The sequence below is a fragment of the Salmo salar genome, chromosome ssa07, assembly GCF_905237065.1.
Source record: "Salmo salar chromosome ssa07, Ssal_v3.1, whole genome shotgun sequence".
In the NCBI taxonomy this organism is placed as follows: domain Eukaryota; kingdom Metazoa; phylum Chordata; class Actinopteri; order Salmoniformes; family Salmonidae; genus Salmo; species Salmo salar.
The window spans coordinates 31,322,635-31,381,998 of record NC_059448.1 but is presented as its reverse complement, the minus strand read 5'-3'; the positions used below and the strand labels follow the sequence as shown (position 1 = coordinate 31,381,998).

General features: G+C 41.7%; 1 protein-coding gene across 5 annotated transcripts; it reads right to left on the bottom strand.

Moving 5' to 3' along the window:
• Positions 1 to 14,090: 14,090 nt before the first annotated feature.
• Positions 14,091 to 36,239, bottom strand: LOC106609084 (polyadenylate-binding protein-interacting protein 2B). Of its 5 annotated transcripts, none has more exons than XM_014207483.2 (5): positions 35,990 to 36,239; positions 26,142 to 26,314; positions 23,188 to 23,364; positions 21,179 to 21,232; positions 14,091 to 17,000 (listed from the first exon to the last, which is right to left on the bottom strand). In XM_014207483.2, the coding sequence occupies exons 2-5, from the start codon at positions 26,301 to 26,303 to the stop codon at positions 16,944 to 16,946; spliced, it is 450 nt and encodes a 149-aa protein (XP_014062958.1). In that variant the 5' UTR covers positions 26,304 to 26,314; positions 35,990 to 36,239; the 3' UTR covers positions 14,091 to 16,943. The 5 variants fall into 5 exon arrangements, with proteins under 5 accessions (XP_014062958.1, XP_014062959.1, XP_014062960.1 ...); XM_014207484.2 differs by having other exon boundaries at positions 36,004 to 36,231; XM_014207485.2 differs by lacking the exon at positions 35,990 to 36,239 and adding an exon at positions 35,507 to 35,964.
• Between the last annotated feature and the right edge of the window lie 23,125 nt (positions 36,240 to 59,364).

Sequence of the window (59,364 nt, the reverse complement as noted above, 5' to 3'; positions counted from 1 at the left end):
ATTAATGCATATTTTGTATTTTGTGAACATTAGTACTTGACCCTAGTACTTGACCCTGAGTGGAAGAGAACAGAAGGATGCCATAGATAAGCTCAAGACCATAGTCCCAGTCGGCATTAGATAGAATGTTGCGGCCCGCCCGCTTGTGAAGAAAACAACCTGTAGTTAGCTAGGTTACCCCGTTGGCCCCGTTGGGATGACCTGAAATATTCTGCTTTTACAAACTGTTATGCTGTTTTCAAATGAAACAAAATCCTTGCTCTTGTTAAAGCTTTTACAATGTACAGGCCTCGGTGTAATGGAGCAATTTTGTTGTCTGCTTGTTTTAGTCAATTGCAAAACTACACTTAAGAAAAGTACAACATGCCTACTCCTGGGTGTTCTCACTACTTAGAAAAATTGTATATTGTAGGGCTTCCCTCATGCCCTTTTTCATGACTTGCTAGCAGCAGCCACGTGAACACTAGCTAGCTACCGACTGGAAAATTCAGCTTGCCAAGACCAACACCACAAACAAACAGACTATACAGCTAGAAGTAGTGTGTGGAGTTACAAACGGACTATACTAAACAAGTTAGCTAAATGTCTTACCTGTGATTAAATGTTTTCCACATACATAGCTACATGTAGCCTACTTGGACACCGGGTCCCATTTCCCACTCTCCACACCGAATAGCCTGAAGCCACAAGGCTCTTCTCGCAGGCTCCATTTCCCTACTTGGGAGCATTGTGAACCGTAGGTTGTGATTTTTCACCTGGTTACATGTACATTGAACAACACAGCAGCTTTTCGGCATGTTTTGTTATTTCTGTATAACTAAACATCGATAACGAAGTTGGCTCTTTTACAATGGGGGTCAATGGGTAAGAATGATTGTTTTCCACAACTTGTGGGCATGTTCGAGGGGAATTCCTTCTTATGACATGTATATCGACTTGGTGTATTGGTGCTTTCAAGATAGCTGGGAACTCCGAAAAAAAACGAGGTCAAATCATGACGTCAGTGATCCTCAGTTTGGAAAATCGGAGCTCTAGAAATAGTCCCGCATTCCCGATTTTGGAATTCCGAGTTGGATGACGGTTCAAACCTATTTTTCCCAGTTGGAGCTCGTTTTTTTCCCCAGAGTTCCCAGTTGTCTTGAACGCACTGAATTCGGATGTCGTAGATTTCTGAGTTGTTTTGAACTCAGCATATGTTCCCCAAACTCAGCATTGATTATTACATTACTACTGATACACCATGGCAACAGCCAGTGACCAAGGTAACATACGTTTTCACAGAAAGTCATCTTTCATTACAATAACACAATTTCACAAAATCAAGATATTTGAAGTCAAATCTCATCATAGTAACTGTGAAAAGGGGACCCCTGTGCTTGGATTTTAACATTGAGGCGGCAAGACGGAGGCACACAATTGGCCCGGCGTCGTCCGACTTAGGGTTTGGCCGGGGTAGGTCGACATTGTTAATAAGAAGTTGTTCTTAACTGACTTGCTTAGTTAAATAAAGAAATAAAGAAAATAAAGAAAAGACAATGTAGGGACATCGCGCTGACGAAAGACCATGGCCCGGTTTCCTGATAGCGATGGAATTTAGGCTTAAGTGTTTTAAAGGCAGACTCTGTTAGTCTCATTTACGTTATTTGTGATTATGAAATGTCAAACTGTCGGGGTGACAAAACAAACCCAGGCAAGACATAATGTAAACAAACCCAGGCAAAATGTTCTCCCTGCCCCATTGCAGAAAGTGTAGAATAGCAGGAAGTTAGCTTTACAACTGCAACATTTTCTCTTAATCTCATGACAAAATGTGTAGAGTATGTTGTGTCTTTGGCATCATTAAAAGTGAAGACTTATTTTATCAAATCAATTCTCTGTAATTATTATTGCGTGATTAAACTAATCATGTAAATGTAATTAACTAGGAAGTCGGGGCACCACGGATTACAAAGCTTATATTACAAAGCTTTAATTTTCAGAATTTAACTTCAGATATTTTAATATCTGATCAATTAGTCTTCTATTAATGAATTATTCTTTACCTCATGTCAGTCTCATCTGAACGTCGTAAATTGTTGGTTATTGGCAAGTGGAGTGTGCATGTCACGTCCTGACCAGTAAAGGGGTCATTTGTAATTGTAGTATGGTCAGGGCGTGGCAGGGGGTGTTTGTTTTGTGTGTTTTGGGATTTTTTGGTTCTAGGGGATTTTGGTTCTAGTTTTCTATTTCTATGTTTCTTTGTCCATGTTTGGCCGAGTATGGTTTCCAATCAGAGGCAGGTGTTTTTCGTTGTCTCTGATTGGAAGCCATACTTAGGCAGCCTGTTTTTTCCTTTGAGTTTGTGGGTGGTTGTTTTCTGTATAGCCTGTGTGCCTTATGGAACTGTTTCATCGTCTGTTTATTTTGTTTTGAGTGTACTTTCTAAATAAAGAGGAAAGATGAGCACTATACCCTCTGCATTTTGGTCACCGTTCATCGACGCCTATGACAGTGCAAAGCTGTCATCAAGGCAAAGGGTGGCTTCTTTGAACAATCTAAAATCTAAAATATATTTTGATGTGGTGAATTCATCTCCCAGTTCCTGGTGGAAAGTAGAATAAATCTTCTAGGACTTTGCCTTTGCTTAGCTCCATTCCGTTTCTTTTTTTATCCTGAAAAACTCTGTCGTCTTTAACATTCAGGGCAGGTGGGCAGAGCCTGTTTTCATGTTATTTTGGCATTAATACGTGTCACACAAAAAAATAATTGAGTTAATAAAGCTGCATACAAACTTGGTCTCTTTTTTGCTTTCTTGAGTAAGGCAGCTCCAAAATGCAGGTGTTTCAGCCTAGCTCAGTGCTTTCTGTGGTGGAGGGGCAGCCAGCAGAAAATACGGAGTGTGTTTTCTAGTTGCACTGTGATTGGCTCAGTGTTCTGTCACTTATGGGGACACTACGTCACCGCAAAATCTACAGGTAGAGCTCAAAATCAAGCCCATTGGGTGCTGCCAGAGTTACATTAGAAGTGCCCATCCAAAAAGATGGGTGGCTTCAAATCACATATCTAACGCAGCTTTGATTGGACTGATCATTTCAATATCTTAGCTAAATCTTAACTAGCAAGCAACATCATGAATCAAGTCGGTAATATACTGGCAAATCCTTTTCAATCCTTGTCATATGAAGTGAAAAATGAAGAGAAATTATAGATAAAACTTATCGGTGCTCATCGGCCATAAACATTACAGATATTTGAAATCGTAAAGTCAACAATGAGAGGTTTGGACGGAATCAGTGGCTAACTGCAAGTATTGCAAAGCAATCACTATCCTCCTATTCAGTGGAGTGGGTGTGTTGTCCAAGTCTGGGTTTAAGGGTTTCTTTTACAAGCTTAAGAGGATAAACATTCAATTTTGGCCATGCTGTCAATCCAGCATGACTTCTGCCGCGCTCAAAACAACAGGAAAGTGAGAAATCTCCGACATCAGTGAGTTTAAGACAACTGGGAACTCTGGGGGGAAAAAAACTAACTCCGACTGGGAAAATACTTTTTGAACAGACATCCGATTCGTTATTGAAGTCGGGAACTCAGGCCTCTTTCTTGAGCTTTGACCTGAAGATCACCGACGTCATCACGATTCGACGTTGCTTTTTTCCCCAGTTGTCTTGACAGCATTATAAATCCAGAGAATGCCAGACTTTGACAAAATTTCATCACGGAGGACCGCCGCACTACCTTCCTGTTCAACTGAGCACAGCACACCAAGGTGAGTCCAAAAATGTATTGTATAATGCTGCATAAATTATATAATATGCCAGGGAGATATGTATACTGTAGCTAAGAAAGTAATACAAAGTGTATGTTGTGTAGTAAGCTGTTAGTAGCCAATGTGCCTCACCCTAATAATTTGTGACCGACTGCCCTGATTCGGTCTTATGTAGCAAAATTTGAAATGGTGTTTATTACATTGGATAAAAGCAAAGACACCGAGCTACAAAATGGTCTATCATACACTGCATTTGGGGAACAATGGGAAAGTAATTCTGCTTTGAAAGTTGATGAACTTGAAACCTCAACTTTGAGAAAATGGCATTTGAATGTTTTGGTACCCTCTTAAGCTTTAGACCCACCCATCTCTTTAAGGGTTGATCCGAGCATTCTGTCCTAACAACAACAGTCAAGTACTCAAGCTAACTGGCTAGCTTGCTACCTACTTCCAGACACAAATGAGAGAACAGCTCACTGACCATTTCACTCGCTGGTTAGGCCTTATTTATGTTATTCATAGCGTTGGTGACTGCAACTGTACTGCTGGCAAAAATGTACGTTTTTTTGTCAACGTTTACTGACACCGGCCATATTCAATGATTGTAAATCCGTCAATTATTCTATTTCACAGAGGAAAGTGCTCTGAAATCGGAGCAGATAGCCAGAGCAAATTTACCAACAGTTGTCACAGTGCCATTCTATTGAAATGGTTACTTGCATAGTGAAGTCTTTTGTTAAGACATGTTGCTAGTGATCTAGCTAGCTAGCTAAACAATGAACTATAATCCTAACTCATGACGTTACTACCCAGCATGAATCTGCGGGTAGCTAACAAACCAGGTTCAATGTTAGCTAGCTAACATTAGGCTATGACTAGCAAAGCAAATGGCTCTGAGATACAAATAATAAGATCATACATGTAACGTTCGCTAGCGAGTCAGCCAGCTAACATTAGCTAGCTAGCTAACAGTACACTAACTTGAAATGAAAACGACTTTGTCAAAATTAGAAACTTGTAATATCTGAAAATGTAGTTGGCTAGACTATCATACCTGTATACATCATGGATGGATGCCATTAGCTTGTCCGGAGACAGGAGTTTTCTCCATCTCCTTAGCAATCATAATCTAATTCCACTGATTTTAAAACATGGTCCTCCAGAAAGTTGAGAGCAACTTATGCAGTTCTACTACGCGATACATTCTTAAAAAAGACGCGTTAGACAGGATTACCTACACATACTGACCAGCTCAAAGAGACAGAAGCATGCTATTTGGCAGACCAATCCGAACTAATCAAATTAAATTCTATTGGTCACATACACATGGTTAGCAGATGTTAATGCGAGTGTTGCGAAATGCTTGTGCTTCTAGTTCCGACAGTGCAGTAATATATAACAAGTCATCTAACAATTCCCCAACAACAACCTAACACACATAAATCTGAAGGGGTGAATGAGAATATGTATACTGCTCAAAAAAATAAAAGGAACACTTAAACAACACATCCTAGATCTGAATGAAAGAAATAATCTTATTGAATACTTTTTTCTTTACATAGTTGAATGTGCTGACAACAGAATCACACAAAAATAATCAATGGAAATACAATTTATCAACCCATGGAGGTCTGGATTTGGAGTCACACTCAAAATTAAAGTGGAAAACCACACTACAGGCTGATCCAACTTTGATGTAATGTCCTTAAAACAAGTCAAAATGAGGCTCAGTAGTGTGTGTGGCCTCCACGTGCCTGTATGACCTCCCTACAACGCCTGGGCATGCTCCTGATGAGGTGGCGGCTGGTCTCCTGAGGGATCTCCTCCCAGACCTGGACTAAAGCATCCGCCAACTCCTGGACAGTCTGTGGTGCAACGTGGCGTTGGTGGATGGAGCGAGACATGATGTCCCAGATGTGCTCAATTGGATTCAGGTCTGGGGAACGGGCGGGCCAGTCCATAGCATCAATGCCTTCCTCTTGCAGGAACTGCTGACACACTCCAGCCACATGAGGTCAAGCATTGTCTTGCATTAGGAGGAACCCAGGGCCAACCGCACCAGCATATGGTCTCACAAGGGGTCTGAGGATCTCATCTCGGTACCTAATGGCAGTCAGGCTACCTCTGGCGAGCACATGGAGGGCTGTGCGGCCCCCCAAAGAAATGCCACCCTACACCATGACTGACCCACCGCCAAACCGGTCATGCTGGAGGATGTTGCAGGCAGCAGAACGTTCTCCACGGCATCTCCAGACTCTGTCACGTGCTCAGTGTGAACCTGCTTTCATCTGTGAAGAGCACAGGGTGCCAGTGGCGAATTTGCCAATCTTGGTGTTCTCTGGCAAATGCCAAACGTCCTGCACGGTGTTGGGCTGTAAGCACTACCCCCACCTGTGGACGTCGGGCCCTCATACCACCCACATGGAGTCTGTTTCTGACCGTTTGAGCAGACACATGCACATTTGTGGCCTGCTGGAGGTCATTTTGCAGGGCTCTGGCAGTGCTTCTCCTGCTCCTCCTTGCACAAAGGCGGAGGTAGGTTGTTGCCCTCCTACGGCCTCCTCCACATCTCCTGATGTACTGGCCTGTCTCCTGGTAGCGCCTCCATGCTCTGGACACTACGCTGACAGACACAGCAAACCTTCTTGCCACAGCTCGCATTGATGTGCCATCCTGGATGAGCTGCACTACCTGAGCCACTTGTGTGGGTTGTAGACTCCGTCTCATGCTACCACTAGAGTGAAAGCACCGCCAGCATTCAAAAGTGACCTAAACATCAGCCAGGAAGCATAGGAACTGAGAAGTGGTCTGTGGTTACCACCTGCAGAACCACTCCTTTATTGGGGGTGTCTTGCTAATTGCCTATAATTTCCACCTGTTGTCTATTCCATTTGCACATCAGCATGTGAAATGTATTGTCAATCAGTGTTGCTTCCTAAGTGCACAGTTTGATTTCACAGAAGTGTGATTGACTTGGAGTTACATTGTGTTGTTTAAGTGTTCCCTTTATTTTTTTGAGCAGTGTCAATATAATTATATGGATGAGCGATGTCCGAGTGGCATAGGCAAGGTGCAGTAGATGGTATAAAATACAGTATATACATGTGATGAGTAATGTAAGATATGTTTTATTTTTATTTCAACTTTATTTAACCAGGTAGGCCAGTTGAGAACAAGTTCTCATTTCCAACTGCGACCTGGCCAAGATATATCAAAGCAGTGCGACAAAAACAAACAGAGTTACACAAACAAACATAGTCAATAACACAATAGAAAAAAATCTATGTACAGTGTGTGCAAATGTATAAGAGTAGGGAGGTAGGCAATAAATAGGCCTTAGAGGCGAAATAATTACAATTTAGCATTAACACTGGAGTGATGGATGTGCAAGTAGAGATACTGGGGTGCAAAATAGCAAAAGGGTAAGTAATAATATGGGGGTGAGGTAGTTGTGTGTACTATTTACAGATTGGCTGTGTACAGGTACAGTGATCGGTAAGCTGCTCTGACAGCTGATGCTTAAAGTTAGAGAGGGAGATATAAGACTCCAGCTTCAGTGATTTTTGCAATTCATTCCAGTCTTGGCAGCAGAGAACTGGAAGGAAAGGCGGCCAAAGTAAGTGTTGGCTTTGGGGATGGCCAGTGAATTATACCTGCTGGAGTGCGTGCTACGGGTGGGTGTTGCGATGGTGACCAGTGAGCCGAGATAAGGCGGGGCATTACCTAGCATAGACTGTATGTAAACATTATTAATAATATGTAAACATTATTAAAGTGGCATTGTTTAAAGTGACTAGTGATCCATTTATTAAAGTGTCCAGTGTTTGGGTCTCAATGTAGGCAGCAGTTTCTTAGAGTTAGTGATTGCTGTTTAGCAGTCTGATGGCCTTGAGATAGAAGCTGTTTCTCAATCTCTTGGTCCCAGCTGTGATGCACCTGTACTGACCTCACCTTCTGGATGGTACCGGTGTGAACAGGCAGTGGCTCGGGTGGTTGTTGTCCTTGATCTTTTTGGCCTTCCTGTGACATCGGGTGCTGTAGATGTCCTGGAGGGCAGTTAGTTTGCCCCGGTGATACATTGTGCAGACTGCACCGCCCTCTGGAGAGCCTTATGGTTGTGGGCGGAGCAGTTGCCGTACCAGGCAGTGATACAGCCCGACAGGATGCTCTCAATTGTGCATCTGTAAATGTTTGTCAGGGTTTTGGGTGACAAGCCAAATTTCTTCAGCCTCCTGAGGTTGAAGAGGCGCAGTTGCGCCTTCTTCACCACACTGTCTGTGTGGGTGGACCATTTCAATGTCTGTGATGTGTACGCCCAGGAACTTCAAACTTTCCACCTTCTCCACTGCTGTCCCTTCGATGTGGATAGGGGGGTGTTTCCTCTGCTATTTCCTGAAGTCCACAATCTTCTCCTTTGTTATGTTGACGTTGAGTGAGAAGTTGTTTTCCTGACACCACACTCCGAGTGCCCTCACCTCCTCCCTGTAGGCTGTCTCGTCATTGTTGGTGATCAAGCACACTACTGTCGTCTGCAAACTTGATGATTGAGTTGGAGGCGTGCATGGCCACGTAGTCGTGGGTGAACAGGGAGTACAGCAGAGGGCTGAGCACACATCCTTGTGGGGCCCCAGTGTTGAGGGTCTGCGAAGTGGAGATGTTGTTTCCTACCTTCACCACCTGGGGGCGGCCCGTCAAAGTCCAGGACCCAGTTGTACAGGCGGTGTGACCCAGGGCCTCCAGCTTGATGATGAGCTTGGAGGGTACTATGGTGTTGAATGCTGAGCTGTAGTCAATGAACAACATTCTTCCATAGGTATTATTTTTGTCCAGATGGGATAGGGAAGTGTGCAGTGTGATGGCGATTGCTTCATCTGTGGACCTGTTGGGGCGGTATGCAAACTGAAGTGGGTCTAGGGTGGCCGGTATGCAAACTGAAGTGGGTCTAAGGTGGCCGGTAAGGTGGCAGTGATATGATCCTTGACTAGCCTCTCAAAGCACTTCATGATGACAGAAGTGAGTGCTACGGGGTGGTAGTCATTTAGTTCAGTTATCTTTGTCTTCTTGGTTCCAGGAACAATGGTAGCCATCTTGAAGCATGTGGGGACAACAGAATGGGATAGGGAGCGATTAAATACGTCCGTAAACATACCAGCCAGCTGTTCTGCGCATGTTCTGCGCATGTTCTGAGCACGCGGCTAGGGATTCCGTCTGGGCCAGCAGCCTTGTGAGGGTTAACAAGTTTAAATGTTTTACTTATGTCAGCCACTGAGAAGGTGATGGGGGGCTGCAGTCTTTGTTAGCGAGCTGTGACGGTGGCACTGTATTATCCTTAAAGAGAGCAAAGAAGGTGTTTAGTTTGTCTGGAAGCGTGACGTCGGTGTCCGTGACGTGGCTGTTTTTGTTTTTGTAGTCCGTGATTTCCTGTAGACCCTGCCACATACGTCTCGTGTCTGAGGCGTTGAATTGCGATGCCACCTTATCCCTGTACCGGCATTTCTCTTGTTTGTGGAGGGAATAACTACACTGTTTATATTCAGACATATTTCCAGACCTCTTTCCATGGTTAAATGCAAATAAATTCATTAAAAATCCTACAATGTGATTTTCTGGATTTTTTTTTCTAATTTTGTCTGTCATAGTTGACGTGTACCTATGATAAAAATTACAGGCCTCTCATCTTTTTAAGTGGGAGAACTTGCACAATTGGTGGCTGACTAAATACTTTTTTGCCCCACTGTAGGTTTTAATAGTCACAGTGGGTACAACATCTCCGATGCACTTATTTATAAAACGCACTCACCGATTTAGCGTATCGATCGATGTTGTTCTCTGAGGCTGACCGGAACATATTCCAGTCCATGTGATCAAAACAATCTTGAAGCTTGGCTTCCGATTGGTCAGACCAGCGTTGAATGGTTCTCGTCACTGGTACATCCTGTATGATTTTCTGCCTATAAGCCGGGGCAAGCAAGATGGCGTCATGGTCGGATTTGCCGAAGGGAGTGCGGGGAGGGCTTCGTATGCATCGTGGAAGTTAGAGTAGCAGTGGTCGAAAGTATTAACCCTACGTGTCGTGCAATCACTATGCTGATAGATTTTAGGTAGCATTGTTCTCAAATTTGCTTTGTTAATATCCTCAGCTACAATAAATGCAGCCTCCAGACATATAGTTTCCAGTTTACGTAGAGTCCCGTGAAGTTCCTTGAGGGCCATCTTGGTGTTTGCTTGAGGGGGGGGGGTGTACACAGCTGTGACTATAACTGAAGAGAATTCTCTTGGTAGGTAGAATGGTTGTAAGGAATTCTAAGTCGAGTGAGCAGAAGGACTTGAGTTACTGTATGTGGTTATGATTACACCATGAGTTGTTAATCATAAAGCAAACACCCCTGCCGCCCTTCCTCTTCCCAGAGAGGTGTTTATCTCTGTCGGCGCGATGCATGGAGATCCCCGGTGGCTGAACCAATTCCGACAATATATCCCGAGAGAGCCATGTTTCCGTAAAACAGAGAATGTAACAATCACTGATGTCTCTCTGGAAGGCAACCCTTGCTCAAATTTCGTCTACCTTGTTGTCAAGAGACTGGACATTGGTGAGTAGTATACTCGGGAGCAGTGGGCATGTGCCCGTTTACGAAGCCTGACCAGAAGACCACTCCGTCTGCCCCTTCTGCATCGCCATTGTTTTCGGTCAGCTGCTGGGATTAGATCCATTGTCCTGGGTGGTGGTCTGAAGAGAGGACCCACTTCAGGAAAGTCGTATTTCTGGTCATAATGTTGGTAAGTTTAAGTTGCTCTTATATCCAATAGTTCTTCCCAGCTGTATGTAATAAGACTTAAGATTTCCTGGGGTAACAATGTAAGAAATAAAACATTTTAAAAAAAAAAGGCGACCATCTCTGTCGGCGCCATCTTTGAACGTACATTTAAAAAAAAAAAAAGTAATCTCTGCATGTCCAGCCCACTCATTATCTCTGCCAATCATGGCTAGAGGGAAGGTTTGCTTCCTTTTTCTGTGGCTAAACCAACTAGGCTCGTAATTTTATTCATATTTACAGATGGCACACAATTCTGTTAAGGCACATTAAAGTTCACATGTTCTAGAAGGCATTTCTGCCCCCCATAAAAAAAAAAACACATTTTGATCAAACACAAAAAGTTTACGTTCAAATGGCTCTCCTGTGAAGTAGTGACCCCCGACATACGCTTAGTTTCCTGAAAAAAGTCACATTTGGTCCCTTTTCCCCTCATAATTTAGCCTAATGTTCTGACTTGGTGGTGCACATGTAGCCTATAGCCTGTTTTAGATAAATGTCATCATCGAATATTGTAAGAGCTTTCATTGTCTGCTTATACGCCCCCTTTATTTATCCTACGGTTCTGACTTGGTGTACAGGGAGAACACTAACACTAAGAACGGCCCATGTACGTCCGTTCTGGCTCGTCCATGAATGTTTTCATCGAAATTACAGATTGCCTCTTATTCACTCGTCGTCCCCTAATGCCATAGTTTGTACATCTCAGTTGTCAGTAGAAACCACATTTGTTTAAGCAAGTCATTTTATCAACTATGTTTTTTTTAAACGCAGTAAATGAGGCTGAATTAACAGTTTTGCTGCCAGACAAGGCTCACCTGATAGCCAGGTGTAGCAGTGGTAAGGTGTTGGGACTGCTGTCAGGTCTCTGCTGTTGGGACAGCTTTATGTAGGCCCTAACAGTTTGTGGGCACCGTTTGTCACCGTTATAGTGCAAATAATGTAGTGTGTTGTGTAGTGGCATGCATGTAAAAACATTTTTGGGAGTTTCTCCCACAAAGATTTACATGCTAAAATCGCCACTGGCCCCAAACATTACACTTTGTGTTGGGGACACTTTTCCACATGTCCCCAGAGGAACCCCCCTCCCTCTGGTGAGTGAGAAGGTGTTCATGGTAATATCCTGCCCAGTCTTGCCTCCTCCCCCAAATACACACACTGCACTGTGTGTGTGTGTGTATTTGGTGGTGGTGGTGGTGGTGGGGTGTTATGTTGTATGCCTGTATTGCAAGTCATATAGGGGGAACTGGGACCCGAGTTAAGCACACATAAATGGAACGTAATTCTCTTTTCATGCACTTCTCTCTATGTGTATTCTGACCTTGAACTTGAGAATAGCATGCTATTCACCCGCTATTCGTTTGAGGTGGAGATCGAATAAATAAAGTTGTCTACAGATACGCCATATTCTGACCTTGACTTAATTTCATAATACTGTGATTGCACCACCTTTACAACTGAGGAAACCATGACTAAGGTCTAGCAAACCTACCGGTTCCAAGTAGGAAAAGCCTCTACTTTTCTGATAGAAATAACACCATTCCACATGCACTGTAATTTACAACTTGATAAGAGCTAGGTAAATGAGTAATCTGTTTGGATAAGTGAATTGCAAATATAAATTACTATAGTTTACCTTATAAAATCACTGGAGACATGTGAAACCAGTCATATTGCAGCCAATTGAAGCATTCAACTTTCCCACAAGTTTATGAAATTATTTTCCATTATGCAGAATTTTAAACAAACAATACCATAGCTGCCAGATGTATTCATATCATGTTAAATATTAGCCACTATCAATATCGACCATCAGTAGACATAATAAACACATTCAACAATTTGTTAGTTCCCTTCATTTGGTATAGCATACATTATCATTCCATTTAATAACATTGTTTTGTTTACATTCATTTGCTTCCTCTGTAAACACTGTCACGGCCATGTGGTTGTTACTGAGGATCGTTAGTAACAGTTTCTTTTTTTGTAGGCCAATTAAATCATTATGGAGCAGAGCGCAGACCAAGCCTGAAGTTTGAACACAACGTATGGCGCAATACTTGTCATGGTCATAACACAGTTCCATGGTTAGTGGAGGTAATCGATGAGGGTTTAGCTTGCTATTGTACACTATTCTCCCTATTATAATTCTTCTTTCTTTCGTGCATAAAGGCTCTCCTAACCGGTTTATGATTCATAAACCTTGTAGATGTCTTTTTATTTTTTATCTACCAATTGGTGCTGAAACAATGACGAATATACATGTTCTTTCATTGATCCAACAATTTCTGAACCTATTCTCTAAATAAATTCTAACAAAAAAAAAGGTACACTGCATTTAAAGGGATGGCTTAAGATAAATGTAATGAAAACCTTATTGAATGAAAACTCCATGAGAAAATCTGTTGGCCAGCAAGTGGGAGTGTTTTCAGGGGTTGAATTAAATTAATTCAGAGTGCACAAGGTAGCCACACCTGCAGAGCGAGTTACGCGACTGAATAAGGGCGCTGTACAATTGGGTTGGCCGGTGTAGCCGTCATTGTAAATAAGAATTTGTTCTTAAGTGACTTGCCTAGTTACATTGCAATGTCTGAATACCAAATAATGAGAAGTGCATAGGAAAGGCGTGCGTAGGAAATGGGTACATTTCCTTAGTCTGAATCGGCCCCATGTTGAACAGGGCTGTAGTAAATTGCTACATAGGTGGTATTATACACTGTTCCCAGTAACACACCATGGCTGCGTTTGAAATGGCACCCTATTCCCTACATAGTGCAAAAAAAAATCTGTGGTCCAAAGTAGTGCACTATTTAGTGAATAAGGTGCCTTTTCAGATGCAGCCCATCAGTTTCTTATTCATCCTCTTCCTCAGACACTCATGTCACGCCCAAAGTACTACCAGTATAAACAGTCGCTGACTAGCCACCTATATCATAATTAACTTTATCTTCATCTTTGAAGTTAAAAAAATAAATGAGATTTCTTTATTTTCTATTGCAAATTAAAAACATCTAGATGACACACCCTTCATCTGTCGTTTCAAATTCCACAATTTTGCTGAAGTTATACATGCATTATTTCAATAAACATCGCAGTTTCTGAATGACAAAATATATAATTATGCTAATAAGGGCTGTTCTACAACACATTTCTCCATAAACCTTAGGAATAGTAACTTATAAACCTTCTCTCAATTATCTTTGAGTAGGGTGTAGAAGATCCATGTATCCAATGATGTGACAATGGCAGTGCTGATGTAGAACAGAGCAGCCTCATAAACCAATCTCACTGAAAGACGTTCAAGGAAACCTTCCCACTGTGTGCGTCTCTCAGATGAATGGGGAGGTCGAAGCAACTTTAGACTATTTTTGACCTTGGTCCTGGTTGAGATCTGCATACCTTTTTTCCCCCCCAATACCTCTTTTCCCCACTCCCTTCTTTACCTCCATCCTTTCCTTGAGATTGACTTCCTTATTTTATCAAATCACTGATTTTAACAAGTTCAATTTTTTATTAAGACCACCAGACATAACTGCAGTTTCACATTTTTATTCATCTTTTTGTATTGAAATTCGTACTTTGGGTCGTTAGGGACTTTTTCCAACTCAAAATCCATTATTTTCATGTAAATCCAACTGGCAGACCATTCCTATTGGTTTACCCAGGGTGCACATAGCCTGTGGTTGGTCAACCCTAGCTCAAGTCCCACCCATTCATTTTAAACCTCCCCTAGACACTAATCTAGCGTTTTTCCTCCCACCATTCATAAATGGTACCCAATTGGCTATGTAGTGCACCACTTTTAACCAGGACCCTTTGAGAGCTCATAGGGAGTGCTATGGGCCCTAGTTAAAAGTAGGGAACTATGACAGAAGAGCAAGAGGCTTCACTGCAGTACCTGGTTCGAATCCAGGCTGCATCACATCCGGCCGTGATTGGCTTCCCATAGGGCGGCGCACAATTGGCCAAGCATTGTCTGGGTTTGGCCAGGGTAGGACGTCATTGTAAATAAGAATTTGTTCTTAACTGACTTGCCTATTTAAATAAAGGTGAAATAAAATAAAAAAAATAAGGGTATAGGGTGCTATTTGGGGGACACATCCATTCCCGTTTTGACCACAGGCTACGGCAACCCAAGAGACAAACACCTTGCTCCTCTAAAAACAAGAGATTAACAGATAAACCTGATAATGTATTGATCAACATTGAGCCAACAAAGTTCAACATGATGCTTCCATTCCTTCAGTACTGTGAGAGGCAATGGTACCCTATTCCCCATTGAGTGCACTACTTTTGCCCAGAGCACAGGTCAAAAGTAGTGCACTATAAAGGAAATAGGGTGGCATTTGAGATGCATACCAGGGAACGGCCTAGTTACAAACCAAATACCAATACCCTAACCCATGCACTCTGGTTCCCCATCACGTGACACCTCAAATGATGCACTTCTTTAGATCAGGACTCCAGGTTCTGATTAAAAGTAGGACTATATTGCGGCGTTTACATAGGCAGCCCAATTCTGATATTTTTTCACTAAATTGGTCTTCTGACCAATCAGAACTCTGAAAAATATTTGATTGGAAAAGATCTGATGTGATTGGTCAAAAGACCAATTAGTGGGAAAAAAAAACATCCACATTTGGGTGACTGTAAACGCAGCTTATGGGAAATAAAACTTCAACCTTTTCACCCACAAGGAGGTAGTGAAAAATGGTGTAGGGCAGGGGTATTCAACTCTTACCCTACGAGGGTCAGAGCCTGCTGGTTTTCAGTTCTACCTGATAATTAATTGCACTCACCTGGTGTCCCAGTTCTAAAATCAGTCCCTAATTAGAGGGAAAGAAAACAATGCAGCGGAACTGGCTTCGAGGTCAAGAGTTGAGTTTAAATGGTGTAGGGGATAGGAAAGATGAGTAATTGGTTTGGAACCAGGCCCATGAGAAATAAAAACAGCTCTACACAGAGTCTGTATGATGATGATGATGTCATAACGCGAAATGAGACAGAAGAGTAATGTCATATTGTGACCAGAGGTACGTAGTTACAGAAATCTAGAACGGCCAACTGTGTCGTCCATGTTGGCATCAGTCGTCGTTCGTTAACAATAATTACATTCGTAGTTGGATTCCAATTAGAATGGTAATGTTGTGGAACATTCTGACGCCAACAAGGACGCCATGAAACGTATAAATGCAGATCTCAAAATGGCACCCTATTTTTACTAGGTAGTGCACTGTATGATGGAACAGGGTATCATTTGCAATTCACTTGTTGTATTAGCATGGAACTTTTAGGTGCCAACATGGCAACCATGAAAAGTAAAAAATAAAGTTGGAAAATCTCAAGAGTTTGCAATTTCTCTGTACATGTACGCCTTTATGTGCATCCGAAAAAGTACCCGTTTTTTTAGGGAGTGCACTACTTTAGACCAGGGCCCACAATGGTAGGGCCCAGGGCCCACAATGGTAGGGCCCTGGGCCCAGATTCACAAAACCTTAAATATAGATTTAAGAAGAAATGTCTTAAGGAAAAAAATTGTAGTTAAGAAGTTAAAAGTTGCTATTCCTCAAAAAGGTTATTGGAAATGTTATTGCACGTTTTCTCCCTAAGTAAAAAGTTAAGACTTTATTTTCAAGTATCGAATTTCATTGGAAATGTTCTTAATTCCAAGATAGCTAACAAAAAAAAAGCTAACAAAAAAGCAATTGAACATGTTTATTTCAAACTTTATCTAAAAGTTTCAGAACAGTAATAAATATGCTAACATGATTGCCATTGCTTGGTCCCGTGTGGCTCAGTTGGTAGAGCATGGTGTTTGCAACACCAGGGTTGTGGGTTCGATTCCCACGGGGGACCAGTACGGAGAAGAAAAAAAAAAATGTATGAAATGTATGCATTCACTACTGTAAGTCGTTCTGGATAAGAGCGTCTGCTTAATGACTCAAATGTAAAATGTCTAAAACGGTTGCCTAGCAACAAACATCTTAAGATTGAGGTCATAAAAAAATAATTACATTTTAAGATAATGCACTTAAGAAAAAAAACAAGCTAGTTCGTTTGTTTTTGCATTAGAAGTGTTTTGTCAATCTGGGCCCTGGTCAAAAGTAGTGCACTACATAGGGAATAGGGTACCATTTGGGATGCATCCTTGAATGTAAATGAAGTAGCAGTGCCGTCTATAGGGCTCTGTTGATACCCCACCCCTGTCCTTTAGTTTACAAGTTGAAACAAATAAAAATCTTAAAAAGAAAAGAAGCTCCCCACCCCCTTACAGGTTTCTACCTACACACCCTGGACCTGTGTGTGTTTTGCGGTAAAGGCCGCCAGAGTCTCTGCAAGGTTATGTGAGCGTGAGTGTTTGTGCTCCCTGGGGGTGAGGGGGAGTCCTAGTATTTCACTCCCGGAACGAACTCCTTCGCATCAGGGTTCAAGTTGCTTTTCCTCTGCAGATAGATGGAGGGGGGAGCAGATTGAGGGACAGGGGAGTGGAGTGATTAAGGAGAGAGAGAGAAAATGTGAGAACCCACATTTTACAACAAGACCATTGTTGTACATAATATGGTGTGTGTAAGTGAATGGGATTTCCCTAAAGTGTGTGTTCCATGCAGAAGCATCACCACAATGCATAATTTTGTGGAGAATTTGGTAATATGTCCAAAAGGCCTCACAACTGCAGAGCGGTTTTCTGATGTCAACGTGGTGAACAGAGTGCCCCATGGTGGCGATGGGATTATGGTATGGGCAGGCATAAGCTACGGATAAAACACAATTGCATTTTATTGATGGCAATTTGAATGCACAGAGATACCGTGACGAGTTCGAGGCCCATTGTCGTGCCGATCCCCTCATGTTTCAGCATGATAATGCATTGCTCCATGTCGCAAGGATCTGTACACAATTCCTGGAAGCTGAAAACATCCTAGTTTTTCCATGGCCTGCATACTCAGACATGTCACCTATTGAACATTTTTGAGATGATCTGGATCAACATGTATAACAGCATGTTCCTGAGAGGAGTGGGACAACGTTCCATAATCAACAGCCTGATCAACTATGCAAAGATGACACGCTGCATGAGGCAAATGGTGGTCACATCAGATAAGTGTTCTGATCCACACCCCTACCCTTTTTTTTTCCTTTTTTTTTTAATGAAAGGTATCTGTATTCCCAGTTATGTGAAATCTATAGATTAGGGCCTAATGAATATATTTCAATTGACTGATTTCCATACATACATCTCTGAAAATTTTGCTGATATTTTTGCAAAAGTATACATTTTTTAATATGGGCAGGCAGAGATATATATATATATGACACATATACACAGTTGAAGTCGGAAGTTTACATATACATTTAAACTCAGTTTCACAACAGTTAGGATCACCACTTCATTTTAAGAATGTGAAATGTCAGAATAATAGTGATTTATTACATTTTTTTCAGCTTTTATTTCTTTCATCACATTCCCAGTGGGTCAGGACATTTACATACACTCAATTAGTATTTGGTAGCATTGCCTTTAAAATTGTTTAACGTTTTGGGTAGCCTTCCACAAGCTTCCCACAATAAGTTAGGTGAATTTTGGCCCATTCCTCCAGACAGAGCTGGTGTAACTGAGTCAGGTTTGAAGGCCTCCTTGCTCCCACACACTTTTTCAGTTCTGCCCACACATTTTCCATGGGGTTGAGGTCAGGGCTTTGTGATGGCCACTCCAATACCTTGACTTTGGTGTCCTTAAGCCATTTTGCCACAACTTTGGAAGTATGCTTGGGGTCATTGTCCATTTGGAAGACCCATTTGCGACCAAGCTTTAACTTCCTGACTGATGTCTTGAGATGTTGCATCAATATAGCCACAATTTTCCTGCCTCATTATGCCAGCTATTTTGTGAAGTGCACCAGTCCCTCCTGCAGCAAAGCACCCCCACAACATGATGCTGCCACCCCCGTGCTTCACGGTTGGGATGGTGTTCTTCGGCTTGCAAGCCTCTCACTTTTTCCTCCAAACATAACGATGGTCATTATGGCCAAACAGTTCTATTTTTGTTTCAACCCAAAGGACATTTCTCCAAAAAGTACAATCTTTGTCCCCATGTGTAGTTGCACATTTTTAATGGGGGTTTTTGAGCAGTGGCTTCTTCCTTGCTGAGCAGCCTTTCAGGTTACGTCGACATAGGACACGTTTTACTCTGGATATACCCTGCTCAAAAAAATTAAGGGAACACTAAAACAACACATCCTAGATCTGAAAGAAATAATCTTATTAAATACTTTTTTCTTTACATAGTTGAATGTGCTGACAACAAAATCACACAAAAATAAATCACTGGAAATCCAATTTATCAACCCATGGAGGTCTGGATTTGGAGTCACACTCAAAATTAAAGTGGAAAACCACACTACAGGCTGATCCAACTTTGATGTAATGTCCTTAAAACAAGTCAAAATGAGGCTCAGTAGTGTGTGTGGCCTCCACGTGCCTGTATGACCTCCCTACAACGCCTGGGCATGCTCCTGATGAGGTGGCGGATGGTCTCCTGAGGGATCTCCTCCCAGACCTGGACTAAAGCATCCGCCAACTCCTGGACAGTCTGTGGTGCAACGTGGCGTTGGTGGGTGGAGCGAGACATGATGTCCCAGATGTGCTCAATTGGATTCAGGTCTGGGGAACGGGCGGGCCAGTCCATAGCATCAATGCCTTCCTCTTGCAGGAACTGCTGACACACTCCAGCCACATGAGGTCTAGCATTGTCTTGCATTAGGAGGAACCCAGGGCCAACCGCACCAGCATATGGTCTCACAAGGGGTCTGAGGATCTCATCTCGGTACCTAATGGCAGTCAGGCTACCTCTGGCGAGCACATGGAGGGCTGTGCGGCCCCCCAAAGAAATGCCACCCCACACCATGACTGACCCACCGCCAAACCGGTCATGCTGGAGGATGTTGCAGGCAGCAGAACGTTCTCCACGGCGTCTCCAGACTGTCACGTCTGTCACATGTGCTCAGTGTGAACCTGCTTTCATCTGTGAAGAGCACAGGGCGCCAGTGGCGAATTTTCCAATCTTGGTGTTCTCTGGCAAATGCCAAACGTCCTGCACGGTGTTGGGCTGTAAGCACAACCCCCACCTGTGGACGTCGGGCCCTCATACCACCCTCATGGAGTCTGTTTCTGACCGTTTGAGCAGACACATTTGTGGCCTGCTGGAGGTCATTTTGCAGGGCTCTGGCAGTGCTCCTCCTTGCACAAAGGCGGAGGTAGCGGTCCTGCTGCTGGGTTGTTGCCCTCCTACGGCCTCCTCCACGTCTCCTGATGTACTGGCCTGTCTCCTGGTAGCGCCTCCATGCTCTGGACACTACGCTGACAGACACAGCAAACCTTCTTGCCATAGCTCGCATCGATGTGCCATCCTGGATGAGCTGCACTACCTGAGCCACTTGTGTGGGTTGTAGACTCCGTCTACATTCAAGTGACCAAAACATCAGCCAGGAAGCATAGGAACTGAGAAGTGGTCTGGTCACCACCTGCAGAACCACTCCTTTATTGGGGGTGTCTTGCTAATTGCCTATAATGTCCACCTGTTGTCTATTCCATTTGCACAACAGCATGTGAAATGTATTGTCAGTGTTGCTTCCTAAGTGGACAGTTTGATTTCACAGAAGTGTGATTGACTTGGAGTTACATTGTGTTGTTTAAGTGTTCTCTTTTTTTGAGCAGTGTATAACAGTGTGATTACTTGCCTGTTTCTGTACCATTCAGTTGAAAATTGTTGAAAGCTGTCACTTCCTGTTAATGATGGCACATAAGGGTGGACTGACCATTTTTATTGGAGTTTGGTTGGCGTGACGGGGTTGAGTGCAGACTGAGGGACAGAGCTAAAATTGTGTGACTTTAAATCAATAATCATGCATTTATTTGATAAAATAAAATAAAAAATACTTAAAACACAAATGTTTGCATTAATGGCAAAAGTTAAATTATGTGCACATTTTAATATTAACTTCCCAAGTAAAAATTAAGTTAAACACCTGGGGGACATGACAATTCTTAGTGTCAGTTAAAAATATGATTATTAACATTAATTTCAACTTTTATTTATTTATTTCAATTCATTATATTGGACATTTCAATGTATATATAAAGACTTAAGAACACCTGCTCTTTCAATGACAGCTTTCACCTAGTCAGTCTGATCCATTACTAATGTCAATTGTTAAATCCACTTCAAAGCAGTATAGATCAGTGATTCCCAAACTCAGTCCTCAGGACCCCAATGTGATAATTAGTTAATTATTTGAGTCAGCTGTGTAGTGCTAGGGCAAAAAACTAAAACCTGCACCCCTTGGGGTCCCGAGGACCGAGTTTGGGAAACACTTATGTAGGGGAGGAAAATGATTTTTAAAACCACGGATTGTGTGTGCCATTCAGAGAGTGAATGGGCAAGACAAAATATTAAAGTGCCTTTGAAGGTACCATGCGCACCAGTTTGAGTGTTTCAAAAACTGCAACGCTGCTGGGTTTTTCGACAGTTACCTGTGTGTATCAAGAATAGTACACCACCCAAAGTACATCGAGCCAACTTGAGAACTGCGGGAAGCATTGGAGTCAAAATGGGCCAGTATACCTGTGGAACGCTTTCGACACCTTGTAGAGTCCATGCGCCTACGAAATTGAGGCTCTGCTGGGGGCAGAAGGGGGTGCATTAGGTGGTCCGAATGTTTAGCGTAGATAATATTCTGCCCATATGAACACGTTTATTTTAAGCAATATATACAGCTATGCATGATTTAAATAAAAAGCAGCAAACAGAAACACTGTTTAACCTCTTGGGGCTAGGTGGGACGCTAGCGTGCCACCCGTGGTGCACTCCATCAACAGCAGGTGCATTTCAAGAGCGGCAAATTTGAATCCAAATAAATGTCAAAATTCAAATTTTTCAAAAATACAACTATGTTACACCATTTGAAAGATAAACATCTCCTTAATCTAACCACGTTTTACGATTTCAAAAAGGTTTTACGGCGAAAGCATAAATTTAGAGTATGTTAGGACAGTACATTTACAAGAGTTGTGTGTAATGTTTTGTCAAGTCAAAGACAGGGTCACCAAAACCATAAAACCAGCTAAAATGATACACTAACCTTTTACAATCTCCATCAGATGACACTCCTAGGACATTATGTTAGACAATGCATGCATTTTTAGTTCTATCAAGTTGATATTTATATCCAAAAACAGCGTTTTACTATGGCATTGATGTTGAGGAAATCGTTTCCCTCCAATAACCGGCAGTCAAGTCAGCGTCACAAATTAAATAATTAAAATTAGAAAACATTGGTAAAATATTATATTGTCATTTAAAGAATTATAGATTTACATCTTTTGAACGCAATCAACTTGCCAGATTTAAAAATAACCTTACTGGGAAATCACACTTTGCAATAATCTGAGCACTGTGCCCAGAAAAATACGCGTTGCGATACAGACTAGACGTCATGTTGGGGAGATCTAAAATCGAAAATACTATGTAAATAATCCATTACCTTTGATTCTCTTCATCAGATGTCACTTCCAGGTATCACAGGTCCATAACGAATGTAGTTTTGTTCAAAAAAGCTCATCATTTATGTCCAAAAATCTCCGTCTCGTTAGCACATGATGTAAGCCAGCCGGACTTCTCGTCATGAACGAGGGGAAAAAATATATTTCCGTTCGTTCAAACATGTCAAACGTTGTATAGCATAAATCATTAGGGCCTTTTTTAACCAGAACATGAATAATATTCAAGGTGGACGAATGCATAGTCTTTTATAACGTATTGGAACGAGGGTACCCAACATGAAGTAGCGCGCCAGGTGTCTAATGGGACATCACCGTTCCATGGCTCTTGTTCGGTCAGATCTCCCTCCAGAAGACTCAAAACACTTTGTAAAGGCTGGTGACATCTAGTGGAAGCAATAGGAAGTGCCAAAATATTCCTAAACCCCTGTGTTTTTCAATGGGATAGGTTTAAAGTCAATACAACACATCAGGTATCCACTTCCTGTCAGAAAATGTCTCAGGGTTTTGCCTGCCAAATGAGTTCTGTTATACTCACAGACACCATTCAAACAGTTTTGGAAACTTTAGAGTGTTTTCTATCCATATATAATAAGTATATGCATATTCTAGTTACTGGGTAGGATTAGTAACCAGATTAAATCGGGTACATTTTTTTTATCCAGACGTGCAAATGCTGCCCCCTAGACCCAACAGGTTAACATGCTTTAATAAAAGACTCGATATAGAGACACGATATAAACCTGACTTCACATTTTATAACGCTACAAGGAAACTCAACACATCTTGGCGAAGTTGATTGCGTGAGGAGGGTCTGTGCGCTGCGTAGTACCTTCCACAGAAAATCTCTCGACAAAAAAGACAAACGTAACATGCCGTGTGTGTTCGACGCTGTGCGTGTGTTCAGCACTTCCCTTTACCGCCATATTGTCTGCGTTTCCCCCATTACCAACTGACAGGCCTTTAAGCCGTTGCTGAATCTGGCTGACAGACATATATATATATATATACACACACACACACGTGTCTGCATGCTTGTTCCACGCTCTGTGTGTGTGTGTGTTCCATGCTCACCGCCATCTCCTCTGCGTTTCCTCTGTCACTGACTGACAAGCCGTTGAGCTGTTGCTGGATCTGCCCCACCCCTGAGGGGAGGTCTCTGGCCGGGATGAACCAATCCTGGTCCTCCTCATCTAACATCTCCTGGAAACAACGCTCCAAGAACTCCTGCTCCAACAATTCCTCTTCAACCTAACAGCGACAAAGGAGAGAGGGTTTAGTATCTACACTGGAATAAAACAATATGATTTCTGAGTTACAGTTCATAGAAAGGACATCTGTCAATTAAAAAAATAAAATGTATTAAGCCCTAATCATTGGATTTCAAATTACTGAGAATACAGATATGCATCTGTTGGAGACAACCCTGATGAAAACAGCTTGTCTGTCAATGTTGGTTATTAGGTTAAATTATTGCATCTGAGCTCCAGAGTGTGCAGCTCTCCTTTTCCAATTGGTCACAGATCGAGTACCTTCATTAAAAAAAATAAGGTAGGGGCGTAGATCAGAAAACCAGTCAGTATCTTGTGTGACCACCATTTGCCTCATGCAGAGTGATACATCTTCACAGAGTTGATGAGGCTGTTGATTGTGGCCTGTGGAATGTTGTCCCACTCCTCTTCAATGTCTGTGCAAAGTTTCTGGATATTGGCGGGAACTGGAACACGCTGTTGTACACGTCGAACCAGAGCATCAAAACATTCTTCATGTCTGGTGAGTATGCAGGCCATGGAAGGACTAGCACATTTTCAGCTTCCAAGAATTGTGTACAGATCATTATGCTGAAAATTTTTTTTGATTTTACCTTTATTTAATTAGGCAAGTCAGTTAAGAACAAATTCTTATTTTCAATGACGGCCTAGGAACAGTGGGTTAACTGCCTTGTTCAGGGGCAGAACGGCATTTTTACCTTGCCAGCTCGGGGATTCGATCTTGCAACCTTTTTGTTACTAGTCCAACGCTCTAACCACTAGGCTACCTGCCGCCCCAAGGCGATGGCAGCGAATGAATGGCATGTCAATGGCGCTCTGGAACTCGTCACATTATCTCTGCGCATTCAAATGTCCATCGATATGCAAGTGTTCCTTGTCCGTAGCTTATGCCTGCCCATACCATAACCCCACCACCACAAGGAACTCTGATTTGCTGATGTGAACGGTGTGAACACTCGCCCACAACGACGCCATACACGTTTGGGATGAGTTGGACCGCAGAGTGAAGGAAAAGCAGCCAACAAGTGCTCAGCATGTGGGAACTCTTTCAAGACTATTGAAAAATAATTACATGTGAAGCTGGTCGTGCAAAGCTGTCATCATAGTTTGACTTCACTATTATTCTACAATGTAGGAAATAGTCAAAATAAATGAGTAGGTATCCAAACTTTTGACTAGTACTGTACGTAAATAAGGTATCAGTTTATTTAATACATTTGCAAACATTAAAAAAAATTAAAACATTTTTTTTTTTTTTTTATATATATTTGTCATTATGGGGCATTGTGAGGAAAAATATTTATTTCAATCAATTTTAGAAATGAGGCTGTAACTTAAATTGTGGAAAAAGTCAGGGGTTCGAATATTTTCCGAATGCACTGTGCGCATGTATCACACACACAAAAATATATATGTGGGATTGGAAATGATGCAGACAATTACATTGATGGAATCCACAATATTGAAGCTGATCTAGCCCCCCCCCCCCCAAAAGTCAAAACTTGTGTCTCATACTGCTGTCAGAAGCATTGGCGTAGCATTAATATTGTGCGTCACTTCAGTGTGTGTATGTATCAGGTATCAAGTATTCACCTCCCCTTGGATTTCTTCACATTTTAGTGTTACAAAGTGGGATTCAAATGCATTTGGCAATTTTGTTAACAATCTACACAAAATACTCATGTCAAAGTGTTGGGGGAAATCTACAATTTCTTTAAAAGTTATGAAAAATTAAAAAGCTAATACACCTTCATTAGAAAAGTATTCACCCCCTAGTAAGTACATGTTAGAAACACCTTCGGCAGCGATTACAGCTGTGTCTTTCTGGATAAATCTCTAAAAGCTTTGCAGAACTGGAATGTGCAATATTCTTCAAGCTCTGGCAAGGTGTTGCGGGTCATTTAAAGTCTGGCCATAGATTGTCAAGCAATTTATGTCAAAACTAAACTTGGCCACTCAGGAACATTCACGGTCTTCTTGGCAAGCAACTCAAGGCTATTGTCCTGCTGAAAGGTGAACTCCTCTCTTAGTGCCTGGTGTAAAGCAGACTGAAGCAGGTTTTCCTCTAGAATTTTGCCTGTGCTTAGCTACATCCTGTTTATCCTGAAAAACTCATCTTTGCCAATGTCAAGCATACCCATACCATGATGCAGCCATGCATGAAAATAAGGAGTCAGTTATGCGTTGTTTGCCCCAAACAAGGCTTTGCATTTAGGCCAAAAAGTTCATTCTTGCAGTATAACAGTACCTTGTTGCATACATGCATGTTTTGGAATATTTGTATTATTCTTTTCACTCATTATTGTGGAGTAACTACAATGTTGATCCTTCCGCAGCTCTCTCTCCCATCACAGCCTTTTGACTCTGTAGCCTTTTTTAGAATCCCCAATGGCCTCATGGTGACATCCCTGAGCAGTTTCCTTCCTGTCCCGCAGCTCAGTTCAGGAGGACGACTACCATCCACAGTATAATTATTAACTTGAGCATGCTTAAAAGACATTACGTTACCCATCTACCAATCACTGCCCTTCTTTATGAGGCTTTCGAAAAGCTCTCTGGTCTTTGTAGTTTTATCTGTGATTTAAATTCAATACTTGACTGAGGGAGCTACAAATGTCTATGGGGGACAGAGGAAGTCATTAATTTCAAACAGAGCGAGTCCATGTAACCTGTGATTTGTCGCCACATTTTAATTTAGGATTGCCTAAAGGGGTGAATTCTTATGCAACCATTATATTTTACTGTGTGTGTACCAACCTGTCTGTTGTACGCATCCTCGTTCTCCATCCACATGTACTCAGCGAAGGGATCGTCTCCTCCCTGTTCACCCTCTCCTGCATGGCCATTGGCTACAGCCTCCATTCCTTCCTTCCCCGGCGCCCCGCCCCCCGGCGTCTTCGCTACCTCAGGACCACTCATCTCCGACGGCTCTGATTGGGCGGGATAGATAAGAGTTTGTTTTTTTGCTGGCTACTCACTAGCATGTGAGCTTGTGCTTGAGAGATTGCTTATGAGACCTGTGTTAATTTTCTATAATGCCTGCTACAATAACTTATTCATTAGTGAATGTGCATGATTGAGAGAAATGCCACAAAATATTTAACCATTTATTAAGCAATGAATAATGCAAGTCTTGGCACTATAGGCTCTGCTCCTTCAGGGTAGCTCACTGCCCAAGCACAGACCCATTGACTTTCCACACTTTCACATTAAAGCCTTATTCTAAAAATGATTAAGTAAAAATATTTAAGCAATATACACACAATACCCCATGATGACAAAGTGAAAACAGGTTTAAGTCCGGTCTCTAGCTGGGCCACTCAAGGACATTTAGACTTGTCCCGAGGCCACTCCTGCGTTGTCTTGGCTGTGTGCTTAGGGTCGTTGTCCTGTTGGAAGGTGTACCTTGTCCCCATTCTGAGGTCCTGAGTGCTCTGGAGCAGGTTTTCCTCAAGAATCTCTCTGTACTTTGCTCTGTTCATCTTTGCCTCGATCCTGACAAGGCTCCCAGTCCCTGCCGCTGAAAAACATCCCCACACCATGATGCTGCTGCCACCACGCTTCACAGTAGGGATGGTGCCAGGATTCATCCAGATGTGACGCTTGACATTCAGGCCTAAGAGTTCAATCTTGGTTTCATCAGACCAGAGAATCTTTCTCATGGTCTGAGTCTTTAGGTGCCTCCAAGCAGGCTGTCATGTGCCTTTTACTGAGCAGTGGCTTCCATCTGGCCACTACCATAAAGGCCTGATTGCTGGGGTTCTGCAGAGATAGTTGTCCTTCTGGAAGATTCTCCCATCTCCATAGAGGAACTCTGGAGCTCTGTCAGAATGACCACCGGGTTCTTGGTTGCCTCCCTGACCAAGGCCCTTCTCCCCCAATTGCTCAGTCTGGCCGGCCGGGATGAGTCTTCGTGGTTCCAAACTTCTTCCATTTAGGAATGATGGAGGCCACTGTTCTTGGGGACCTTCAATGTTGCACAAATGTTTTGGTACCCTTCCCCAGATTTTCACACAATCCTGGCTCAGAGCTCTATGGACAATTCCGTCGACCTCATAGCTTGGTTTTTGCTCTGACATGCACTGTCAACTGTGGGACCTTATATAGACAGGCGTGTGCCTATCCAAATCATGTCCAATCCATTGAATTTACCACAGGTGGACTCCAATCATCTCAAGAATGATCAATGGAAACAGGATGTTCTGCAGCTCAATTTTAAGTCTCATTGCAAAGGGTCTGAATACTTATGTATTAAATTTATCTTTTATAAATTAGCAAAAACTGTTCACTGTCATTATGGGGTATTGTGTGTGGTTTGAGAAAAATATTTAAATACATTTTAGAATAATGCTGTAACGTAACAAAAACGTGGAAAAAGTCAAGGGGTCAGAATACTTACCGAATGCACTGTATAGGCCTCGGATCTCCCGAGTGGCGCAGCAGTCTAAGGCACTGCGTCACTACAGACCCAGGTTCGATCCCAGGCTGTCACAACCAGCCGTGACCGGGAGTCCCATAGGGCGGGGCAGAATTGGCCCAGCGTCATCTGGGTTAGGGGACGGTTTGGCTGGGGGGGCGCTTTACTTGCGCTCTAGCGACTCCTTGTGGCGGGCGGTACGCCTGCAGGCTGACTTCGGTCGTCAGTTTAAACTGTGTTTCCTCTGACACATTGGTGCAGCTGGCTTCCGGGTTAAGCGGGCAGGTGTTAAGGAGTGCGGTTTGGCGGTTCATGTTTCGGAGGACACATGACCTAACCTTCACCTCTCCTGTTGGAGAGTTGCAGCGATGAGACAAGATCGTAATTTGGAGAAAATAAGAGGTCAAATACATTTAAAACAATGACATGCCTATGGGCTAGGCTAAAAAAATGTGTAAAAGCATGCGCTGTTGCTTGCACCGACTGGGCATCATTCACAAGTGCTAAGTTAATATTGTCACCCATCTGACTACTCTAATTTAATATGGTCTTTATATACTAAATAATGTGTGTGAACTTAGTTTTGATTTAGAATGGACCGTTATCATGCACCTGACTCGGAACAGGGGCGTGGGGGAAAACAATATGTAATCAAAGCACTTAAATAGCAAATGGATGACGCTTTTCCCGTGGTTCGTTTTCATGCCAGCCTGGTAGGCTATACTGCTGTTGCAGAGCACTTAATACTAGGAAAGTTAATAAATAAATAGTAGGCCAAGCCTATAGAAAGCTGATGCTTTTTAATAGGCCATCAAAACACTGTTCTCATGCAAATCCATAGCTTAAAGAAATGTTGCAGAACATGAGCTCATTATAAGTGTTTGATTTGATTTTCAAAATATTGATGCCAGAGTGATTAGAGGGACAATAGTGCTGAGTACAAGGCAGTTAGCAAGTCTGGTAGTCCACTAATGACCATCAGCAGCATCAGAGAAGCCTAGTTACAGTGATTAAATGGTCACATAGAATTTGACTGCGACCATGACTCATTACCGCCACATAGGCGGTCACACGGTCACCGTAACAGCCCTGGGCATGGCCTTTGCTTAGCTGCAGTTGATAACCAGCCCGACTTACTGGCCAAAGGACTGGAGTCTTGTCAGTTTTTTCTTGTAGGCCTAGATATTGGTGTGTGTGATAAAAGAGCCAGGCCATCGGCGAAGTCAAGGTCTCTAGAGCAAAATACAAGGTCCATTGTATTCCTCTTGCCTGATCTTCTGTTGTTCACCGGATGACCTAGTCTATTACCAGGTTGAAGAGTAAGGCAGATAACACACAATCTTGAACTCCAGACTTCACAGCAAAGCTTGTGTTGTTTGTGCCCAGTGTGCATGAAAGGTTGCTGTAGAACTGTTTTATGATGTTAACATGTCTGGACTCCATCTGCAACACAGATTATCAGCCTTTTAAAAAGACTTGATTCAAAGAAAGTTTACTCAACTCTCACACAATATTCTCCGACAGCAGCCGACCTATCATGATAAAAATCTGTGTTGTGGAAGGACTCCAGACATTAAAAGAGAATTCACAATATATACAAAAAAAGTATTCAACTTATTAGAAAAATCATAAGACATGAACAAAATGCATCAGTGATTTGTATTTTCCTGCAAAATTCTGAAATGATACAGGAATGCCCCGGCGTGCATGTGCGCAAATATGTCTACACTTTGTGTAGCCATTACCGATTATGCTAATGATAACCTTCTAGTAGATGGAAAGGCTTTCCCAAAAAGTTTTTTTTTGTTGTTGCGTTATTTGTAACTTATTTTGTACATAATGTTTCTGCCATTGTCGCTTATGTACTGTTATTTTTTTTCTTAAAACTCCATTGTTGGTTAAGGGCTTGTAAGTAAGCATTTCACTGTAAGGTCTACACCTGTTGTAGTTGGTGCAAGTGACAAATAGAATTTGATCTTGTAGTTTATTAATATTCAAACCGTCAACAACCACTCCAAGATGAGGGAAGAAACAATACTAACACCATATATCTGCACTTTAAACACTGTACATATGCATCATGTACTCAAATATGATTTGATAATACTACAAGTGTTGCATGTTCTGTGTGATCTCTCCCTCTGATATGATTGTTGTTTGTGCTTCTTTCAGCCATGAGCTAGAAAAAAAAACCATCAAAATTGTTGAATGAAAATCGTGTGATGAGATTCTCCCATTCACTGATGAAACTAGATAAACATGGGTGCAAGGTGTGTGTTCGTGTGTAGCCTTGTCAATGTTGTTGTAAGAGTTCCATTAACCCCGATAATGACAAATTCAATACAATTCCATAAATGTATTTTGTTTAAGATCATTCCAAATCATAAAGGGCTACACACAGGTCAAAAGTAGTGCACTAGCCTATAAGGGGAATAGGATGTCATTTGAGACAAACACATAGGCCTAATTTTAGCAGCTTGCTAGTTTAGAGGGAGGTAACACCTGTGCAGGGCCGGATTAACCCCCTAGAGCCAATGTCCACGCCCCCGTGGAAATCTAACTTACCATAATAAAACATCTCCATCAAACTGTCAGTTTAAAACACAGATCTGGGGTTTTTCCCACCACATACGCTAATGTCGCACTTCCACATCAAACCAAATTTTATTTGTCACATACACGTGATTACCAGATGTCATTTATTGCAGGTGTAGCGAAATGATTGTGCTTCTAGCTCCAACAGTGCAGTAATATCTAACAAATTGCACATATAGCCAATACACACAAATCTAAGTAGGAATGAATAACGACTATATACATATGGACGAGCGATGTCAGAGCGGAACTGACTAAGATACAGTAGAATAGAATACAGTATATACACATGAGATAAGTACATATTATCTTGCATTAATCAAGTGAATGAGACACCGTTGAATAGTATAGAAAACAGTATATACATACGAGATTAAATGCGGTGAAAGGTGACAGAGCTAGATGAAGATAGAGTGGTGTTTGTCAGACCATGAGTGTTCTGATAGGACAATATAATACTTTGTACCGCTGTTGTCATCTAGTGGCGACATTGGCTTAGTAGCAGTAGCTTTTAGTTGTTTTCTAACTCTGTGTGCAGAGCTATTTCCTGTCAGAACAATCCGAACAACAAAAGAGCTAGTCTATCTTACTAGGCCTTAGTTAAAGATACGTCTAAATACTTTGAGTTAATAGGACATGCGTTTGCTAATTAAAATTGTGTTTCTAGAATTTGTTATTTACATGTTTATTCTTGTTGTCTAAGTTCCAATTATGCTAAGCTAATTGCGCTAACTATCGTCCATTCACTTAACATTATGTGTTAGCATGCTAGCTAACGTTTCGTGACGGAATTTAGCTTCTTTGGGTTTTGGATAAAATATATATCTAAGTGTTCAGATATCTCGTGACAGAGCTAAAGTATAGTTATTAACCTCTCTGGGATAGGGGGCAGTATTTTGACGTCCGGATGAAAAGCGTACCCAAAGTTACGCAGGCCCAGAAGTTAGGATATGCATATAATTAGTAGATTTGGATAGAAATCACTGAAATTTCTAAAACTGTTAGAATAATGTCTGAGTATAACAGAACTGATTTGGCAGGCAAAACCCGTGCATAATCCATCCAGTGAAAAAATTGAGGTCATTGTGTTTTCTAATGTTTTTCTATGGGAGACCTGATTTATTAGGGCCCAGATTGCAGTTCCTATGGCTTCCACTAGATGTCAAGTCTTTAGAAATTGTTTGACGTTTTTCTTTTGAGAAATGAAGAAGTAGGGCTGTTCTTTGTAGGTGTCACTGAAGGGCCTTAGTCTTTTGTTGCGTGTGAACTGGAGCACGCTTCACGTTGTTTTTATCCGGTATTAGAAACAGTTTATTCCGTATTAAATTTGATTATTTACATTTTAGGATACCCGAGGTTGGATTAGGAACGTTGTTTGAAATGTTTGGCCCAAGTTTACAGATGACTACAAAGTTTCAAATAAGGTAAATTGGAACTTGTGCATTTCTGAATCAAACGCCTCAAATAACTTGACATTTTGGGGATATAAAGAAGGAATTTATCGAACAAAAACGACCATTCATTGTGTCACTGCGACATTTGAGATTGCAAAAAGAAGAAGCTCTTCAAAGGTAAGGCATTTATTATATGGCTATTTCTGACTTATGTCGTACCTGCCTGGTTGAAAAATGATTTTCATGTGTTTGTATGCGGGGCGCTGTCCTCAGATAATCGCATGGTCTGCTTTCGCCGTAAAGTCTTTTTGAAATCTGACACAGCGGCTGGATTAACAACAAGTTAAGCTTTATTTTGATGTATTACACTTATATTTTTGTGAATGTTGAAATTTCTGTAGTTTGAATTTGGCGCGCTGCAATTTCACTGGATGTTGTCAAATCAATCCCGCTAACGGGATTCGAGCGGGATTCGCACTTAAGGAATCATAAGAGGTTTTAAGCTATATGGACACTTAGATTGTGTGTATATGTTTTGTGGCACCTTTCCTGTGATGTAAATTGTCATCATTTCTGCACGGTCATGTTGGCTAGCTAGGCTTATTTTCTTGTTGCTAGCTCATGATAGAAACGCTGTTCTTTATTTGTATCCATTTGTGTGAAGGTATATAGTGATTTTTCTAATACATTTTCTCCTTTCTGTATCTGTTACAGTTTTACAAACCAAATATATTTTGCTAAAGATACTTAACGGTACCAGTGCCTCCCTGATTGTTTACTGGAAGAGTGTAAGCTGTCTGCCAAGCTTTGTAGCATACACATTGTGAGGGCAGAATAATGAGACATCTAGGTCTTCTCACAAAATCGTCTGTAGAGTCAGAACGGTTTGGCCTACAAACTATTATGACCCCTCTGTGGAAAGGTGAGACTCATGAACACATCAGTTGTTTTGTTCTAGGAAGGTCCCCGGTACCAGCTGAACATTTTTTATGGAAGTAATAAATAAATAAATATACATACATATAGAGAGAGAGAGTTCAGTGCCAAAAATAAGGGGTTAAATACATTATATCTCAGATATAAGACAGACACTTCAGAACAAGCCCAATTTCAAGTATTCTTTGGGGGGGGGGGGGCTAATGAGATGTGATATATATATATATACACACACACACACACACTAAGGGGTCTTAAGATTGAAAATAGCATAAGGATACTTGGTATTACCTTCTAAAAACAATTCCACATAGCTTAGATGAAGGGGTTTTAAGAATTCATAGGCCAAAGGAAACTATTGATCCTCTGTGGCTATATTATGCTCTCTGGTGTATTTTGAACATTGAGAGCAGGCTCCTGTGGTTGGAATTTTTGGCCTCCTGGGCCCAGGGGATTCAGCCCCTGCATTATTTGGTCCCTGCACCTGTGGCAGAAGTCATTTTTAATTAGCCATCAACCCACAGTGAGAGGGTGTGTCTCTCAAGACTCAGGTGAGAAATCTGGCAGGTGCTTTTTCCCTTGCTACATGCTGCTACTAAATAAAGAATGTGACATAATAGCAAGCAACATACTACTGCAACTGTAGCAGGCTAGCTGCATTTTTCACCCAAGTAGACTTATAGGCAAGTCTAAATCTGTATGCTGTGCAGGTGTGATAAAATACATACGCTGCAATTTAATCCCACTAAATTATGCAAATGAACTCAGACTGATTAGCATTACCTGTCCAATGTATTTATTTCCATCAATGAGTAGGCAAAAAAGCATTTTGCAAATGAAATTTGTTTTTCTCTCGCAGACAACTGGATGGGGAAAATTGTATTAATTGTATTTTTTGGGGGGAAAACAACTATGGCAAAAAGCCACCTATTACCTGCTAAAGGAAACCCTGGCGTTAAGTGACATGGCCCAAGGAAAAAAATCTGGTCTATGATGTCAACACAACGGGCCATGTAATGGTGCTTATGTAATTTTATTTGACCTTTATTTAACTAGGCAAGTCAGTTAAGAACACATTCTTATTTTCAATAACGGCCTAGGAACAGTGGGTTAACTGCCTTGTTCAGGGGCAGAACGACAGATTTTTACCTTGTCAGCTCAGGGGATTCTATCTTGCAACCTTTCAGTTACTAGTCCAATGTAGCTAGCTGGGACACACTTTTCACACCACCTCAGTACAAAGTGATTTTCGTAGCAGGTTAGGAGAGAATTTCTAACCCTAATCTTAGTTTCCTAACCTACTACGTTAATTCTCCTAACCTGCTACGAAAAAGTAACTTCGGTATCGAAGTGGGGTATTGAAGTGGCATGAAAAGTGTGTTCCCCATAGCTAGCCAACTAGAGACCTGCATGGAGTGTAGCAATTGCATAAGATTGCATTCAAATCAAAATCAAATGTATTGGTCACATACAGATGTTATTGCAGGTGTAGCGAAATGCTTGTGTTTCTAGCTCGAACAATGCAGTAATATCTATCAATTTCACAACATATACCGAAATCTAAGTAAATGAAGCTGATATATATATATATAAGCTTCATTTACTTAGTTGTGTGTATTGGGTATATATGAAAAGAGGCAGTTATAGAGGTCTAGCGTGCTACAGTAGCTAGGCTACTCAGCTACAACACGGGCAAGCCTATATGCTAGTCATGACACCCACCCAACGTTTGCTTGGTGCTGTTGAATACATCAACATCAGTCCTAACAGACGGCTACTTTGCCAGTTCTCGTGCCTTAGTAATATCATGCTAATGAAGTGCAGGACAATGAGCTAGAGCTTGCTAACGTCACAAATTAAACCACGTGTTGTATTTATTTTACAATCAACAATGCCAAGATTACACCTGTAGGTTGCTACTGGCTTTCTGATTATCCATCTTTTTTTACTAGTCTGGTGTATTCATTAGGGAAACAGTTTACGATTTAAGAACCAAAACTTCAGGTTTCTATTGGACAAATGTATTTAGACCCCTGCCCAATCGGCGGAATTAACACACCACAGGTTTTTCTCTGCCTTGTGAAATGCTTAATTCTCGACTAAGATTTTGGCTAAATCTTCTAAATTCGTGGTGGTGGATTAAATGCTAGCTAGTTATATTACCCTGCCTCCCATTGCTAGCTTATAATAAACCAGTGTCACAGCTTGTCAAAAAGGCTAGTTAGCCCTCAGACAAATGTAGCTAACATCAAGGTTGGTTACAACACAGGTTCTACATTAAATTATAACATAACAATAGTTACATGAAATTAGCTAACTGTTTGTTAAAAGAGAGGGTTTAACTAGGTAATACTAGCGGGCTACACCATGACCATGCGAACACAACCACGGATGGGCCTACAAGGAAAACATAACGGAACGCTAGCTAAAGGAGTTAACTAGCTAGCTAAATTTCACAAAACATTGACAGTGAACATGTTTTGGAAAATGGAACAGCAATATTAAATGATATAACTTCACAAAGCAATGTAACAATGCGTCGGATTCCATTCACACGACACAGTGGATTGATGCGTCAGAGACGCAACTAGTTAGAAAAACTAGCCAGCTAGCATTGCTAGTTAAGTGAATGGGATTTAGAAAGGAATCCGCTCAAGACGCAAGATTCAGCGTTCAACTGCGTGGCTGTGAAATCCACTTAAAAACTGACAGTGGGTGTTCGAAAGTAGTACCTGGCATCTCGTGCTTTCGCCTTACTTCAAGCAGACAGATTAACGTACCTCCAACAACACACTTTCCAGGCGAGGCTAGCTAACGACATTAGGAACACCGTGGTCGGTATGCTTGAACAAACATCAAACACGCGCCCCCTCCAGTCTCTTTCACCAAAAAGACACACGCGCGTGTAGTGGAGTGGTAAGAAAAGGTAAGTCTAAGGGCTTTATTTGTTGAATATTTGAATAGTAACATAAAAGTATACCAGACTGTTACTAAACAGTTGTTGCTTGTGACACAGTGGATAGCTCTAGTTCAAAGCAATGCTAGTTTAAAAAAAAAAAAAGAGCACTTTGTTGGCTAGCAGAGTAAACAATGTTATGTTAGCTAGTTAACGGACAATGCAAAGTGTTTTCAGAAAAGCACTAACGTTAAATCCGTTAGTTACCTACGTAGCTTTGTTTTGATATTCAGCTGTCAAGCAAAACGAACAAGGCGGGCATTCTGAATAAAAATAAACAGGCACAGCTGTTAACATAGCGACTTACCAATAACTACTCACCAACCAAGTTGAGATGTGATAAACAAAACCCGTCTTAAAAACTAAACAACGGCGGCGTCTCCTGTCTTCCCGGAAATGCGAAAGAACCACACCACAAAACAATTGAATACATCCAATTTAAGCCTCGTAAATATGCGTCTTTGTCAGTTTTCTCCCATTATTGGCCATAGAGAGACTTGAAAAATCACGATTTGTGCCACAAAGGCGAGCCAGGAAAACGGTCACGTGGTACTGATTGTCCAACTGTACACACAGAACCTTCGCTAAGCCCCGCCTCCTTTGTTACTGTTGCAACCGCAGACAACATTTTCCTGGGAAGCTCAATTTCCATAGCCGTGGGAAGTTGGGGTGCTGACAGGGTTTGGTAGGTTACTTTCTAAGTGTAATCCGTTACTGTTACATGTCCAAAAATTGTAATCAGTTACGTAACTTTTGGATTACCCCAAACTCAGTAACGTAATCTGATTACATTCCGTTACTTTTAGATTACTTTCCCCCTTAAGAGGCATTAGAAGAAGACAACAATGTATGTTACCAATTGAACAACATCTATTGCAGGATAATGCAATGTTAAAGTTTACATAGCTGGCCATATATGGATGTTACACTTTACTTTATGGGTTGGTTATGTAGGCTTCTTCTAACCCATCGCTTTCTACTACATATAATAATACGATTAAATTATATCTTTACATTAGAAACCAAAGTCTATCAGAATTACAGTCATTCCAATTCATGTTATACCCCTTGATCTTCAAGAATAGGAATTTGAAATATGGAAGTATAGATTAACCATTTTTTTTTACCTGAGCATGACCCCAAAACTAAGGACTTATTAGCCAGCCCTACTCTACTCAAATTGACTCATTGATTCGAGTTGAAAAATAAATGCTGCCCTCATGGAATGGCATGCTTTGAGCACTACTGAAAAGTGCTATTTACATGTGAAAAATGAATGCCATATGCTGCATTTGCTATAGGCCTATTGTTTACCTTTTTGTTGATGACACTTTGATGTCTTGCTAATATGCAGCTGTTTAAAGGGCAAATCCATGAAACAATAACAAAACGGTTGCCCCACCTCTGTTTTGGTAAAAAGCTGAGGGATGGGCCTGGAGAAATGTAACCACTCTCAGATTAATAGACAGAGCTATGGATGCAAGGACTGACTATCCATGATGTAAAAATTGTGTGTTAACCATGTTATGAGGCTATACAGTGTTTGTTTAAAACAAGCTTATATTTGGGGTTCTCAAGGAGTGTGACAGTTGAACTAAGCTCATGAGGCATTTCTAAGTTATATTCTTCAAGAATCAATCGATATATCTATACGCTACCGTTCAAAAGTTTGCGGTCACATAGAAATGTCCTTGTTTTCCATGAAAACATATATGCAATGAGTTGCAAATTGAATAGGAAATATAGTCAAGACGTTGACAAGGTTATAAATAATGATTTTTAATTGAAATATTAATTGTGTCCTTCAAACTTTGCTTTCATCAAATAATCCTCCATTTGCAGCAATTACAGCCTTGCAGACCTTTGGCATTCTAGTTGTCAATTTGTTGAGGTAACCTGAAGAGATTTCACCCATGCTTCCTGAAGCACCTCCCACAAATTGGATTGGCTTGATGGGCACTTCTTACGTACCATACTGTCAAGCTGCTCCCACAACAGCTCAATAGGCTTGAGATCCGGTGACTGTACTGGCCACTCCATTATAGACAGAATACCAGCTGACTGCTTATTCCCTAAATAGTTATTGCATAGTTTGGTGCTGTGCTTTGGGTCATTGTCCTGTTTTGGCAGGATATTGGCTCCAATTAAGCGCTGTCCACAAGGTATGGTAAGGCGTTGCAAAATGGAGTGATAGCCTTCCTTTTTCAAGATCTCTTTTACTCTGTACAAATGTCCCACTTCACCACCACCAAAGCACCCCCAAACCATCACATTGCCTCCACCATGCTTGACAGATGGCGTCTAGCACTCCTCCAGCATCTTTTCATTTTTTCTGCGTCTCACGAATGTTCTTCTTTGTGAGCCGAACACCTCAAACTTAGATTCATCTGTCCATAACACTTTTTTCTAATCTTCCTCTGTCCCGTGTCGATGTTTTTTTACCCATCTTAATCTTTTCTTTTCATTGGCCAGTCTGAGATATGGCTTTTTCTTTGCAACTCTGCTTAAAGGCCAGCATCCCGGAGTTGCTTCTTCACTGTTGACGTTGAGACTGGTGTTTAGCGGGTACTATTTAATGAGGCTGCCATTTGAGGACTTGTGAGGTGTCTGTTTCTCAAACTAGACACTCTAATGTACTTGTCCTCTTGCTCAGTTGTGCACCGGGGCCTCCCACTCCTCTTTCTATTCTGTTTGCACTGTTCTGTGAAGGGAGTAGTACACAGCGTTGTACGAAATCTTCAGTTTCTTGGCAATTTCTCGCACAGTTTAGCCTTCATTTCTTAGAACAAGAATAGACTGACGAGAGGCCGAGCAGTTGCCATACCAGGCAGTGATGCAACCTGTCAGGATGCTCTCAATGGTGCAGCTGTAAACCCTTTTGAGGATCTGAGGACCCATGCCAAATCTTCTCAGTCTCCGAGGGGGAATATTTTTTGTCGTGCCCTCTTCACGATTGTCTTGGTGTGCTTGGACCATGTTAGTTTGTTGGTGATGTGTACGCCAAGGAACTTGAAGCTCTCAACCAGCTTCACTACAGCCCCGTCGATGAGAATGGGGGCGTGCTCGGTCCTCCTTTTACTGTTCACAATCATCTCCTTTGTCTTGATCACGTTGAGGGAGAGGTTGTTGTCCTTGCACCACACGGTCAGGTCTCTGACCTCCTCCCTATAGGCTGTCTCATTGTTGTTGGTGATCAGGCCTAACACTGTTGTGTCATCGGCAAACTTAATGATGGTGTTGGAGTCGTGCCTGGCCATGCAGTCATGAGTGAACAAGGAGTACAGGAGGGGACTGAGCACACACCCCTGAGGGGCCATAGTGTTGAGGATCAGCGTTGTGGATTGTTACCTTCCCTTACCACCTGGGGGCAACCCGTCAGGAAGTCCAGGATCCAGTTGCAGAGGGAGGTGTTTAGTCCCAGGGTCCTTAGGTTAGTGATGAGCTTTGAGGGTACTATGGTGTTGAACACTGAGCTGTAGTCAATGAATAGCATTCTCACATAGGTGTTCCTTTTGTCCAGGTGTGAAAGGGCAGTGTGGAGTGCAATAGAGATTGCATCATCTGTAGATCTGTTGGGGTGGTATGCAAATTGGAGTGGGTCTAGGGTTTCTGGGATAATGGTGTTGATGTGAGCCATGACCAGCCTTTCAAAGCATTTTATGGCTACAGACGTGAGTGCTACGGGTCGGTAGTCACTTAGGCAGGTTACCTTGGTGTTCTTGGGCACAGGGACTATGGTGGTCTGCTTGAAACATGTTGGTATTACAGACTAAGACAGGGAGAGGTTGAAAATGTCAGTGAAGACACTTGCCAGTTGGTCAGCGCTTGCTCGGAGTACACGTCCTGGTAATCCGTCTGGCCCTGCGGCCCTATGAATGTTGACCTGTTTAAAGGTCTTACTCGCATCGGCTGCGGAGAGCATGATCACTCTGTCGTCCGGAACAGCTGATGCTCTCACGCATGTTTCAGTGTTACTTGAATCGACGCGAGCATAGAAGTTTTTTAGCTCGCCTGGTAGGCTCTTGTCACTGGGCAGCTCTCAGCTCTGCTTCCCTTTGTAGACTTTGCCTGTTTTATGGTTCGTCAGATGGCATAGCGGGATTTCTTATAATCTTCCGCTCCTTGAAAGCGGCAGCTCTACCCTTTAGCTCAGTGTGAATGTTGCCTGTCATCCATGGCTTCTGGTTGGGGTATGTACGTACAGTCACTGTGGGGACGACATCATTGATGCACTTATTGATGAAGCCAGTGACTGATGTGGTGTACTCCTCAATGTGGAAGAATCCCGGAACATATTCCAGTCTGTGCTAGCCAAAAGTCCTGTAGTTTATCATCTGCTTCATCTAACCACTTTTTTTATAGACTGAGTCTCTGGTGCTTCCTGCTTTAATTTTTACTTGTAAGCAGGAATCAGGAGGATAGAATTATGGTCAGATTTGCCAAATGGAGGGCGAGGGGAGAGCTTTGTACATGTCTCTGTGTGTGGAGTAAATGAAGAGTTTTTTCCCTCTGGTTGCACATTTAACATGCTGATAGAAATTCGGTAAAACTGATTTAAGTTTCCCTGCATTAAAGTCCCCGGCCATTTGGAGTGCCGCCTCTGGAGGAGCATTTTCCTGTTTGCTTATGGTGGTATACAGCTCATTGAGTGCGGTTTTAGTGCCAGCATCGGTCTGTGGTGGTATGTAGACAGTTAAGAAAAATACAGATGAAAACTCTCTAGATAGATACTGTGGTCTACAGCTTATCATGAGATACTCTACCTCAGGCAAGCAAAACCTTGTGCACCAGCTGTTGTTTACAAATATATATAGGCCCCCGCCCCGTGTCTTACCAGAGGCTGCTGTTCTATCCTGCCGATGGTGTATAACCCGCCAGCTGTATGTTATTAATGTCGTTGTTCAGCCACGACTCTGTGAAATATAAGATATTACAGTTTTTATTAATGTCCTGTTGGTAGTTTAAACGTGCTTTCAGTTCGTCCCATTTATTTTCCAGCGATTGAACGTTGGCTAACAGTACAGATGGCAAAGGCAGATTAGCCACTCGTCGCTTGAACCTCACGAAATCTCTGTTTCTTTCTCCAACTAATGACGGGGATGAGGGCCTGTTCGGGTGTTTGGAGTATATTCTTCCCGTCCAACTCATTAAAGAAAAATTATTCGTCCAATTGGAGGTGCGTAATCACTGTTTTGATGTCCAGAAGCTCTTTTCGGTCATAAGAGATGGTAGCAGCAACATTATGTACAAAATAAGTTACAAACAATGCGAAAAAACAAACAAAATAGCACGGTTGGTTAAGAGCCAATTAAACAGCAGCCATCCTCTCCAGCGCCATACTGTAACTACATACTGTAGTTAAGAAAGTAATACTAAGTGTATGATGTGTAGAAAGCTTTTAGTAGCCCATGTGCCCACCCTAATAATTTGGTCCCTTTTCCCCTCATAACTTAGTCTACTGTTTTAACTTGGTGGTGCACATGTAGCCTATAACTGATTTTAGATAAATGTCATCATCGAATATTGTAAGAGCTTTTATTGTCTGCTTATATGCCCCCTTTATTTATCCTAGTGTTCTGACTTGGTGTACAGGGAGAATACTATAAGAACATGTTCTGAATTCTGTTGCTGTACATTTCAAAAGTGCTGAACAAATAGTTATATTAACTATGTCCGTCTTAGCTCGTTCATTAATGTCTTAATCAAAATGACTGGATTGCCTCATCTCTTATCCGCTCATCGTTCCCTTATGCCATAGTTTGTACATCTCAATTGTCACTAGAAACCACATTTGTTTAAGCAAGTCAGCCATATCAGGCTAAATGCTAATCAAGAAACTCTTGGGTATGTTGTGGCGGACTGTCATTACAATTGCTTCACTGGGAACATGGTAAAATTATATTTGTAGTGTCGCTTGCCACTGAATAGCTGAGGAACACACAACTCTGTTCTCTTATATTGAGGCGGAGTTAAGGATTGATAACTGGTTGCGCAATTTGCTAACAACAACATTTGAGAGACCATATTTGTAAAAATGTATATTCGGAAAATGCTTATCTGTCCCTATATTTGTCCTGTACAATTGCGGTCCTTCTGCAGGGTTCTGGAATTCATACTTTTAATATAATGCGAATGTGCTTGTATCAATTGAATCTCAGATTACGTAGTATGTCAAGGCCGCTAAGTCTCCAGTTGAGCAACACAAATGAGAAAAAAGTTGGTTTTATTCGATACGTTTTTATTAAAAGTATGAATTTCAGCACCCCACGGAAGGACCGCAGTTGTACAAGACAAACATTGTTGTAAGCGTTTTTAGACAAAAGTGGGCCTATCTTTTTTTTGTATTTTATTAGTATCCCCATTACATGCTGACCAGACCGCACCGTGTGTGCACCATCTCGCGCATTTTGATTTTGTCCCGTCCCGTCCCCGTCCCCCCACTAGATGTGATCAGGACACCCAGGTTGAAATATCAAAACGAACACTGAACCAATTATATTAATTTGGGGAAAGGTTGAAAAGCATTAAACATTTATGACAATTTAGCTAGCTTGCTTTCTAATTTGTCCTGGGATAGAAACATTGGGTTGTTATTTTGCCTGCAATGCACAAGGTCCTCTACTTCGACAATTAATCCACAGATACAAGGGTAAACATTTGTTTTCTAGTAATCTATCCTCCTTCAGGCCTCTTCTTCTTCTTTGGACTTTATATGGCGGTTGGCAATCAACTTTAAAAGGTGCATTAACACAACCGACTGGAGTGTGGACCTCAGTTCATCTTTCAATCACCCATGTGGGTATTTGCTCCTAAAAACCAATGAGGAGATGGGAGAGGCAGGACTTGCAGCGCATCGAGCGTCACAAATTGAACCAAGTTCTATTTTAGCACCTGGCCACGCAGACGCTCGCAAGGAGCGTTCTGTATTATGTCATGTTTCATGCAATGATTTAATAACATGTATGTGTACATTTATTTTGTAACGCTCGCGCATGCGACACGTCCTGTCTGATCAGCATGTTAGCGAAAGCCGCAGCTACTCTTCCTGGGGTCCACACATAACATGAAACATGACATAATACAGAACATTAATAGAGAATAACTGCTCAAGGACAGAACTAGATACATTGACTGATAGTCAACAGGTGTCGACTAACAGTGAAATGCTTACTTACGGGCCCTTCCCAACAATGCAGAGAGAAAAAATATATAAATAATATAAAAATAATAACATGATAAATAAATACACAATGAATAACAATAACTTGGTGATATACACAGGGTACCAGTACCGAGTCGATGTGCAGGAATACGAGATAATTGGGTACGAGGTAATTGAAGTAGATATGTACATATAGATATGGATAAAGTGACTAGGCAACAGGATAGATAAAACAGTAACAGCAGCATATGTGATGAGTCAAAAAGGGTCAGTGCAGAGTATCCAGGTAGCTATTGGTTAACTATGTAGCAGTCTTAGGGCTTGGGGGTAGAAGCTGTTCAGGGTCCTGTTGGTTTCAGGCTTTGTGCATCGGTACTGCTTGCCATGCGGTAGCAGAGAGAACAGTCTATGACTTGGGTGGCTGGAGTCTTCGACAATTTTTAAGGTCTTCCTCTGACACCGCCTGGTGTCGCAATCAATGGTGGAAAAATGCCCAATTGTCATACTTGAGTAAAAGTAAAGATACCTTAATAGAAAATTACTCAAGTAAAAGTTCAAGTCGCCTAGTACAATCCTACTTGAGTAAAAGTCTTAAAGTATTTGGTTTTAAATCTACTTCAGTATCAAAAGTAAATTGATCAAATATACTTAAGTATCAAAAGTTATTTCATATTCCTTATATTAATCAAACCATACGGTACCATTTTCTTGTTTTTATTTATTTACGGATAACCAGGGGCACGCTCCAACACTCAGACATCATTTATAAATTAAACATGTGTTTAGTGAGTCTGCCATATCAGAGGGGGTAGGGATGACCAGGGATGTTCTCTTGATAAGTGTGTGAATTAGATAATTTTCCAGTCCTGCTAAGCAGAACTCAGGGAAAATGTATAGAGTAAAAAGTACATAATTTTCTTTAGGAATGTAGTGAAGTAAAAGTAGTCAAAAATATAAATGGTAATGTACAGATACCCCCCAAAACTTCTTAGTACTTAAAAGTATTTTTACTTAAGTACTTTACACCACTGGATGGAATGTTGTTGCTAGCAATTCGCATGACCAGTTATCAATACTTAAAGGAAAGGTTCACCTATTTTGAATGTTATATTGTTTTTGTGTATCTTTGAGTGATCTTCTATCGATTCCCTGGGTCATTTCATGTTTATTGGGGTTCAAGCAGGCAGAAATCTGTCCGGTATGACGTAGCACTGTGTTAAAGTCGCTCTCACTACACTGGAAGTTAATAGAAATACGACTTTTAGATTGCGAAAATGTCTATCATACATGTCAGACTTCAATACTGGCTGATGTCATAACTCGGAAGGATGTCTTCTCTCGAATGAGCCATTGATCAGATTTTTGCGATATTCCTACCTCGAGAAATGTGGAATTTAACGGAGGGTCTTGCATATTTGTCCTATTTGTCTGCCTCTTTAGTCCAGGATGCTTTGCATAGTGCCATTGCCAGAGATATTATAGAAAGGAGATAGAAATCCAATTAATTAACGTTTAACGCCCCACAGACTGTCGACCAATCGTGTTCACGCTGTCATGCAGTGCCATGTGGTTGCTATGCTAATCGTCATGCAATCCCTTCTCATAGTCAGTGTATATGTCAAGAAACATGCCTATTTTCCACAAAAGTACGTAATGTCACGATTCCAAACTTATACGATATTACAGAATGCAAGTTAATTGTCTCACATCTCAGAAAAGATTTGTAATGTTGTACTTCTTGTTGACAAAATTTGTGCTAATGATGGGTTTTTGAACTAGCGCCCAATAGACTCCCATTCAGTTCTAGAAGGAGTGAGCTCCTTGTTCCAGAATCGCCCAGAAAGCACCGCGAGGCCAATTGACAAGGGCAATATTTCCCATCTCCTTAAAAGTATATCTGCTGTTGCAAATGTCAGATTCCACACTCTGTGAAGCACATCGATCAGCAGGTTGAACATGGTGAGATTGTAGACTCCTAAATTGATAGTGCAGTTTGTTTAGGCGATTTTACAGCTAACTAGCTACTTTACGTGTGGATATATTCTTTGGTATGATTGTGTATAGCTATGTTTGCTAGCTAGCCAGCCATCCAGCCCATAGAGAGAGCATTGCATTGTGTATTTTGCAGTCGACTTGAGCTGCAACAGATTTCCACAAGATTTTCCATGTTGCTACTAACCTTATTATAACGTCAAAAAAAATATTGTTCTCACATATTAGTATTATTTAAAACTGTAAATTAAAGGAATGATTGGGTTTGGGGGGATTTTTGCTTTAAGTCTGTCCTGATATAGGAGAACGAAGTTGAGCGTTCCTCAGCTAGCCACAACCACTTTTGGAGCTAACTAGTGCTCTCACATCATATTCTGAGTGGCACGCTTGATCTACTCAGGCTTTTATAAAGATAGCAAGCTTCAGTTAACATCACACTCCTGGTCAGGTTTCATGTGTACTACGACGGTGGATATTGCTAGTCTGACTGCCATTAACTCTAGCAGCCAACTTGACATGCCAAGTAATTTCAACGTGAAGAATTGGGTAATATTTGGTAGATACATTGATCAATGAGATTCCAACCTATTTTCACCCACTCAAAAATACAGCCATAAGTTTGTTAAATTCCCAATGTGTTATCACTATGCTTTCAACCATCTAAAAGCACAACCAAATTCAAATGGAAAATCAGTGTCTGATTTTTGGTTTAGTTGTCACCTAAATGTGTTATCACTGCGTTTTCAACCATTTAAAAGCACATGTTGAAATGAGAATACAATGTCAGATATTTTGTTTATTTATACAACAATTTAATGTGTTATCACTGTGCTTCATTTAATAGCCTGGATTGCAGTTGAGATTACGTTAAAGTACATGGTGCAAGTGATCAATGCCATTCGAGATTCGGTGCAGATTATCATAGCAATTGTGAAGATTTCCACAGACCTGCGACCCCGAACCTGCACGTTTTCTATGATTACATAAGAAGACATTTGTTACAGTAAACTCAATGTGACCTTGGAGGACTTACTCATTTTACGGTTGAATAAATAATGTTACATTTGTTTGTAAAATAGCCTTAAAATTAGGCTATTTACTGTCTTAAAAAATGTATACATTGTGTTTGGTTGACAATGCAACCAAATATCAACATTTAAAGGAGATGTAATTAATGCTTGGATAGTTCCATCTGTGTTACTGATTTAGTCTGGTTTTAATTCCAGTTGAATTTAAACAATAGCTGTTAATGACTTCTGAAATGCTATGTAGGCCTAAATATCATTATTGATGATATATGATTGATAAAGTATGGTTCATTTAATTTGCTGTTTTAAACCTACCCTTTGGAATAACTGATAGCAACAGTGAATCTATTAAGTGGAGATTTCTCAACATTCATTCTCATGATAGCACATTGGTAATAGTCAGTGATAAATATCAAAGCAAAGCAGGGCTTGGTTAAAATCCTGGGTGGGAGACCAACGGGATAGTTGCAGAATTCTCAACTCTCCACTAAGAGGTGCTGCCCAGCCTATAGATTTTTCTTATAGTGGATGTTAGGTTGAAGATGTGACATTTCAAAGATACAAATTCAACATAATTTATACAAGGTTTGTCTATGTTGAAAATTGGTTACCATGATGGCCTACCTAATGCTGTGGTTGAAATTTCACCCTCAAAACAACAGTTTATAACGTTCTTTTCAAATCCAATGTATCAAAACAACAGTTTATGACTTTTTTCAAATCTAATGTATTTTCCATGTAAATTCCATGTTACAATATGTTGGCAAATTACGTTGGAACAACGTTAATTTAACCAGTTTGTGCCCAGTGGGCTGCTTCCCAAAAAATGCCTTGATTAGCTTTTTCTACATGGGGCTGTATGTATCTCTTCAACCAGTGAATCAAGCACAAGGATATACACCCTTAAATAGAGCTCCAGTCAGCTTTAGAATGGGTAACTAGGGTAAATAGCAGTAGGCATCCTTTTTGGGACAAATCACTCGAAACCGCAACCGCATCTAGATCTATTATTGAATAATGTGGCGATTGAGCAAGTTGAAGAGACTAAACTCCTGGTTGTAACCCTAGATAGCAAGTTGTCATGGTCAAAACATATAGACTCAATGGTTGCTAAAATGGGAAGAGGTCTCTCCATGATAAGCGTTGCTCTGCTTTCTTGACCACTCAATAAACAGGACCTTACAGGCCCTAGTTTTGTCGCACCTGGACTACTGCCCGGTTGTGTGGTCAGGTGCAGCAAAGAAGGACATAGGCAAATTGTAGTTGGTCCAGAACAGAGCAGCACTAAGATGTACACAGAGGGCGAATGTCAACATGCATGTCAATCTCTCCTGGCTCAAATTTGAAGAGAGAGTGACTGCATCACTATTGGTCTTTGTGCGAGATGTTGACGTGTTGAAGGTACGAAACTGTCTGTTCAAGCAGTTGGCATACTGTTCGGACACTCATCGGTACCACACAAGACATGCAACCAGAGGTTTCTTCACAGTCCCCAGGTCCAGAACAGAGGCTGAGAAATGCACAGTATTAAATATTAAAGACTACATGGAACTCTCTGCCACCCCAGGTAACTAAAGTTAGCAATTAAACCAGATAAAAAAACAGATAAAGGAAGACCTTACAGTACAACAGGGACTGTGAAGAGACACACAGACATTTATATGTATTTGGTATTGTATTAAGTATTGTATTATGTAGTGCTATGTGATACGTGGTTGTGATACGGCTGTGATATGTGGTTGTCTCGCCTGGCTATCGTGAGGTGAATGCACTAGCTGAGAGTCACACTGGATGGGAGTGTCTGCTAAATGACTAAATTGGAATGTACCAATCAAAGGTTTGGACACATCTACTCACTCAAGGGTTTTTCTTTATTTGTACTATTTTCTACATTGTAGAATAATAGTGAAGACATCAAAACTATGAAATAACACATATGGAATCATGTAGTAACCAAAAAAAGTGTTAAGAAAATATTTACCAAATAAACTAAAGTTTTAAAAAATTATAAAAAGTAACAGCTTTACACACTCTTAGCATTCTCTCAACCAGCTTCATGAGGTAGTCACCTGGAATGCATTTAAATGAACAGGTGTGCCTTTTTAAAAGTTAATTTGTGGAATTTCTTTTTTCCTTTCCAATCAGTTGTTGTGACAACGTAGGGAGAAGATAGCACTATTTGTTAAAAGACCAAGTCCATATTATGGCAAGAACAGCTCAAATAAGCAAAGGGTAACAACAGTGCATCATTACTTTAAAACAAGGTCAGTCAATCCTAAAAATGTCAAGAACTTTGAAAGTTTCTTCAAGTGCAGTCGCAAAAACCATCAAGCACTATGATGAAACTGGCTCTCATGAGTACCGCCACAGGAAAGGATGACCCAGAGTTACCTCTGCTGCAAAGGATAAGTTCATTAGACTTAACTGCTCCTCAGATTGCAGCCCAAATAAATGCTTCACAGAGTTCAACTAACAGACACATCTCAACATCAACTGTTCCGAGGAGACTGAGTGAATCAGGCCTTCATGGTTGAATTCCTGCAAAGAATCCACTACTAAAGGACACGAATAAGAAGAAGAGACTTGCTTGGGCCAAGAAACACGAGCAAAGGACATTAGACCGGTGGAAATCTGTCCTTTGGTCTCATGAGTCCAAATGTGAGATTTTTGGTTCCAACTGCTGTGTCTTTGAAAGACGCAGAGTAGGCGAAAGGATGATCTCCGCATGTGTGGTTCCCACCGTGAAGCATGGAGGAGGATGTGTGATGGTGTGGGGGTGCTTTGCTTGTGACACTGTCTGTGATTTATTTAGAATTCAAGGCACACTTAACCAGCATGGCTACCACAGCATTCTGCAGCGACACGCCATCCCAACTGGTTTGCGCTTAGTGGGACTATCATTTGTTTTTCAACAGGAAATTGACCAAACACACCTCCATGCTGTGTAAGAGATATTTTAACCAGAAGGAGAGTGATGGAGTGCTGCATCAGATGACCTGGCCTCCACAATCACCCGACCTCAACCCAATTGAGATGGTTTGGGATGAATTGGACCGCAGAGTGAAGGAAAAGCATTCCAGGTGAAGCTGGTTGAGAGAGTGCCAACAGTGTGCAAAGCTGTCATCAAGGCAAAGGGTGGCTACTTTGAAGAATCTCAAATATGAAATATATTTTGATTTGTTAACACTTTTTGGATTACTACATGATTCCATATGTGTTATTTCTTAGTTTTGATGTCTTCACTATTATTCTACAATGTAGAAAATAGTGAAAATAAAGAAAACCCCTGGAACGAGTAGGTGGGTCCAAACTTTTGACTGGTACTATATATATATTTGCGCATTCAGTAAGCTTAAAATAAATGAGTCACTCAGAAAAACGTCATGACTCTTGAGTCAGTAAAAAGAGTAATTCAAAAAGAACAAATAGTTCGCAAACTGCACATCACTACTGCATATTGAATGTTGAGATTGCCGAAAGGCTAATCTTTTTGGCAAATGGAGTGTCAAGGAGTGGAATGTTATCTAAAACAACCTGTACCCAGACTTTAGCAAAGGGTTACATTTTGCTGAAGATGCTTTCAGACAGTCGATATAATACAGTGGTTGATGCAGTGTGATAAGATAACTCCCGACCAGAGAGACGGCTACCAAGCGCACATTGCAAAGAGCGCTTTGTAAACCATGCCCCAGTGGGCAGAGGCTTGTTGCTTGTTCACTGGGGCAGTTCTGTGTAGTTGTGCTAATATATTTGAGACAAGTGTATTGCAGTGAATTTTATCCATGACTTAAAACCCCCTAGAGTCGATTGACGCACCCATGCATCACATGGTGATGTCATTTTGTATATTGAATATCTCCCTATGTGTTTATGCTAGAGACTTACCGTTGTGGCTGCAGCGTAATCTGCTAATATAAAGTTTGTGCCTTTTCCATAACATGGGGCTTGTGAAAGGGGCCTTTTTGTACACATGAGAGGATCCAGACAAGAAAATCATCACGAAATCATCTGTAAAACTGGAACTGTGTGAGCTACAAACTAATATCTCATCAATATTGAAAGGGGAGACTCTCACAATCCACACATGCTTCAGGGGAGTAGTCTGAAGGTAACCCAGTACCAGCTGTAAAAATAGAAAAAATTGCATATTGAGGTAAAATGTTCCAAAAATAATGTGACCAAACATGGGTCTAAAAAATATATCTACTTTTTTACTACCATTTATGAATGTGTTATTCAATAAATGTCTATGGGCTATAGTAGTAAAGGCCAAATTCAGTGTTTCTTTCAAATGTTTTATTTATATTTTTATACTTACAGGGTCCAAAAATTCTAAATCAAATGGCTAAATGATACATTTTAGGACTATCTTTAGCCTCTCTAGGGTAAGGGGCAGTATTTTCACGGCCGGATAAAAAACGTACCCGATTTAAACTGGTTACTACTCTTTTCCAGAAACGTGAATATGCATATAATTGGTAGATTTGGATAGAAAACACTCTAAAGTTTATAAAACTGTTTGAATGGTGTCTGTGAGTATAACAGAACTCATATGGCAGGCCAAAACCTGAGAAGATTCCATACAGGAAGTGCCCCCCTGACCATTTCTTGTGCTTCTGTGGCACCTCTGTCGAAAATACAGCATCTCTGCTGTAACGTGACAATTTCTAAGGCTCCCATAGGCTCTCTGAAGGCGCCAGAAAGTGGAATGAGATCTCTGCTGTCTCTGGGCGAGGTACAGGAGCGCTGTTTGTGAGTGGTCAGGCTGGTGGTTCAGAGACAGGAGATGCGCGGCCCCGAGAAGTGGGCATGTTTTTCTTTCAGCCTTTGAACGAAAACAACGTCACCCGGTTGGAATATTATTGCTATTTTGTGAGAAAAATAGTATAAAAATGGATTTTAAACAGCGTTTGACATGCTTCTAAGTACGGTAATGGAATATTTTGACATTTTTTGTCACGACATGCGTCCGCGCGTCACCCTTCGGATAGGGACCTGAACGCACTAACAAAACGGAGGATATTTGAACTTAACTATGGATTATTTTGAACCAAAACAACATTTGTGGTTGAAGTAGAAGTCCTGGGAGTGCATTCTGACGAAGAACAGCAAAGGTAATCCAATTATTCTAATAGTAATTCTGAGTTTACTGAGCCTCGATGTTGGCGAGTGTCTGTTTAGCTAGCCTTGATGGCCGAGCTATCTACTCAGAATATTGCAAAATGTGCTTTTGCCGAAAAGCTATTTTAAAATCTGACACCGCGATTGCATAAAGGAGTTCTGTATCTATAATTCTTTAAATAATTGTTATGTATTTTGTAAATGTTTATCAAGAGTAATTTTGTAAATTCACCGGAAGTTTTCGGTGTGTATGCTAGTTCTGAACGTCACATGCTAATGTAAAAAGCTGGTTTTTGATATAAATATGAACTTGATTGAACAAAACATGCATGTATTGTATAACATAATGTCCTAGGAGTGTCATCTGATGAAGATCATTAAAGGTTAGTGCTGCATTTAGCTGTGGTTTTGGTTTTTTTGACATATTTTAGCTTGAAAAATGGCTGTGTGATTATTTCAGGCTGGGTACTCTCCTAACATAATCTAATGTTTTGCTTTCGCTGTAAAGCCTTTTTGAAATCAGACAATGTGGTTGGATTAACGAGAGTCTTATCTTTCAAATGGTGTAAAATAGTCATATGTTTGAGAAATTGAAGTTATAGCATTTTTAAGATTTTTGTATTTCGCGCCGTGCAATTCCACTGGCTGTTGACTAGGTGGGACGATTTCGTCCCACATACCCGAGAGAGGTTAAACAATTCCATATGTTTGTTTAGATATTGCGATCTAACGGATTCATCTAAGTGGCAGCCAGGGAAACAACGAGTCCCAGGCAATTCTCAATAAAACATTTTCTGCCTGAGGGGGGCATTGTTAACTTGGATTATTTGAATTATCTAGTGACCAGTGCTTAGAATAAATTGTTCTAGTTGATAAGACAGACCTGGTTGACGTTACATTCACATTACACACTGGAAGTATGAACTGGAAGTGTAACTTATTTTCAAATTGTTTAGTAAATATTGAGCTGTCTTAATATCAGAGATAGGCCTATAACCTGTCCAGTCTGTTGGGGAGAGCTAAGGGGACTGTAATTCCTTAGGTGCTGGTTCACTCTGGGGTGCTGGTTTGCACAGATGATAGACAACTGAATCACCGTTGACTTGTACTTTAATGATGATTAATTTCAGTTTTGTACTACAGGGCACAGCTTAGATTTGACTAGACAGTTGATACGTTTTTATTTTATTGACAGTTTGTATTTAACCAAGTTGTGTGGACCACAGGGTGTACATGTGTGTGTGTCCAATGTCCAGGGTCTTTCTCACTCACTGCCTCATCATTACCTGGGAGCTAACACATCTTTAGTAACCAGCACCTAAAGAATTACAGTCCCATTGGCTGACCCCAGCAAAGGCTAAATACTAGGCCTACATGGAAACAAAAAAGGGAGAGCCGCACACTCTAGGAGCGCAGATGCAAAAATTTAATATCCAACGTTTCGACAGACAAGCTGTCTTCATCAGGGTAGCTTGTCTGTCGACACGTTGGATATTACATTTTTGCATCTGAGCTCCTAGAGTGTGCGGCTCTCCCTTATTTTCAAGTTTTCTACTCCGCTAGCCAGCACCTCGCCTTAATAGGTGTGCGTTTCTTTTTCTTCTACATGGAAACAAAACCACATTCTACTGAAATGCAACTAATCCTTCCAATTGTTACATGACTGGGCTGAATTAAGAAAGGTGTCGTTAAATTATTTGCAATATATCAAGCTCCCTTTGTCACACAAGCACACAAAGGGTGTCACGCCCTGACCAGGTGAACTCGGGTATTTTGGGTCAGGGTGTGTCATGTTGGGTATTTTTCCTTGGTTTGTTTTCTATGTTTGCGGTATAGCCTTGTGTTAGCTCTATCTGGTTTATTTCTATGTTGGGTTCTGTCGATTCCCAATCAGAGACAGCTGTCGCTAGTTGTCTCTGATTGGGATCACATTTAAGTTCCTTTTTCCCCCACGCTGTTTGTGGGGTGTTGCCTCTTTGTGTTTGAGCAGTTAACGTATCGGCATTTTCTTGATTTTGTGTACGTGTTTATTTCAGTGTAAAGAATAAACATGTGTTCTCCCAGCTGCATTTTGGTCCGCTTCCTCGTCACCCGACGACGATCGTTACAGAACACCCCACCAAACCAGGACCAAGCAGCGGGAGGATAAGGAGCGCGAGAGATGGGCTCGCGAGGGGAAGGAGTTCTGGACCTGGGAGGAGATCATGTCGGGGAAAGGACCCTGGCGGAAGGATTCCCAGGTCGAGGAGGTAATGCCAGCCGGTGGACGGAGTCGCAGGCGGCGGTCGAGGAGGCCCGGAAGACACCCCCAATAATTTTTTTGGGGGGGGCTAATGGGGTGGTCCGGAAGGGCAGAGGAAGAGCCCAGACCACTGCTCTCGTGGGGGATGACGGCGGAGGAGGAGACGAAGATGAGGCGGTTGATTGAGGACCTGCTGAGGGAAGATCTGGAGGAGGAGCCATGGGATGCGGAGTTGCGTGCTGTGTCGCCAGTGCGCCCGCACAGCCCGGTGCGTCCGGTGGACATGCCCAGCACATGCCGTGCTAGGATGGGCATCCAGCCAGGACGAGTGGCTAAACCGGGTCCACGCTTCAGTTCACCAGTGCGTGTTCACAGTCCTGTCTGGCCCGTTCCTGTTCCCCGCACCAAGCCCACGGTGAGAGCCCAGACCCTTGAGAGCCCAGACCCAAACCCAATCTGGATAGACCTGAAAATAGCTGTGCAGCGACGCTCCCCATCCAACCTGACAGAGTTTGAGAGGATCTGCAAAGAAGAATGCGAGAAACTCCCCAAATACAGGTGTGCCAAGCTTGTAGCGTCATAGCCAAGAAGACACAAAGCTGTAATCACTGCCAAAGGTGCTTAAACAAAGTACTGAGTAAAGGGTTTGGATACTTATGTAAATGTGATATTTCAGTTTTTATTTTTAATCAATCAGCAAACATTTCTAAAAGCCTGTTTTTGCTTTGTCATTATGGGGTATTGTGTGAGGGAGGGGAAAAAACAATTGAATCTGTTTTAGGATAAGGTTGTAACGTAACAAAAATGTGGAAAAAGTGAAGGGGTCTAAATACTTTCCGAATGCAGTGAATGTGTAATGTACCTGCTATATGTCGGGGGCATCCTGGGATGTGCTTTTGTATGTTATTTCTGTAAGGGCGAGTTAGCTATCATGTTCTAATTGTAATAGTCACATTTAGCTCCCTGCTAATTCACAGTTACAGTGAGGGGAAAAAGTATTTGATCCCTTGCTGATTTTGTACGTTTGCCCACTGACAAAGAAATTATCAGTCTATCATTTTAATGGTAGGTTTATTACATTTACATTACATTTAAGTCATTTAGCAGACGCTCTTATCCAGAGCGACTTACAAAATGGTGCATTCACCTTATGATATCCAGTGGAACAACCACTTTACAATAGTGCATCTAAATCTTTTAAGGGGGGGGTTAGAAGGATTACTTTATCCTAATTTTTTTAATTTTTTTATTGTGTCTGTTTTCCGTAGCTTATGCCTGCCCATACCATAACCCAATAACCCCACTGCCACCAATGTTGTCATCAGCAAACTGCTCACCCACACAATGCCACACTCTGCAATCTGCCCAGTACAGTTGAAACCGGGATTCATCTGTGAAGAACACACTTCTCCAGCATGCATTACATTACATTACATTTAAGTCATTTAGCAGACGCTCTTATCCAGAGCGACTTACAAATTGATGCATTCACCTTATGATATCCAGTGGAACAACCACTTTACAATAGTGCATCTAAATCTTTTAAGGGGGGGGGGGGGGGGTTAGAAGGACTACTTAATCCTATCCCAGGTATTCCTTAAAGAGGTGGGGTTTCAGGTGTCTCCGGAAGGTGGTGATTGACTCCGCTGTCCTGGCGTCGTGAGGGAGCTTGTTCCACCATTGGGGTGCCAGAGCAGCGAACAGTTTTGACTGGGCTGAGCGGGAACTGTGCTTCCTCAGAGGTAGGGGGGCCAGCAGGCCAGTGGTGGATGAACGCAGTGCCCTTGTTTGGGTGTAGGGCCTGATCAGAGCCTGAAGGTATGGAGGTGCCGTTCCCTTCACAGCTCCGTAGGCAATCACCATGGTCTTGTAGCGGATGCGAGCTTCAACTGGAAGCCAGTGGAGAGAGCGGAGGAGCGGGGTGACGTGAGCGAACTTGGGAAGGTTGAACACCAGACGGGCTGCGGCGTTCTGGATGAGTTGTAGGGGTTTAATGGCACAGGCAGGGAGCCCAGCCAACAGCGAGTTGCAGTAATCCAGAAGGGAGATGACAAGTGCCTGGATTAGGACCTGCGCCGCTTCCTGTGTGAGGCAGGGTCGTACTCTGCGAATGTTGTAGAGCATGAACCTACAGGATCGGGTCACCGCCTTGATGTTAGTGGAGAACGACAGGGTGTTGTCCAGGATCACGCCAAGGTTCTTAGCACTCTGGGAGGAGGACACAAGGGAGTTGTCAACCGTGATGGCGAGATCATGGAACGGGCAGTCCTTCCCCGGGAGGAAGAGCAGCTCCGTCTTGCCGAGGTTCAGCTTGAGCTGGTGATCCGTCATCCACACTGATATGTCTGACAGACATGCAGAGATGCGATTCGCCGCCTGGTTATCAGAAGGGGGAAAGGAGAAGATTAATTGTGTGTCGTCTGCATAGCAATGATAGGAGAGACCATGTGAGGATATGACAGAGCCAAGTGACTTGGTGTATAGCGAGAATAGGAGAGGGCCTAGAACAGAGCCCTGGGGGACACCAGTGGTGAGAGCGCATGGTGCGGAGACAGATTCTCGCCACGCCACCTGGTAGGAGCGACCTGTCAGGTAGGACGCAATCCAAGCGTGGGCCGCGCCGGAGATGCCCAACTCGGAGAGGGTGGAGAGGAGGATCTGATGGTTCACAGTATCAAAGGCAGCAGATAGGTCTAGAAGGATGAGAGCAGAGGAGAGAGAGTTAGCTTTAGCAGTGCGGAGAGCCTCCGTGACACAGAGAAGAGCAGTCTCAGTTGAATGCCCAGTCTTGAAACCTGACTGATTAGGATCAAGAAGGTCATTCTGAGAGAGATAGCAGGAGAGCTGGCCAAGGACGGCACGTTCAAGAGTTTTGGAGAGAAAAGAAAGAAGGGATACTGGTCTGTAGTTGTTGACATCGGAGGGATCGAGTGTAGGTTTTTTCAGAAGGGGTGCAACTCTCGCTCTCTTGAAGACGGAAGGGACGTAGCCAGCGGTCAAGGACCGGTTTATGACGGTACATGTCCTCTGAATCATTCAGATGTTCATTGGCAAACTTCAGACGGGCATTTATATGTGCTTTCTTGAGCAGGGGGACCTTGCGGGCGCTGCAGGATTTCAGTCCTTCACGGCGTAGTGTGTTACCAATTGTTTTCTTGGTGACTATGGTCCCAGCTGCCTTGTGATCATTGACAAGATCCTCCAGTGTAGTTCTGGGCTGATTCATCACCGTTCTCATGATCATTGCAACTCCACGAGGTGAGATCTTGCATGGAGCCCCAGGCCGAGGGAGATTGACAGTTCTTTTGTGTTCCATTTGCGAATAATCACACCAACTGTTGTCACCTTCTCACCAAGCTGCTTGGCGATGGTCTTGTAGCCCATTTCAGCCTTGTGTAGGTCTACAATCTTGTCCCTGACATCCTTGGAGAGCTCTTTGGTCTTGGCCATGGTGGAGAGTTTGGAATCTGATTGATTGCTTCTGTGGACAGGTATCTTTTATACAGGTAACAAGCTGAGATTTGGAGCACTCCCTTTAAGAGTGTGCTCCTAATCTCAGCTCGTTACTTGTATAAAAGACACCTGGGAGCCAGAAATCTTCCTGATTGAGAGGGGGTCAAATACTTATTTTCCTCATTAAAATGCAAATCAATGTATAACATTTTTGACATGCGTTTTTCTGGATTCTTTTGTTATTCTGTCTCTCACCGTTCAAATAAACCTACCATTAAAATTACAGACTGATCATTTCTTTTTCAGTGGGCAAATGTACAAAATCAGCAGGGGATCAAATACTTTTTTCCCTCACTGTAGTTCGTAGGAAAATACATGTTTTTGGGGAAAACTTCTGAACATTCTTTTGAAAGTTATTAGAGCAATGCATGTTGGGCAATGTTGTTCTACACTGCCTTTTTTTTGTGTCGCACATTTATTTATATAAAAAAACAAACGTGTTCACAACCCAAAACAACCCAGGTTGTCACCGAAATACTTATAATATAATAGTAGCCATACATTGTTTTTATTTTTTTTATTAATGCCAATGCTGTTTTATATGCTTGTTTTCGCTTAATACTTTAGGATACTGGTGCTATGTCGGATTTTATGAGGGTTGCCAGATTGGTGTAAAAATCTGAATTTTTTTTGGGGGGGGGGTATCGATGAAGGTATTTGATTGGGGAATGGGGATACATTTTCATGATGGGAAATTAATTCATCAATAACTGTGGGGAAACAGAAGACCTGCAAAAAACAGTCTGTTTGGTTAAAATTTTCCTGGTGCAACTGCATGGTATTTGCAATGATAACGAGTATGGACTATGATCAATTAAGCCATATCAATGCAGTTAAACAGGTTAATGTAAAATAATGAATTATGTTGGTTTACACTTATGGCACTTCCAAGGCTGTTTCATGATGATTATTATGGTCGTGTCAATCATGTTATATACTTAGGTTATTGTAACAAGGCATATGCCAGCATTGTAGGCCTGCTGTCTCTGTCACACCAGCCTTCGCTTTGGCTACCCCTCATGTTCATCTCAGGCGTTCGGCGTTGCCTGCCTTCTCGCTGCTGCCGAATCTATTGCTGGCAAACGCCCTTCACTCATCAACCCCGGACTTGGCTCGCCATCATTACACACACCTGGTTCCAATCCCCACTCTATCACTGTATATATACTCCCTCTGCCATTTGTCTTTGTCGGTCATTGTAGATGTTACTTGTTTTTCTGAGAGGAAGCTTGTTTACTAGTTCCTGAGTACTTTATATTTTGCACTTTGGGTTCGCCCTGTGCTTTTTTCAAAATGAAGATACATTTTGAGCACAACAGCGTTTGGGTTTCGTCGCGCTTTGATTTATGGTGCTTAAAGAAATTCAGTAGTTCTAAACCTGCGACTGCCTCCTGCCTACTCCTCTCTACACCAGTGACATTCTCTGCCCAGAGGCCTACTAGGCTTTCATGGCAATGGCCGTTAGCGCTCACTTTGCCACTTATGAGTCCTGGTTAGAGTCCCTGTTGCGGCTTTCACTTTCTTACACTACATTGGTGGCAGCTTTGGGATCACGTCTAGTTATGTGATCTAGTAGTGGAAAGCACTCTGTTTTTCAACATTATGTTGGGTGTAATTACTTTGATATATCTAGTGAACAATGGATGAGCAACAATGGGTGTGATGGATAGAAGTAGTCACTACAGGTGTGATCAAGCCTTATATCAAAGTTGCCTGAAGCGGAATGAAAAGTGCAATGCCCTGACCACTTATTCAGAATAAAGTCCTCTGTGACTAGACATTTACATAAGTTAACTTAACAATGTGGACCCAAAACAAACACATTCTACAAATTTACAAACTACCTGTTTAAAGTGTTATTACAACCATGGTGTTATTTTGTTACTGAAGATTATATATCAAATAACCTCACAATGATCCACATCATATGGGTAGACAAATAATGTAAGTGTGTTATGCAGCAAAACACATCTATCCTTTTTTTAGTAATAGGAATCACTGTAGATCCATCCTCTTCTGATCTAATGAGATGGATGTAGGATTTCTTACGGCTTAGAATCGAGGCCTTTCCCAGTCATGAACGACGAAGCTAGGCCCCTCTTGGTTGTCATTGGTGAAGACTAGAATTATATGTCAGACTCTCCTATACCACTGTGCTCAATATGTTATACTCCAGAGGTTGTAAATAAACCCTTTTTAAGGGGAAATAACTTGTATCATTATTATAGGGCTGTGAAACCCATAGCTGAATGTCTTCAGACTGAGCATTTGTCACCATTTATTTACGGAGAGCCATTTCCATTTTATAGTAGGTAGTGTCAATTTATTTACAGTAGTGTGTTGATTAATTATTGCTTTCTTCAGTGGAAATACAGAACATGTACAAAAATGCCAAATATACCAAAAGCTAAATTAGGCAGAGATTTACAACTATTTAACCATGTTAATCATTACTGAAACATGCAAACTACAAACATTTAACCAGTTAAAGGTAGATACATATATTTTCCCAAAAATATTTCATGCAAAATTCAGGGATTGGCTATAACATGAGTATAAGCAAAGTGAGTGTGTGTGTGTGTGTGTGTGTGTGTGTGTGTGTGTGTGTGTGTGTGTGTGTGTGT

What these genes read in the sequence shown, in the direction of transcription:
- LOC106609084 (XM_014207482.2), bottom strand. An exon ending in AGGATGCGTACAACAGACAG is followed by an intron (nt 23,365 to 26,141) that starts GTTGGTACACAC and finishes TGTCGCTGTTAG; the next exon opens with GTTGAAGAGGAATTGTTGGA. An exon ending in GTGTCGAAAGCGTTCCACAG is followed by an intron (nt 17,001 to 21,178) that starts GTATACTGGCCC and finishes ATCTATCTGCAG; the next exon opens with AGGAAAAGCAACTTGAACCC.